At 38.2% G+C, this 72,089-nt stretch overlaps 4 protein-coding genes across 4 annotated transcripts; 2 read left to right on the top strand and 2 right to left on the bottom strand.

Annotated features, from left to right (window-relative positions):
* The first annotated feature begins 31,383 nt into the window (after positions 1-31,383).
* Positions 31,384-33,402, top strand: bet1 (Bet1 golgi vesicular membrane trafficking protein). The gene is made up of 4 exons (XM_053334764.1): positions 31,384-31,520; positions 31,739-31,845; positions 32,082-32,138; positions 32,582-33,402. Exons 1-4 carry the CDS (start codon positions 31,502-31,504, stop codon positions 32,735-32,737), a joined length of 339 nt encoding a protein of 112 aa, XP_053190739.1. The 5' UTR covers positions 31,384-31,501; the 3' UTR covers positions 32,738-33,402.
* A 96-nt stretch (positions 33,403-33,498) lies between these two features.
* Positions 33,499-53,715, bottom strand: zgc:85777 (uncharacterized protein LOC405871 homolog). Its single transcript, XM_053334762.1, has 9 exons — positions 53,515-53,715; positions 47,025-47,145; positions 40,928-41,057; positions 39,040-39,146; positions 37,684-37,851; positions 37,248-37,421; positions 36,519-36,680; positions 34,733-34,883; positions 33,499-33,991 (listed from the first exon to the last, which is right to left on the bottom strand). Exons 1-9 carry the CDS (start codon positions 53,713-53,715, stop codon positions 33,901-33,903), a joined length of 1,305 nt encoding a protein of 434 aa, XP_053190737.1. The 3' UTR covers positions 33,499-33,900.
* Positions 53,716-54,963: 1,248 nt separating this feature from the next.
* On the bottom strand, positions 54,964-55,396 carry gngt1 (guanine nucleotide binding protein (G protein), gamma transducing activity polypeptide 1). Its single transcript, XM_053334765.1, has 2 exons — positions 55,298-55,396; positions 54,964-55,089 (listed from the first exon to the last, which is right to left on the bottom strand). The coding sequence occupies exons 1-2, from the start codon at positions 55,391-55,393 to the stop codon at positions 54,964-54,966; spliced, it is 222 nt and encodes a 73-aa protein (XP_053190740.1). The 5' UTR covers positions 55,394-55,396.
* A 1,375-nt stretch (positions 55,397-56,771) lies between these two features.
* Positions 56,772-59,109, top strand: tfpi2 (tissue factor pathway inhibitor 2). The gene is made up of 5 exons (XM_053334763.1): positions 56,772-56,901; positions 57,153-57,323; positions 57,564-57,743; positions 57,996-58,169; positions 58,618-59,109. The coding sequence occupies exons 1-5, from the start codon at positions 56,781-56,783 to the stop codon at positions 58,698-58,700; spliced, it is 729 nt and encodes a 242-aa protein (XP_053190738.1). The 5' UTR covers positions 56,772-56,780; the 3' UTR covers positions 58,701-59,109.
* The last annotated feature ends 12,980 nt before the right edge of the window (positions 59,110-72,089 follow it).

Here is a 72,089-nt window from a genome sequence, read left to right as displayed (position 1 = left end):
CACTGCTGGATGTGGATGGAGGAGGGGAAGAAGAGAACATGTGTGGTTTTCATGCCTTTTTGTGCTTTAGATGTTGCAATGCTACTTTTCAGTGCTTAATGCAAAATCTCTATCTAAATCTATCTATCTAAATGAGTACAGAGTTCACACCTCTTGCACACACACATTCACGCACAGACACTTGCGGGTTCATCATTTGTACTTTTCTTATCCAGCTTTTCTGATATGACATACATTAGATAAAAGGGACTGAAGATGAATTCTGTTTAGCTGACTCCATAAAAATGCAGCCCTGTGGGTAGAGAAGAGAGAAAGCAGCAATACATAGCAAGAAAAATGTTTGAAAGAATATATACAAAGTGTGAGAAAAGAAGAAGCAAAATGCTCAGAAGAAATATCAGATCTTTGCTCATCTTTACTGTCTTTCTCTTTTCTTTTGTCACTCCCTTGTTTTCCTGCCATCCTTTTGTCAACCTGCACAATCATAATATATGTATTAATATAACACATATGCTAGATGCTAGCACAGTGATGTTGAGCTTTGTGACCTGAGTAACCCAGGCTCTGAGAGGAGGAGAGAGTGGAAGCGGCCTGCCTGCTGAATGGGGTGGGGTGGGGTGGGGTGGGGGGGTAGACAGGCCCTGACTGGTGAGAAAGTGAGAGGGAGATGTCTTATTATGCTCCCTCTCTCACTTTCCCTTGAAGCCCAATATAGAGGGGACGTATATACACTTTTGATTCAACGTGGAATTCGTTATACATATTATATTTACTAGACTGGATGTAAGTTAAATTGATGCTGTTCATATTTGGGATCTGTAGGATGCAGGAGTCTGAAATGTGTCAGTTTTGTCCATCAAATGTCCATTTTTACTGGATTAAATTTGAATCAATCTGTAATTCATATTTCAGAATTTTTCAAAAAACTGTTAATATCTTGGTCTTTCTATTAATCAAAGTAAGCACACTGAGGAAATGAATCTTTTTATCAACAATATCCAGAATGTATGGCTTATTTTATCTTGACAGTCGAACTTTGCGGTGAACGAGTTGCCCGACACTGCAGAGAGGACGTCTGTGGGATTAATCCAAACATTTCCCTGCATAATTTCCCCTACCTAGAGATCATTTACATCCAAGAAATGTTACTTTGAAGTTAGACATTAAAGCTTTGATGAATACTTAAAGATTGAGAAATACTGTGTTCTGCTTTTAAAATGAAACTGTTGTTATTTATCAAAGGATTCATAACTGTCTGTAATCAGAAATAGCCCTGGGGCTCTGTTTCCATCTCATCTTCCTATTAGATTAAAGGACAGAGGAAAGGACTTTGAAGATGGAAGGTGGTTTTTAAAAAGCTGCATCTCTAGAAGATCTTATCTAAAATAGGGAAATAATAACACTGCAACTGATGATCTTAAATTCATATATTTTTCATGCCATAAAAACATCACAGAGGATTGCTATTAAAGGTTCAGTTCAGTTTAGTTAGTGTTATCTGTTCAGATTCTGACCAAAAAAATCATTTCTGGTATTGAAATGTAGATAAACATTATAAACAGAAGGGGTCAAACTTTTATCCTGATGACTGCTGACTGTCATGTGTCCACTCATTGTTTCTTCTTCTGTTTCCATGTGGATGGTTGATGGTTGGTTGCTCAGCCAGGCAGTCCTGGCCAGGTAGAGATTAGAGATGTGCTGGGACTTGCTATTAGCTATGTGAAATGTGACCTGTTCCCTTCCCCCAGGGGCTTCACTCCAAAACATACATGAATCTTGGCATATTTTTAAGTCTTATGGTCTTAAATGTAAAAAGAAAACAACTTTTTTCCAGAGGTATTTGGTTTATGAAACCTTCAGACTGTCTCTCCTCTCTCCTTTGACTTGACCATTGTCATCTTTTTGATGAGTACTATCAAAGGCCTCATGTGAACTGTGGATAGTTTTTGATGACTCACATGTTGCGTCTGTGAGTGTCGAAAAGTATGTTTTCAGTACAGCAAAGTCAGACCCTTTTCAAAATAGTGACACCTCTTTTTGTCTGACATGGATCAAATTCTGTTTGAGAGCAAAGCGTTTAACATGCTCTAGTGAGAAAAATGTAACTTCACCCTGAATTTATCATTCAGTATTTGTACAATTTTGAGGATTGTTTTTCCACAGCAAAGACAAAGAGATATTTAATATCTAGCATGTTGGCCAATCTTCCATTAACTGTGTGTTAATACTGAAGGTATTATCACACAGTCCTAAAGTAACTTCCAAATTCACACACACATGTATGCAAACCCACACACACACTCAGGGGGGCATGTCTGATAGTGAGGGGGGTCATGTTGCAGTGTTTTCTTAGCCTGTGTTAGACAGGATGACCAAACTGAGCAGGATTTAGGGGTGTATCCGCTAACTGCTCCCAAGAGTCTTTAGTATCACACACACACACACACACACACACACCTACACACACACACAGACCATACTGTCACACCATGAAGTTCCTCTGTGTAAGTCTGTGTGGATTTTGTGTCTGTGTTTCTTTATCAGCGTGTGTGTGTTTCAATCAGTTTTGAAGTGTCATTGTGTAATATGTAGGTATATTCAGTAGATGGAAGTTGATTTTGTTTGTCATCTTTACTTTTTGATGTAAAACTGTAAGAGAAGAAGAAAGAGGAAATACCAACGTGATGATAATATCCAGTTTTACAGTACACTTTTGCAAGAGTGCTGCAAGATTTAAGTTTTAGTCAAAATGCTTAATGAGAATTAAAAAGAGCGAAAGAAGTCATGTAGTCTGAGCTCTAAATCTGCAGCCCCCAGCCTCATGGATCTGGTCTTTTTCCAACATGTCTGGAATTCTCCCCCCTTTTCTTTTCCTTTTCTTCTTTTCTTCCTGACTTTTCTTTTCCACGTCTGTTGACCACTCCCTCTGTGGCAACAATTACATATGAAAAAAACAAAACCCTTTTTCAAGTAGTATTTCCCAAGTTTTTTTGTCCATATTTTAAATTTGACAAAAGTGTTTCTTTACTTTTCTCCCTTTTCTTATTTTTAACTTTTAACAAGCTTTGGCCACTCAGTGTACAAACTCGTGCTGTGCAGCCAAACATTATGTTATAATTCTTGTGAAGATCCTAAAGTTTGTTAAAATATCCATATCTTTTTGGGAAATGTGTAAGAAAAATGATGGACGAGATTATTTCCATATGCAATGGTACAACCATAAAAAACAGGATTCTTAAGTTTTTTATTGCAGTTCATACACCTCTAACGATGATGCAGAATATAGGTGGCATAAGTCAGACAGGGTGGCATAAGTTGATTTTAACAGCTAGTGGAACCATGCAGTGCTTAAAACAGCCTCACAGTACAATACTCCTCTATTACCTCCTCTGCACCTTTGATATAAGGTTTTTTTCACAATGATGTGATGCACAGTGATCCTTTTCCTTCAAACAGATTTGTAGATGACGTGGCTAGGTTGGGCTCTCGAGACAGTCTCTGCTACTCGTGGCTGAAACCCATTTCTAAAAGAGAACAGAAAAAAACTTTTAATGACAAGCCCTAGCAGCCAAAGTGATTTGAGAGCTGGCAGCGTTGGCCTGCATTTGTCTGCGTCTGCCCGCCTACTGTGGAGAATTTTCAGTGTTTAGGGAGGGACGTCTCCAGCTTAGTATAACATGGCATTAAAGACACCACCCACCCCCTCCACTTTTCATCAGTCTCTTCCCAACCACTGTGTAAGGTTCTGATTTCATACATTGTCTTCTGCCTCTTTCAGTTTCTTCTGTTTTCTCAGTTTTCCATGACATGACATCTCACTTTGGGCACTGTATCTCACAATCAAACAAACAAACCCCATTCTCCATTTTGTTGTTTTTTCACCCTTTTTCAACCTATTCTTTTCTTTTTTTCCCCCTTTCTTCCTTGCCAGATGTGTTTCTCCTCTGCATCTCCCCCTGTGCAGGCCCCCATGATTCATTTTCCACAGACGTCTTAAAAGGTCCAAAACTCTCCCCTCCCCCATGCCTTTTTCACTCTTCCCTCTCTCTCTTTCTCTCCCTCCCTGTGCTCAGACTCCTACTGCTATTTGTCTCAGCCTGCAGTGCTTGTCAGGGACAGATGAACAAGGACTCGACAGTGGGAAGGAATGAAGCTTATGTGGAATCTCCATAGCCAAAGGCTTTCAGGCGATCCTCTCTGTCTGACTCTCCCTGGTGGTCAGAGGGGGAGGTGAGACAAGCCTGCCCAGGTGCTGTTATGGGTGTGGCTGGGGGGCTGACACCCTCTGTGAGGTAAACACGCCTCCAGAATGAGGGGAAGTGATAAAGGAGGTGGACCACTTTTCTTACATTACTTTCACTGATGGGAGAAAAAAAAGAAGAGAGGGACAAACTTGTGCTTGCAGCCACTCCTCATCCTCCACCCTCTGCTGCCCTGCCATATTCCCACCCTTCTCCACTCCTCTTTATTCCACCCAGACACAGTCCTTCCTCCCTAACCCTCTCTTTTCTGTGCAATGCCGACACTTTTGCACGAAGGATGACACTTCTTTGTGATTGGTGGAGGGATCTTGCGTGTAATCTGATAGGTTTAACAGTTTATGTCATGGTTTGGTTGATAATGGACTCTTGAACTGTGAGTTAGGGAGACTTAAAGGAAAAGTTTGACATTTTGGGAAGTACACGTATTCACTTTCTTGCTGAGACTTAGATGAGAGCATCAATACCACTCTCATGTCTTACTGTTAAATATGAAGCTACTGTCATTAGCTTAGCTTAGTTTAGTGGAAAAAGGAAGAAACAACTAGTCTGGGTCTGACTCTGTATTAAATTAAAAAATCTGCTTACTAGCATCTCTAAAACGCACTAATTCATGTTATGTCTCATTTCTTTAAATTGTACAAAAACTGAGATGGCAGGAATTGCAAACAGGCATATTTCTTATCGTATATATTACTTGGAATATTATATTACATTTCAACCAAGTCTGTTTTGCTAGATGCCACTAAATTCTACACTTTGCACCTTTGAATGTATGTCATTACATTTTTATCACAGGTAGGGTTAAAGTACCAGTACATTACAGCACTGGAATAGTAAACAAAATCCAAACAACAAAAAAAGCAAAAATAACTCATAACTACATTAAACATAGGCAGAATGTTCATTGCACAGATGGGAAGGCAGTCATTCATACCTGTAAATCCCATGTCTGGTTCTCTGATGTGATTTGTGTGAGTGTATCAACCATACCTTGTCTTTACAGGCACGTGGCCTATGATTGCATGTTGAGAGAGAACACCTCCCCCACTCATTTCACCTGCAATAAAGTGTATAATTGAAAGGTGGGCCAGGGGAGGCGAAAGCAACAATTATCTGCCGTCTGCTCTGCAGTGTTTCTGTATTCTCACTGTGTTTTCATTGAAAAGTGTTGAGTTTCAAGCATTAATAGAGCATTAATATACTTTACACATTTTATAAGCTAGGCTATCAAGTCTTTCTTTCATCAGCATGATCAGAAAAGCATGTATGGCTCAATGACTTTATGACAATCCTTTTAAAAAAGGAAATGTGTTCACATTTGTCTTCTTGGTGTAAGCAGGTTGTCTGTTTGTTCATGTCAGATAAAAAGTCGGAAACACTCACTTTGAAACTCTTAGCCACAGGGATAACACAATCTCAACCCAGTTGTACTGCAGACGTCAGACTGCTTAAATTAAACCATTTTGTCACAACTCTGCAAGGATTTCATTCATTCAGCAATCTTCTTCAGCAACCAGTGACCTTATAAAGACTCCTGAAAAGCCAAGTTTTCCTCTGTTGGAGGTAAACAGGAAGTTCCATCTTAATGGGTAAGCTTGATCATTGTGATAAAGTCTGCTGCATGAAGAAAATACAGAGGACTGTGTTTGGGAACAAAAATCAATTCAGTCAATCTAGGCAATATAAGACATTGTAGAACAGCTATTATACAGCGATTCTGGTAATTTATGGCTTAATTTAAAAGAAATGACGTATGACACGTCATTTAAAGACACATCATTTAAAGACAATCTCCAATGAAAATCACGTTTTTAACCATGTTTAGGCCTACATGTCAATGTGGTATTTTTTATATGCTCCCCATATCAGGAGCGAAATAAGGAGTCGACGCCATGACTGAGCAATTCTTCTTCGAAACTACAGTTTACTAATGACAAAACAAACAAAAACAGATTCAGTCAGGCAAGATTTCCTACATCACAAGTCTAAGGAACCAATACTTCATAATTAAAGATAACCATATGCATCTTTGAATTTAGCTCCTCAGGTTTTCCTTAACGGCTGATTCCAATCTGTAAGTAAGAGTATCAACCTGTTGCGATGAAAAGCCGAGTCCAGCATATTGCTGTTAAGTTTCCGTTAAAAGAAAAACACAACAGTTCATCATCTCCCAATGACGTCTCAGTCTCAGTCTCTGTCGGATCAGATCTGTATTATCCAGTGAGCGAGTGACCAGAAAGAGCGATGGAATGGCTGGCCTGGTCAGGTTAACTTTTAATTTGGCTAACAGACTAGCCTGCTAACCCCTCTTCTGCTTTAATGCATTCATCTTCCTCTTGCCTCTTAGCTGTTGTAGTCTGATCCATCAACCCGTTGCTGCAGGGCATTGTGTCCTCAGGTGCTGCTGTCTGCGGAGCACTGTTCTAGGCTTTGGTAGAAGTGGGGTGGGCAAGTTGTTGATAATGTTAAGAAGTTCAGTTGGGCTGTACCTTCTTGGCCTAGATGCACAAGTCGTGTTGTTTGCACACTTACTCACATTAAGAGAAGCATCCTAATACTCTAAAACAATAACCGGGAGCCAGAGAAGCTGTTGCATGGCTGCCATGAATATATTTTCATGTTCATTCTGGATTTTTTAATAAGGTAGAAGGGGTAGACGCCACTTTAAGGATTTAGAGTGGTAATTATGCTTTTATGTGGCAAAAACTACATAAGACACATATCATTGTTGCACACAGGGTATCTATATATGTCTTAATACATGTCCGGAGAGGAACTTTAAATATGTGAGGTGTGGCATCAAAATAGATAGTGAAAACACAATTGTATGATACCAGTGGCCCCATCAACTAAGGCACAAATAGCAGTTAAAGGAGTTTAAAAAGCTAATGATTGTTTAGTTGCAGCTCACTTATGAATGGTTACACAGAGCTTTCTTTCCAGTGTTCATCCTCAGATGAACCCAGAGTCCTATCATCCCATCCAAGGTCGACAGCGGACAAAACCTCCTGCCACGTTGTCTCTCCTGTTCTCCCCTCCCTGTCTCTCTCTTCTCTCTCTCTCTCTCTCTCTCTTCTCTCTCAGTCTCTCGGTCTCTTCCTCATTCCCTTGCTCTATTTCTCACTGCGATTTATTTGGCCTTTGTCCCCTCCTTTTTTTATAGTAACTTTATTTTTTCTAACTTGTCTTTCTGCTTCTTCACCTTTGCTACTTTCTTTCTTTCCTTCTTTCTTTAGCCCTTGGCAAAGCTCTCTCTCTCTTGCTATATGATGTGGTTCCTGCAGGGATGAAGGGAGGGTCATTCCAGTCGACTTGCTTCCTGTACTCTGTGCAGTCTAAATGCCAGCTTGGTGACCACACAGCAGTGCATGAAGGGCGCAATGATGGTTCAGCTGCTGCAACTTGGTCATAGGCCATTTTTTCTAAAATGTACTCTCTCATTTTGTCAAGACTCTCAGACAGACATATAGTTGGGTCCCATAAGTCTGCATACACAAATTGCATGCTGTGTGTCTGATAAACGTTTGACTGAGCTCATGCCTTTGAATTAGACACAAAACCAGTCTAGCAGGTTTGTGCCCAGTCTATAGTAAAGGTATTATAGAACTAGAGAAAATATTACTCTCTATGGTCAGTAATGAGTGTCGTCAGTTGTGTGATGTTAAATGCATATTGGATTAGAAATGTGTGAACAGGTATGGGCAGGCTGGATTCTTCATGAATTAAATGTTTTATATTTGATATTGCCGCAGTGAACTTTGCTTTGAAGCACAGTCCATTTAATCACAATCCCCATTGAAGCCTGCTTTCTTTGTTTTCCCACTCTCCCTCTGATGTAAATCTGCCACATAGACCTGTAATTTTAAAAAAAGCAAACAGGAATGCAAGTCACCAACACACGTAGCTGCTTTCTTGTTTTTCATTAAACTTTATGCTTTACTGACTATTAAGGCCACACAACCAAAGGGACAGTGAAATGTTATGTTTTAAATGTATACTTTATTTACTTCATATCTTGACTAGGAATGCACAGTCCTCAGTTGTATGAAGTTGGGTCAGCTAAGTGGCTTTGTCCTCTAAGTGATGTGGCACATGAAGGTGGCTCCTTCAGATGACCTGAAGACCAGACTGAACCTGCTCCTCCTTCTTAAATGTAGCCTCAGAGAGACCAAAGCAAATGTTTAAATCGAGACTCAGTGTTGAGTGGGCTTGATTATAAGTTGTGAACTTCAGCACTTGATGGTCAGGTGGATGAAGAACTTATCCAGGCTGCCTATCAAAGGAAATAATAGAGTTTATGCATTGTTTGCATTGTTTGTACTGTTTCCGTGCAAGTAATATAATTACCAGTGATCAATTACAGCCTGGTAGATAATACCTGTTAAATATGGCATGGCCACAACATATTGCCCAACTTCATAAGTTGATAAGCATTGTCTATGTCTGTGTATATTGAGATACTGGCCTTGTTGGCTTGTTATGTCATATCCAATCAATTCATTTGGAGTTTGGACGATGCAGCACCTGAATTGGGACACAGCTACAGTTAATGTGCTGCTCACTAAGAAGAATATATATATGATGAATTACATGCATCTAAAGCATAGCAGAGTAACTGTAAATACATGTCAAACAAAAGAGGTGAAAATCAAGCAGCTTTCATGTGTCCTACTAGGTGATGACGTATAAGCACTTGGGACTTGTTTGTTTTCTATGAAAGTCATGCTTGTCCAGTCTTTGCTGTAAATACATATGCTCCAGATGCACAAACACACTGTTGATCAGCCATGAGTTTCAGTTCATCTCTCCAGTGTAAAGACTGTAGTCTCTTGATGAAGCTGCAGTAGGCTGCACTGATCTTAACTGCAGTTCCTTCTACCTCATCATTACAACAATTAAAGATATTTTAGAGAATCCCTCTATCATTTCACCTCAAACGCTTCTGGCAACAATGTGAGAAACGTGAAGCAGCTAAACGCCTCCCACAATCCAGTCTAAGGACTGCCCCTACCATCTGTGGACACAAAAGAAAACAAAAGAGAAGAGAAAAAGTTAAGCGCTTCTCCCAAAATAAATGCAGAAAATGCTACAATAATGGAAACATCAAAGCAGAGAGCAAACTTTTGAATAATCTGTCAAAGTTTTGGACGCACATTTGTCAAAATGACAAACAAAAAAGTAGAAATCTTCAAAAACATTGTTCCAACCCATACTGTATTTGTTGTTGTATTAACTGTGTACATTCAAACTGTTCATCATAATTTTTAACTCTTCTTGCTGTTTGTTTCCGTTACTGTCATACAAAGACTTTCCAACTGCAGATAATGTAAGCTCCCCGATAACCCCAGCCTTAGACTATTACTAGTTTTTCCTGCTCCTTCATGAGTGAGAGAGCAGCATCCTCTTCTGGTTAAAAAGCTAAACAAGAAACTCCCCATGTTGGACTCCTCACCCTTTTCTTTGAAATAAATGTTTACACAGCACAAAGGAATTTGACAAAAAAACTAAACAAAAAAACTAGGTTAATCTCTGCAAATATGATTTGAAGGTTTTTAACCCCATTAATGCAATGTGGAAGTATTGTTTTTTGCATACAAACACATTTTTTCTTGCAGGAAATATAAGTTCAAACTTGCATACGTAGCATTATTGTAGTTTTGTCCTCACTGACTGTACACAGCAGCTATGAAAATCACTATCATATTGTCCACTGGAGGGTGCCACTGCATCACATAATAGAGTACCATCAGCTTGAGTGTTTCCTGTGCTTGCTGATTTGTCAGGTGTTAATAAAAAAACTGGTTACTAACACTAAGACAAATAAACCACTTGTTAAATTCTGTGACATGCTGTAATTCTCTGGTGGGCAGTATAAATGTACGCCCTAGTCCACACTCACACTGTTACATATGCTGCCCATAACCACTGCAATAACTGGGCATTACACGTCTTGTTCAAGGCATGTGAACTTACATATTTTCACAGCAATAATCAGACAACCTTTATTTACCCACTCTTGTGGATTTATAGATCCTCTACTCTGGTTCTGGTTATTTTGTTCTGGTCACTTTCAGCTCAGTCACCCCCTGGCATGTTCAAATACTACAGAGTGCTTTCACCAAACTATTGAAAATTTATTATACAAATAATATTAAACCTTTTGCAATGCAGACTGATTAGGCTATGTGTACCTTACATAAACTCTGGAGCATTTAGCTATTTATTCTGGTCATTTTCTGAACCACAATGTGAACCAAATAACCATGTTGTGACTGAGAAATGTGGTACAAGATGCATAATTTCCCTCCTGCTTCTAGCTGCCATTTTAAAATTCTGCACTAACAGTCATTTTCACAATCACGTATTACTCCTCAAGCTTTGTGAACTCTAAGTAACCAACAAATAAAATGAATAAAACTTCTTGGCAGCAGTATGACCTGGCTGTCAGTCAGCAGAATTAATTTAGTTTTTATTTCCTCCTGTGGGGTTGTGTGTCGATCTGATGAAGCAGGATGACAGACAGGTCATCAAAATTGCTCAGTGAACAGTTTGGCTGTAAAATCATGTTTACAGGTAATATGTGGAAACAATAAATCTTGTTCTGTTTTCTGTTTTAGACCAAAACAACGTATGAAACAGTTTGAGATGAATCATGTGAGCAGACAGTTGCCGTGGTGATTTACATGCAAGGTATCGCAGTAGTTTGAATCATTATGGTGACCAACAGATAAATCAAAGCAGTGTGTGAGAGATGAGCAGGAGCAGAAGGGGAGACGACAAGTGACATGAACATTAGTCTCTCCTCCTCCCATGGATTCACTGGTACAAATATTCAATGGTGGACATAGTACGATCATTTACTTCACTAGAAGTAGCAATACTTTAATGTAAAAAAAACCTTCATTTCAAGTAAAAGTCCTGCATAAATGTACTCATTATGCAGCAAAATGGCCCTCCTCAGTGTCATTAATCTCATATATAATTGGATTATTTTTTCCTCATGGATTAATGTGTAAGAAACATCTAAATCTTCTGGTTCATTGTGCTTCGTGTCAAAATCTAGCTTTTAATAGATTTAACATTTCAGTTGATATTATGCTTATTTGTGACATTTCCACCTCTATGCATTACTTCTTTTTGACCATGTTCTTTCTTCCAACTCCCCAGGCCTGCCATTCTGAAGCTATCCAGCAGATGCCCACGGACTTTCTCTCCCTTCTCAATCTACACACCTGTTTTGGTCCCCTAATCAGCTCCTCAGTTCATATACCGGTCTCAGACATTAATTCCCTGCCAGTTTGCTGAGGTTGCCTCATCACTTGCATTCTAGTCTTGCTTATCTTGTCTGTTCCTGATTTAGAACTTTTCCTGTTTCTGTGCTTTTGACCTTTTTGCTTGTTTGTTACCTGCCTGCCTGTCTTGCCCCACTGAACTTGTTAACCTGTTTTGAGCTGCTCCCCAATGCTTCCAGTTTTTTTTTGAGGGGGGGGGGGATTGTTTTTGTTTTTAAATTTTGTCATTAACTTACCTTCTTATTTCACCTGCCTGTCCCAAGAGACTGCACTCACATAAAAGTTATAATATCTAATCCAATTTTATTTTTTATTTGATTAATGCCATGAATTGAATGCTATGAACATCACATTGAGTTCTGCTCAGGGACATGTTTTTTATGGAGCTCTCCTTTCACTGTACACGCATGAAAGCATGACACTGATTTGACACCAATGACATCTTCACCTAAGCAATGCCTCAGTGGGTTCTCTTGAAATACTATTTCTATAAGTTTTTTTTTTTATTGCAACATTCTCACACAGTATCATCCCACATCCTCCTGAATTTTTTTCTGTCCCACTGCTTTTGAGTCCAGTAACACTACCAATATATGGACAGTATCAGTGTATTGATACTGAGAAGGCTACGTATGGTTTGTGATGTTAGTCCAGAATGAACCGTGTCCCATGTAATCCCATTTTTATGTATGTGTCTGGAAGAACTGCTCTCTAAATCTAATCAGAGGTACAGTATGACAAGAAGCACCCCTCTGTGTTTGCTTCTCCTGTCCCTGCTAAGCTGTGTTTACCATACGTTCCGTTCAGTCACTCAAGAGTCACCAGGAGACTTGGTAATGAAATGAAAGCTCCGTCTGCATACATTAGAATTGCAAATGCAGTCAGATGCTCACGACAAGAGCCATACATAAAGATTAGTTTTAAGAAGTGTCAGAACTTCATAGACATGCTTTCAAGGGAGGAGAGAAGCATAGATCAGCGGACTGGAGACAGATGGGCCACCAGGACACAAAGATAATCATGCGTATAATAATTGGCTCAGTTAACTGAAATGTGACCTTGATGAGAAATTAAGTATTTTTAGGGCTCTAAAGATTTAATATCAGTTGGTAATGGACAGCTTGGTGGATATTTTATCCAATTAACAATCAGGAAAATAACTGTGCAGCCTGGCTTTAAAATAAATAATAATAAACCACGTCCTACTGATAATTAAGTTCTCATTTTCACTGTCAAAGTTTTAACTTCTAAATATAGAACAACTAGCTTGTTCTAATTTATTGTTGCCTTTAATAGTGATTTTTATCTTCATCAAAAATCAAATATACAGATTATTGTTTGCATATATTTTAATTACAATCTACTTGTCACTTGCAACTCTGTATAGGTTAAAGAAAATCCAAAAATATCAGCGTCATTATGGCACTACTAATTATCATCTGTTTGATTTACATTAGTATAGGAGTTGTTCAGTCTGCAGTGTGGTTTGTGCTGCCCAAAGCTTAATTTGAGTGCTTATAGAAGTATCATGCCATCTGTGATTGTTATAAGTGACTTTCATCAGCAACCAAAGAACAGCCTGCAAATGGAGCTAAAGAACAAAGACACATTTTATAAAACAGAATGTGGGTTGAACAAGTTAACATTTTAAACGACATCATTGGCTTGACAACATGATTACAGTAATCCTCTTGAAGTATATTAATTCTGCTTTTGCCATTGCCCATTACTTTAAAGGAAAATGTCAATGTTGATAAGTAACCTTACAATTTATCCTGGTTATACAGAGCAAATATATTAAAACTGAAACTTTCATCTATTAGCTGCCTGTAAGTTACATCCCACAATGCATATATCAGTATGCATTGCCCATGAGCTCATCAACAGTAAAACAACTTAAAGGATAGGTAAGCAATTTTTCATGTTTGTCCTAAAACAAAAAATATAATAGTCTTCAGATAAACAGTGCTATGCTATGGATTTTACATTGTAACCACCTTAGAAAGGAATCTTTTAATGCCCAATATGAACATGAGCTATAGTTACAGCAGGCTCAACTCAAATATCCCCAGCTACTCTGATTTTTGTGACTAATTTACAGATTTGTTCATCATTTTCATGTAAATTCCCATCCTAGAAGAAGACATAAAGAACTGTCTGTCATCTAGTGTTACGCTGAAAGTCTTCTTTCCTGTGCACATGACACACTTTATCATCATGGCTGCACACCATTAGGATGTCGTCTATTCCCACCTTCCCTCCTGTCATTCTAAGTGGAAGTGTGCAAACACTTGATTAGCTTACTGTGAGTCCATGGCACTAATACAGTCCAGGTGATTAGTGTTAAATTGACATGAAGACTCTGTGTTCTTGACACAGTATGGGGTTAGAAAACAACGGACAAAAGTGTGTTTTGGAAACTGACTCTCACCTCATCAACTTGTTAGATTGCCATAAAGGTGACATGGAACATAGAACTTTTGTGTAGTTTTTCATGAGCAATATACAGACAATGTAATAAGATTTAAAGGTTGGACAAACTTCTGTCAGTGCTGTCCAATTCTAAATCTCATCAAGACATCATTATCAAGTTCAATCTATTTCTTAAAATACATAATCTTAAGGTGTGCTTTTTGAGATGGGACCTAAAGAAAGCATCAGTATAATGTACAAAATGATGTATTGCCACCAAGTACAAAATAAATGACTAGAGATTGTATAGAACAAAGTGGTCTTGAGGTCTTGGATTTTAATATCTTGAACAGTACTTTTAAGATGAGCTATGCTTTCTTGACATTTTTATTTAATTCTACTGGCTTTGATTTTTTATTTATTTATGTTTTTGTTGAAATGTAATGTTTCTGTTGACAAAATCCCAATCAAACTGGCTTACTTCCATTGAAAAGCTCTCTTTGCCTGGGTATTAGAGTATAAACACAATATCAGTCATCCTTATATAAATATATTTCTAGGGGACAGGATGACTACTGTTGCTGACTTCAAGCCTGATGTTAGACCAAGAAAAAATGCCTTTCAACCCACCTTCTCAGTCTGAGCTGACCACATACCCAGTAAGGACCTCTATCAGCCAGGTTCTAAAGCATTTTCACGTTACAAAATGTCCAATACACAGTTTATTTTTAGATCAAACGTACTGTTAAACAGTACTACTTATAGGCTATGCATTTGAACATGTTTATATCACATTTTGCTCCCTATCTGCTGTTGTGTGGTTTTCATAGTGTTCACCAGAAAACTGCCCCAATTATGTGATCTCATTAATATGCCATTAAAGTGGTATCACAGTAGCTAGCTTTGTTCAGTCTTGTCTGACATCTGGCACTGACCTGAAAACAACCTGGTTAATGAAAATAAAGAGCTAGTAAATTACCTTCCAAGTATAGAACTGCACAAAAGGCTTTGTGAGGATAAACATTCCCACCGTAGTATAGGGCTTTAATAAGAGAAGAAATTAAGCACAAAATCCATTTAACACAGCACAAAGCTGAAATTAAACTTGATTTTGCAGGATAGTCTTTTTCTTCCTATTGTATTGGGTTTGCCCTGGAATGCTGTTGTGTCTCAGTAAATCTTATTTGTCTTAATTTGGCTGGAGAAAGAACTGTTTCACGTTGATTGACAAGCCTGCTTGACAGATTTGCACAAACCCACAGAAGCTTCACTAATCACTCTGAAATCCTGTCGGTCTGTGTCAGTGATATAGTACAGGATAATTCTGCCACTCAGAAACAAGCCATATTTATTTTGTTTTCCTTTTCCTTTGAAAGAAGAAGCTTTATTCCCCATTGATGTCATATTGTGTTTGTATAATCGTGCATTGTCTTTTTCAACTACCTCCTGTCCAAGATTTTACTTCAAAGCAGGGATTTTGTGCACATGTGAATGACAATCTGGTGACTGGATCCTAGAGACAGGGCCAGAAGATTAGATACACTGACTACGGAGGCAATATAGAGGCTTTGGGTTGAACTGTTCAACTCTCTCTCACACTGTGGCCTATCAGCAGCATCTGCCAGCACCTTGTTTTCTAATGTTACCATCAACCCCACAGTGACTCTGCCCATAGCCTCACCTCAACATTACCATCCTTTCCTTCTATATTTAAACATATGCTGTAGCTCTCCTGGGCTGTGATCATGTCCCCGAGCATGCAGATCTGAAGTTTGAGCATATTGCGATGGCAAAATCAGGATGGCATTGAAGTCGAGGCACATCTGAGCTGCGGTAGGGGACAGTATTGCTGAATTAAGAGGAAAAGACAAAGGATTTTGAGGCATATGAGCTGGAGAGAATGTACTTCTGATTTCAAAGCTGTTCAGTGTCTAATGAGAGAGGGAACAAAAAGAACTATTCCCTTATGTCTGCTCATCAGTGTCCAAAACCTGCTGCTTGCTGAATGATATTTTTCAACAAACAGCCTTGCAGATCACTTCCAAAAACATTTTTCAGCCTTCCATATCAAAGCTTATGACACACAACTTTTGCTAAAATTACCACTTTGCATCTATTTAGCACAGATCAGCAAAAAGTGACAGTAACTGTCAATGTGTTTTTTTTGTTTTTTTTGTTTGTTTGTTTAAAAAAATATATTTCTGGTAGCTCTGAAAGTGTTGCTGGCTTTGGGCAAGAAATTCAACTTTTAAATGGAAAAAAATAGATTGTCTTGATTTAAATGTATCAGTGTCATGTGACTTGGTTGAATGGTCACATGACTAGATCAGTTTACTTCCTGCTTGCACCTCTGGAAGAAGATAACCTCCTTCGTCTTGTACAGAAAAAGTAAAACACTTTCATTTTTTTTTTACATATATTCTTTAAAGGGTCAACTTTTGATTTTTATTTATTTGAATTATACTCCCGAATATATATTGATCATAAAAGGTGGACATTTGTTAACTGTCACAATTGTGATTGACAGTCTTTCAATTGAAAATACAGGTTTTGGCTGTTAACCCTAGATATAATTGGTTTGTTTTTTTGACACAGTTTAAAACTACTAGATGTGTTAGACCTCTGAGACATATGTTATCCTTAAGTGCAGCAACACTGTTATTACACTTGAAAAAGAGGCTATTGAAAGTGATTGTGACAGTAATGGCTCAGATAGGGAGACCAGGGTTCAAATGAGCCATTTGCCAGGTATACTACTGAATGGTGATGCAGAGGTGAACTGTCTGGAGGACGAGGCAGGTATCCTTTAGAACCAATTGATGTCTTACAAAATGATGCCCCAAAATGGGTATCTGTGACTTTGTACCACCTTTTCACCTCACAAACTGAAATTATGGATGTCTTCTCTCTGAGACAGTGTTGCCTACATGATGTCTTTCATAAATATGAAGTTCTGAAACTGAGGCCCTAACACAGAATAGAAAGGTACTGGTAGTGGAAAGATAATATTGTGACTCAGGATTATGCCAGAGGTGGTGGAAAATCTTTCTGGCCTGTGAACACAGGGAACTGTTTCTTCAGATGCAGATGGTGGGAAAAGTATACATAGTATGTGAGTAGTGTGATGTATCTCTCCACAATGAATGCTTCAAGCATGCTCATGGAGAGGGAAGTCTAACCAATGAGCTGTGGTCTACATGTGTTTTTGTTTTGTTTAAATCTTGCTGCATAATATATCTGACCCCATGTCTGGCAATGATGTTAGTCACTTTTAGGTCACTCCAACTCAGTTACTTCTCCCAATTGATGCTTTTGTAAGTTTTTATTTTAAAAAGGAAAACACTGTTAAATGTCAATCTATTGACAATGCAATTAAATGTATGGGAGTGGAGAAAGCATTGAGAAAACACTGCTCATTTTTATATTGTTAAAATGTTACATTATTGATAAGATTATGTTTGGTATTTAACTTAATGTTAAATTAAAATTCATAGATTTCTACATGGTGTATGTTTCCATGTCTGTCTTCTGTTTGTCATAAATGAATAGCAGTGCATTATTGTAAACTCAAACATTGTGTGATATCAATAGTGATATGTAGTATATAGTGATGTTATTCATATGTTGCACATTATTTTAAGATTTAAAATGAAGTGAAGAATATGTATGAAATCTGACTGCTGTTTTTCACCTGTCACTGTTGTATACAATCATTTCACTAACCTACCCAAGATGAAATCAAAAATGGCATAGAGTTTGTATGTTAGGAAGGTTTTAAAGGAGTAAAATGTATGTAAGAATTAGGGTTAATGTAATGGGTGGAGGTGGTAGGACCCAGTTGCAGCACAGAACACCAGTGAGCAGTTTGAAAATGTCTTTATTTCAGTCCACAAGGTAACTGAACAGGTACATACAGAATGTGTAAGGCAACAGGCAGGGCTCAGGGTTACTGAAGAGTAGACAGAGTTGGCAGCAGGTAAGATAATGCCAGTAGCACTCACAGACATAAGGTTGACCAAGCTGGAATTTCTGGGCTCTCCTGACAGGATCAAAGCCGGAGGACACCACACAGCCACAGGCAGACAGGAACAGGTGATACTTGAGGTCAGGGACAGAAGGCTGGTGCGTTTACCAGGAAGACATGAGGAGAGGAGGTCAAAAGCAAGCAGGGTCAAAACCAGGGAATCAGTCCATGAATAATTGCTGGAAGGTCTGGCATGAAACAAATGCAAAATGACAATCTGGCAAAGAGTGAGTGGACACAGGAGTATATATACACATGCTTGATTACAGATGGGGTGCAGCTGAGAGTCCAGGTGATTACTGATGAAGCCCAGGTGAACAGAGTTAACTGATGAGGTGGTTGTGGCTGATTAGCAGGAGTAGAGCAGCACAACAAATAGGCATTTAAATCAGTCTAACTTATTCATAAATAGATCACTGTGGATTCATTTGGAGGTCTTCAGGATACACATTAAGCTTGTTTATTTGGCCTGAGAGCTCAAAATCGATCTGTTTAATTTTTAGTAATGTCGATTGGTCAGTTCATGACACTGGCATCTATTTCTGTTATTGGAGGTGCATGACGAGGGGAATGTTGTATTTGCATGTTGCTGACAGCTGTTGTTAACCTCGCTGTCCATGTTAACCTTGTACAATTTTATTTTCAGTAAAATGTCTCTTTTTTTATGAGCACATATGGAGAGTTGTCAGTTGAAACAGCGTAACGAATAATCAAATATTTCCCTCTATCAAGTTCTCCTTGTAAATTAACTAGAGAGAAAAATAATGATTGTAGTTCACACACACAATTCTCGGGGTGCTTTCAAATGTTGGTTAATTCATTATAGACAGAAAGAAACTCAGTCATAGAGGGCAAAACATCCTCCACAGGTGATGGTTCTTGGCTGAAATATCATGATAGATATATTAAAAATAAAATATGAGTGAATGTGAAAGTATTTCCTATTTCCCTAGACTGTATAAAAGCCCTCCAACAAATTGAATGGGTGCTATCCATGTAGGTTTGAAATCTTCTTGTCTTTTGTGTCTGGGCCAGACTTTTCACTTCAATAAAATAAACTATGTCTATGGGAAGTTCCCTACATGTCCAATTTTCCTTGGTTAAAAGAAGAAAAAGAAGAAAATCCCACTATAGTCCATGAATTTGTTGACTGATATGACTTATATCAAAAAGAACTTGCAGCTTGACTTTGACTGTAACACCACTGACTTGAGACTTTTTGCTCAGAATGACTTGTATCGAAGCCCCACAACCACACAAGAAGTCTGCACAAAACAAATGATTTATTTTCCTGACAATTCATTCTTTGTTTTGGTTGATAGATACATTCCAGTGTAATAGAAATACTGCCTCCGCCATGCTGCAGGGAACTGTGATTGGTGGGCAGTTTGATTGGGGCAGTACACCTGACAAATGATTATGCAGGTTTTCAAAGTGAACTCAGGATTGGACAGAAACATCTCTTGGAGTAGAAGAAAAAAATTAGAAAAATTAGAAAAGAAATGAAAAAAATATTGATCATGATTTTCAGTATTATATTGCATGTGAACTTGAACAATTATCAATTCTTCTTTGGATTTGAAATATGAGGTAATAACTTATCTTAGGGACATTGTTGGGTACCTTGAGTTTTTAAATATACATTTACAGTATACACCAGGAAATTCATACATACAAAAGTAAATGCAACAATTTCAAATAATAATATATCTTCAAAAATTGTTCATCATTAATTAATCTTGACAAGAAAAACACAGAGTATAAATCTACAATGTTAAAAGTCCTTGGAGGCTTCATTGTGGCTGTCACCTCTGAAGCAATTGCCTTTCACATCCTGTTTTTTGATGAAGTGCTGCCCAGCAAATACTCTCCATCTGGCCGGGGAGCTCTGAGCCACACAGCCAGTGCTGAAGCTGAAGCTGTTGGCAGCTCCATTCATCAATGGACACTTCAACTGGGTTTAAAATAACTACTTGAATGCTACGTTGACTGAGAATGGTACCATTCACCAGTAACAACATCTTCCCATCTCTGATGAAAGTTGTGAAAATAGGTGTAAAAATAGTAACTATGAGTACAAGGTCTAGGCTAGTAACCTCTCTGTGTCATTGAGCCACTATTTCCGGCCCACCCAAAAATTCCTGAACACAGAAATGGTGAAAAATAGTTTAACGCTCCATAATTCAGCAATTATTTTCTAACATGTTTAATTTGTTTAAGCTTTACATCTCTAATACCCTTTAAACATCACGCCTTAGTGTAGTGAAAAACAAAAGCACTTAGAAGTTAGCAGAGAAGTTTCCAGGAAGAAAAAGGAGGAATAGAAATGCCAGAAACTATGTCATTTGACGCAGAAAAACATCATAGTAACATTATTTAAACAGGTTTGTCTGGAATCGCAATTAGAAACAACGGAAACAGAAAGGTTGTTTTTGCCACAGCTCCAGTTTGTTTGCTCCTCTAATTATGCTATATTGACTCATTGTTCAAGCTGTGCAAAGGATGATGGGAAGACATACTTTACACGATGCCTGCTGAAGAATTAACAACACTGTGAGGAGTTGATCTAAGACTAATTAGGCCATGTCTATCTAAATAAATTATTTTCATGTGCGTGTAACTCTTTCCTCAAATTTTCATCAGCATATCCAGGAAGGTCATGCCTAATATAGACCACCTCTGCACTTACACAACAGGAGCAGACAGACTGTGCTAATCGCTCATTCTGTCAATCAATCTTAATATACATATTATCTAATTATATGCCTTACCATTAAGGGTGGATGTTCCTTTGCACTTGGACAGGTAGGCAGAATATCTGTCTCATGCAGATACATGCTTTAAACTAGGTGGCACTGTTGCTCTTCTTCTACCCCACCACTGTGTGACAGAGAAGTACCTTCATACTAATAACAGGCAATAATGTTATTTGTGTTATCAGTGACATGTTTAGAACTTGAAGATTGGCATAAGAACAAAATGAATGATGTTAGGAGGAGCAAGATATCAATAATTCCAGTAATCTTATAGTGTCCAACTTCCATGATGCTTACAATGGAAAGACAATGTAATTAAACCCCATTATCAACTACAGAGCTGAATAATAACAGCTGTGTTGTGATTATGATATTCTTGCTGCATTGGATAAATCCCATTCTGCTAAATGGCCTCTGGCTTTAGACTCCCATTAACCGGGTATGACGAATTTCAGAATTTCAGAGATTTTGAGTTGCTCTTTTTGGAAAGCGCTGCAGCATGAATATGTGTGCCGGCTTTTATAATCAGATTATAGTTCATATTGTCAGATTGTACTTTACTGTGTGAGAAGTGGGTCAGGATGTTATAGAAGTGATAAAAGCAGCATGGGATCTGGCTGCTCCTCCCACACTTATTATCCTTTTCCTTTTGAAGATACCAAGTGTGTTCTTTCACTGGGTCATATTGTGAACTCAAAGTCACCGTGTAACTTTTGTGAAAGTTCAGGAAAATAAATATCTTTACCCTCAGTTTCATGATGACTGTTACTTGGACAATAATGCTGTGACATGATAGAAGCCAAAAAAAATAATCAAGGCTTCAGTCCCAGTGTTTAAATGAGACTTGTGCATGAACTGATGTATCTAAGCTGTCAACAAATTGCTTTGCTTTGGTCTTTAACAGCAAAACAAGCTATCATACTTATTTGTAACAATCCCTTGTTGCTATGGTGATCCAAGCAACATCTGTATGTCAAAGTTTGTCCTATTCTTTTTAATGGCAGAAAAGGCTGTTAAGTATTCACTGAATATGTTGCCTATGTTGTTTATCAGTCATGGCAGAAACTTGAATGGTATGGCTTGATCCGAGTAGAATCTGTATAAAAGTTACCATAAAGCTGATAACATCAATAACTTTAACAACAGATCAAAGGATTGTGTGTATCTTAAAGAGGTTGCTCCTAGTGACTAAATTCCATTATTACCATTCTGTAGGTCCCCTCAGTTCTATGGAGCATTTTAGCATTTCTCATCAGCATCGTTTCCAGGCACAGCAGGCAAACAAAGTTACCGCTAACTGGTGAACATAGTGGAGTATTTAGCAGATAGTGAGAGAGATTGGAGAGCCAGGCAGAGCTACATGGAGAGTAAATATTGGACTTATCATTAGGGTGAGTTCGCCATGTCAACTTCAAAAGTGATATTATGTTTGTCATGTTAGTTTCCACTGGACTCCAATGCTATACATATGCCTATACAGTATAATCCTTCAAAAATCTTGAATGTAATTTTTTTTTAATCAAACAACATGTTTAACCTTTATGTTCATATGTTTTTCTTCAAAATTACAAAAATGTTGAGTGAATTTTTCAGTTACCACAGATCTCCTATTTTCCAAACCAAAACATCTATATGTTGAGGTGCAATATCCATTGGTTTTTACAACTGCAATATTAAACTTTTATGGTTACGTTTAGGCAGTGCACGCAGAACATTGAGACGAGGTTGTAATGCAGCCATGCGTTGGCAAACATTGCCAAATTTAGCAGATTAGTATGTTTCCCCCCTGTGATATCTGTAAACCAGCTTCATTATGGTCACCATATGGTTCCTTCATGTTCGTGCACATCTGCCACTGCAATAGTTCAGTTGGAATTCACTCACTCACTCGCCTGAATCACTTCTGCCTGGACAAATACATAAATTGTACCCTGGCCAGGCCATTATCAGTTACAATAAGTATTCTACCAATGCAACAAAACAGGAGATTTAACATTATGCCACATCCCTGCAGGCAGATTACAGTAAAGCAATTCATAGCACTACTCAGCAAACTATGAATTACTTGTCAAAACTTGTCATGCAGAGCGACAGGGGTATAAGAAGGTGTTGGAATTGAGCCCTGGTGATACTCAATTATAGCAGGACAAAGGCATGCAGTGCAGTGACATATTGTAGGGAGGAGAAGTGCAGTAGACCAAAGCTTTGGTGACATGAGGGACACAGCAGTGCATAAAATTGTGATTCTGTTTTTTGGTGTGTTGGTAAGCCTTTCAAATGGAATCCACATCCACGTAGGCTTTGTCTGCTTTGCTCTTTTGCTGAGAGAGAGAAAAAAAGTCCTATTCTTAGTAGTTAACAGAAAGCTGTCAGGACTGTGGTAGCAGCAAATATTTCAGTGGTGTATCAGCACGTCCGTGTGGTCACTTCCTTAACTTTCACCACCATTAAAACTGCGAGTGCATGGCTCCACTATGGAAATGAGAACAAAGCAAAACCAACTCACTGATGAATGCTCTCGTCTAACTGCATGGAAATGAAAGAGGCTGCTGGAATTAAAAGAGACGACAGAAATGTTTTCTCAATATGATCAAAGACAACAAGCTCAATCTGCTCCTGGCTGGCTTGTGACTAATTCTCCTAAATTGTGTCTCCTCGGCTTGCAAACTTTTCCTCCTTCAAGTGGACATACAGGAAAAGCTAATTAGTGCATGCTGTTATTATTACTATGCATGCCTTTTCATTATTATGAGTTATTATTTATGTATGCTGGGATAGGCTACATCCCCTTGTGACCCTAGGAAGAGCATGTTTTTCTTGAATGACTCCCAAACAAATAGAGTCACCTACTTGATTGGATTTACTCAATTTATTTTCACCCCGCCCAGTCAAACCAGGTTATAAAACTTGACCAAGACCTCTCGACCAATCGCTTTTATTGATGTAGCCCACACTGTTGCTGCACAGCTGAGTTTGTAGTTACATGCTGTGTGCTTCGTGGCATAGTTTCAAGTTAAATACGTGGGAACAGTAAAAGAAACAGAGCATAACACAGGATATAACGAGCACACACAAAACACACAGGCAGACAATAAAATAGGCCACGTCCATTGTGGAAGAAAAATGTTGCATTGCCCCCAATCATCCTTTTCAAGTCTTTCGTTTTCTTCCCCCTACATAATAAATAATAGCAGCCAAAAAACTAGTTGTACAGCTAACATGGAAGTTTCTGGATGACTAAAAGCTAATTTTGAAGAGAAATGTGATTCAAGGATTTGAAATAAAGAAAAAACAAGAGAAACAAATATTTGGAACCCCAGACAGAGGACACTCATGTACAGTATTCGCTCTAGAAAGCCTTTGTTGCCAGTAAGTTTCCATTTATGTTTTATTTCTTTGATTTAATGTTTGTATTGATTTTTTGGGGGAAGTTGTGCTCTGTATTTGCTGCTAATCCAGCAACCAATTCCTCTGTCTGTATTTTATTTAGTTACATGTGGATTGTTTTGGGATATTTTTACGACAGGTCAAAGATTTCAGTGTGGCTTGCTCGTCTTCTTGGAAGTGCTGTACCAAAAATAATTCCTGGACATTACATTTGTTATGTCTATAAATGTTTGCTGAAAAGTGAATGGGTTTCCCAAAACAGGTTGTGATATCCAAACATCCAGAAACTCATGTTTACTCGAATCAAGTAAATAACACTGTAATAACTGTGTTCCTAAACAAAACTCTGTGAGGCAGGCACAGCTAGACTTTGAGCAAAATGCTAATGTCAGCGTGCTAATATGCTGATTTTTAGTAGACATGTATTTTCCTGTGTTAACAAAAAAATCTAACTATTGAACAAATAAGACAAGATACAATGCCTTTATTGTCACTGTATTCAAAATACAATGAAATTGTGAGTGCTCATTACAGTGGTATATACTGCATACACACGTTCAGCATCACACACAATCATGACCCATTATAAAACTATACGACATTTAAAAAAATGTAAACTTTAAACTGATGGTGATGCTAGGATCATCATTAAGGGATCATCAAAGTCAGTGTAATCAATCCTCTGTGGACCATGAATGTCATGGGAATCTATAGGATCCAAGGTTGTTAAAGGATATGGCTGGTGATTTTCTATATTTTTCTGATTGTCAACAAATTTACTGTGCAGAGCCACACCAACAATCCTACTTACAACTCTTGTGTGTGTATCCAAACACTGATACATCTTATTTCTCTGTGCTGTAGACCTCCGAAAAAACTATTAAAAAGACATCAGTGAGCCACAGTGCTGCACTGGGTGACATGTTCCTTCACCACAAACAGTTTGGGTATGTTAATTTGTGTAGAGACTACTCTGTAGACTGATAACAGTGATCATGTTTTCAGTCTCAGGGGTTTCAGTAGAGTAGTTCTGTGTAAGGCAGATGCCAATGTGTATGTGCAGGAACACGGTTCCATTTATAGCGCTATGCTAGTTTCTTGTACTACCCGTCACAACGTCTTGACTTTGTATCAAAGTTCTTCAAGACATTCCTAATGTGGTACAAGTGTTCACAGTGAAAGTGCCTGTTGTATATGATATAAGTATATTGAAATAGATAGACTACGATATACTACTAATGTCTCTCAGTGGCTTTAGACAACTTGTTGCCCATGTTTCCTCCAAATTGGCAACATTGTGTGCACTAAATATTCACTTTTGCGAAATAGAAAACTACTCAAACATAAAGAGAAAAGAGTGATATCAGTATTATTGTCTTGAAATATAGAAATATAGCTCTTGTGGACATATTTGTGTGTGTATAAAGAAAGAAAGAAAGAAAGAAAGAAAGAAAGAAAGAAAGAAACAAAACATACTTTTAAGAAGAGGTGTCTGTGGCATTTTTCTCAGCACCTACTCCACTAGTTGCACTTAGTGACTGACTGTACACCTCTGCACTGGAACAATCAGCAATCAATCAGACAATATGATGCAAAATGAGAAAGTATTTAAGCCTGATTACCAAAATTCCCACCAGATGTAGATTTGCTTACATTCTATTACATCATTCTTTGGGGTGAATGGCTTAAGGTGGGCTTGATTGAATCTCAATGCATCTGTGTGTAACTAAGGGGAAAGAGAATGTGCTCAGAAAAGCATCTGGAGTAAAGACATTCAGGAGTAAAGATGTGCTGCACAAAAGACAGATGCTGTGTACTGATGCCAAATGGCTTGTTAAATACTGCAGGCTTGTCCTTGTCAAGGATTTCGTTCCACAATTCACCTTAACACACTTAGTTATGTAGATTGTCTTCTACTGTTTAATTCATGCATAGTTTATCTGTAGTTAGATTAGCAACTTTGTTACGAAATATTTTCATTATCAATTAAACAGATTATTATTTTCTCAATTAACCAATTTATTAAGTGTGATCTATAAAATGCTAAAAACTATGAAAATGCCCATAAGTTCCCTGAGCCCAGGATTTTGCCTTCACTTACCTTCTTGTTTAAACAGACCAACAATCCAAAACCCAAAAATATTTATTAGTTCATTATCATGTTGGATAACATCATTGTCACTTGTCACAGTTTAGTAGTTTTGCAAGAGAAATTATTTTAAATTATTCTGATTCATTTTCTGTCAGGATTACAATAACAATAGTAATGCCCAACATCAGTGTGGATACACGACACGAGAAGAAAGGTTTGAATATAGGAGGCAGTGGGGTTTTTCACTGGCAGTGAGCATGTGTGTGTGTGTGTGTGTGTGTTTGTGTGTGTAGAGGATAAAAGGCAAAGCCCAGGAGTATGGTTACCTTTCATTCAGGGGTCAGATAAGGAGACGGTAATGTAATTTGCAATCAGAAGCACTTTGAATGATACACATTGATAAAAAGTCATCTGTGAGGAAGGACTAAACAATCTAATGCACATCATAATCAGACTGAAAACAAAGCCACTCAAGCCCAGCTCCCAGTGGGGTTAACAATGCTGCAGTGAATCAATATTTCAATTCAATTGTAAATGGTGTCACATCTCCCTTGTCAAGGGAATCAGTGTTAGTGTCATCTCACAAATCAAAGCTGAATTTGAACAAGCGAGAGAGGGGGAAGTTTATTGCATTTCAAAAGGGTCCATGGGGGGTGGAGGGGGTCGTCAGGTTGCAAACACAGGCACACACAACCATAGAAACACACAGAAGAGGTGGGTGAATAATAACATGGATATAATAGGGCGGCAACTTATTTTAGTTTGAGTTATAGTCTTGTTCATTAGGAGTGACGGGAGATCCCCTGGAGGAATTCAGCAACCTGGAATAGCCATGAAACTAAAATGTGAGCCTTTAAACAGATGAAGTTGAGGAAAGACAGAAATCCCCACTCTGCCTCCTTCTCCCTCTCACTCAATTTGAAGTCGAGAGTCGATTTTGCTTTATGTGCATATGAATAATTTGTAGACATTCCTGCAAATGCTACAAGATGAAACAAAAGAGTGCAAGATGAGAACATACAGAAGTTATACACGGTTTTAAATTAAAACAATTTAAATAGTAGGGGAGAACGGGGTTGGTTGTCACATTCATCAGATCTTGGCCCCTAGAGGGCGGTGTTAAAAAGTGTTGCTACTGAATGTTTCTTCTTCTAGGCTTTTACACAATGAGTTTATAATAAAACAATCATTAACATTAAAAAGTATGAAGAGAGAGCGATAATTAGGTAGGTTTTTTCTTAGCTACGCTAAAACATGTTGTTGGTAGCTTTGCTGGTAGCAAAAAATCCCAGTTGCGGATGCTTGTCACATTCTCTTCGGGGTTGGTTGTCGCATGTTGGCATATACATATATGGTGTGATATATCTAGTCTATTCTTTCTTTTAAGATAGCAAAATGACCTGGAACTTTGTAAGGAAGACAAACAAGGGCCAGACTTAAATATTTTTATGACTGTCTAGCTTTTGTTTTCATTTGGAAAGTTAGTCAGTCTAGTATTTCTGATGCTGCAAATTTTGTCTTATATGTAATTTTTTCTATAATTAGTGAGGTCACTGTGGTCATCAACCTTTAATCCAGATCTCAGGAAGTCAGGAAATCCTTCTTTCACCATATTGATCAGTTAGCTTCTCCCAGCAGTGATCCCTCCTGTGTCTTTTCTGTTCTTCTGCACTGATACACTGTTGATTTTATTCTCTTCCTAGAGCCTTTGATTTTATATTGACTCTGACTGTCTAACAGCCTTGTCCAGGAAGTTGTTTGTCTTTTATTTCAACCTTCATTTTTCCTGTCTATACTATACAACATGGCCATCTATTCAGGATCCAAAATCCTCATATAATAACAATTTACAAGCCAGAGAATTTTGAGCGTGGCTTAAATGGCCAGCAGATCTTTTAACTGTGGTTCAAAGCAATGTTAAGTGTGCAAATCAAAAAACCCTTTCTCCTGAGACTAAGAGTAGGAAGCACAATAGCGTCCTTTAGATCTTTTCGCCAGCATGTTTTCCTCTACAATTCTCCTCCATCATCTGACTCATTCACCGCTCCATTCTCTGGAGAAATTATGCTAATCAGGGTGAGCTAGATATTGTTAAGCATCAGCAGTATCTAGTGAGTGGTGCAGTGCAGAGATAGGTGAGCAATTCTCATTTTGTGCTAATTATGATCCTGTCTTGCCAAATGGCATGCATACTTCACTGACTGGGGACTATCTCTTTCATCCTGATCCATCGTAGTTATCCGTACATTATTTTCCGAACTTTGTGTACAGTGGACCACTATTGCACATCTGTTTCTGCCATTTCTTTCCCAATAATAGTTGATGATACAAATGCATGATTTTGATAATACTATTTTTTTTCTAGCTTAGCATAGCATACAGACAGAAAACAACAGCCTCCACATATTGACACATCACTTGTGATTATGGACTGGACTATTTCTGGTTGGATCCAGTTGCCAGGCAACCAGTGTTGACTCCAGGATGATCCTGGTCCGGGCAAAGAAACAGCAGGCACATAACCCCCATAAATTGGTTTTTTTTTACACTTAAGTTGGGGTTTTTTTAGAATCATTTTTTTAATCATCATTATTTTCCATAATAAAAAAAAAATGCATCCCCTGCACCACCAACACCACCACCACCGTAGAAAACAACAATCAAAAAATAAAACAAACTGCAGGAAAAATAAAGTAACAATTAAACTTTTGTTTTTATTTGGAGCACACAAATGAGATATAATGTGTTTATCAGTGAGTTTTAGAGGTAGATTTTGTTACCTTCAGACAGAGCCAGGCTAGCTGTTTCTTCATGCCTCCATTCGTTAGGCTAAGCTAAACTGCCCGGCTGCTAGCGGTAGTTTCACAATTACTGTACAGACCTCAGAGTGGTATTGATCTTGTCATTTAACTCCCAGCAAGAAAACAAATAAGCGCATTTCCCAAAATGTCAGAGTCTTTTTTTATTGATTCCTGTATCCTAGAAGCCTTCGTCAATTTGTGTGTCAGTTATTTGTTTTTAGTGCAGAAAATAACAAATACTTTACACCACATAATATTCAAGTTTGAGCACACTTTCTCATTCAAGTGAATGGAGATGTGTGTCCAAACCCTTCATGTAATATATGAAGGGATGGAATAAAAACTGGCAGTACTGTAACACACAAAGTATGTTATATTAAATATTAACGTTAAACTGATCTGATCAACTAAACTGATCATTGTATAAGGAGTGTACTGGATCCACAGAGGTTCAGTGAGGATTAAGACCAGCTACCAAACATCTGAACATCTTTCTCCTCTCTAAAGACCCATCTGATAAATCCAATCCCATCAGATCCACAAAGACAGTTTAAATGCACACTCACAGTTCAATCAATATTTTCTGTTTCTCTGACACTTGTGTCAAGGTCATGCATACAGCAAAGCCTTTGGGTAAGACATAAAAAGATGGGTGCTCAGGCATTGAAATGCATTATGGTAGATAGGAGCTTAAAGTTGTATTTATTTATAAGATATTGGATTGGAATAAATCGATGTCGCCAAAGTCATTTTAATCTCTTATATCATATTAGCTGTCTACTACAATGTTGGCAGAGGGCTCGGTGATGGATGATGTATGAGGGGATAGGGAAAGCTAATCACTGCTAAAAAGTACCTCTAGGATTTTGTAAATATTAAGAAACTCTTTTCTTTCCTATACAGCACAGATGGATGTGTCAGTATGCCTGGTTATTAAACCCACAAAGGATATTTATCTTCATGTTATGATGGTCACGTTTCAAACTGTTCAAAGGAAACAATCTGTCTGTGTCGACGAGGAACATCACAGCAATTTTCTATTTATAATGATATGATTCTTCTAGCAAAGGGAGATTAACCCACTGATGTTTGCCACTGTGGGACCTGCTGTGTTTCAAAGATGGGTGTAAAATTCAAGGCAGAATCTGTGCTTTTCTACTTAATTGCATTGTTTTGTCTTGATAATTGCATATCTCATTATGTAAAGGATGTGCTGGACTATAGACTGTTTGAAATACACTTCTTTGCCATATTTTTTGTTCAAAAGGATGAGCCTATGATGTGAACTATATTCATTTTTTGGGTATACTCCCACATATATACCCCCTCTAAAATGAGTGGCACACAAATATCATACTTCAGACTTGGATAATGTTCCAACAGTAGGAAGAAATATTTTTTTTATTTTTATTGAGAAAAATAAAATAACATAATGAGGGTCTTGACCTTAACATCAGAATAAAACTAAACAACATCAATCCTAACAATTTTCCACAGAGTCACAGTACTGGCCCCTGTGTTTCATGGCTCATCATGATACTGAGCAGTAAAATTATCATTAAACAACAACCCCATTGACATTAACAGCATAGCAGCTGAGAGCGCATACAGCAGCAGAGAGAAGACAAAAGCTTTCCAGTAATAGGAATCGTCACATTAATTGGAAAGGATCATGCAGTGTGTACTGGTGCTGGATAATGATTAACATAAACTCCCTCCTTAAACCATAGATCAATGTTGTCAGTCCAGAATGCAGATGAGGCACAGTCAATAGAGGCATATCCTACTGATAAATGTACTTCATCTTTGTTAGTGGATTTGTTGCCTCATGGTACTGATTTCTGCAGTGATTTCAACGTGACTTCTGTGGCATATAATGGGGACATGCACACACACACACACACACACACACACACACACACACACACACAATGTCATTTCAGAGACATTACACTGACTTACATTCATTTTCTAAAGACTTATCCTAACTTTAACCATAACCACCATACACCTAAATTTACCCTAATCCTAATATAACCCTTATCTTTCCTTAACTTTAAACTAAGTCATCGCCATAAAGTAAATGTATTACATTAAGGGGACCTGCTTTTTATTGAGATCCCAAACATGAGGAATACCTGTTTAGTACACCAATGCAGACAAACCTACACATTTCTAAATATTAATGTTTTAATTCATATACTTTTCTGGGTAACTGTTTAAAAATAGTAATTTGACTTTATATAACATGCATCTCAACACTATGTTTTTGCATGCATATTTGATCACCTCTCTCTCTTTTGCTTTACGCGTATGAATTGTAAGAGAAGGATTGGACTCGCCGGCCACCGTATGATGTCGTGGCGTTGGCCGATGTGAGTTGTCACAGTTACGACAGCTAATCTATACCACCTTTGAACGGAGTTTCTTGTATACACACACTCTTCTGGACAGTTATACCTTCAGTGTGTCAAGATGAGGCGCGCCGGTTTGGGTAAGACACACACGTAACTCTCTTTTTAAAGCTCAAATTTAGCTGGTATGCTAGTTAGCTAACGTAGCTAATGTTGTTAGCCTATGTCAATGAATGTAAATACTGCAGGCCCACGTTCACATAACTCGTCCGGGTTTTTCATGTTATATCATAGGATTCAAATGCAGACTAAATAGCTACCTAACGCTGTGTCAATTGTTAAATGTCGTTTCATGAAGGTGAAGGAGGCCCTGGGAATTATGTAGCAAGTGGGTACAGTGTGTACGAGGAGGAAAATGAACACCTGCAGGAGGGACTGAGATCCAAAGTCAGCGCTTTGAAGAGTGTAAGCAACCATTGATGAACTGTAGATATGTACGATATACAGTCTATGATATGAACTAATAAACTGGTGACTGTCACAACTGACTTCTGTGTTGCTAACGTTATGTTAATTTAAATATACTTGTTTTAAAAGTCTAATGTTTCTAGAATATTCTTTTAATAAACAACAGGTGTGAACTGACTTGTTTCAAGGTGTACTTAATTATTTATGTATATTTTGTTGCCTGTTATCTACAGCTGTCTATCGACATAGGAACAGAAGTTAAATACCAGAACAAAATGCTGGATGATATGGTGAGTTTCACTTTCCCTTTATTTGCTACACTATAACCAAAATAGTATAAGTATGTACAAGCATCCTGTATTCAAAATGAATCCATTAATTAAGTTAAAGAACAGAATGTACTCATTATGGAAATGCCCCTGTCAGTGTTAAATTACCTGTTCATTGTTTTTTTGTGTAGCAGCTGGTTGAAAGGGGGTAATTTCTTGATTAATCTTAATTTTCTGGATTATTCAATCAACTATGTAGTTGAAAAATGTAAAAAAAAAAAAAATAGTGAAACTTGACTATTACTAAATAGACAGCTTTAGTATTTAACCAGAGTTGTACTAGTTGCATTTCATACATATTCACTGTAGGATATAGTAGCATTTTCTTGGGTCTGAGTGTTATGTTTGTTTGCTGGCCTGTCCGCCTGTTAGACTTAGGACTTTTCATCTGTTTCCCACACCAGGACTCAGACTTTGACTCAACAGGCGGCCTGCTTGGCGCCACCATCGGCAGAGTCAAACAGCTGTCCAGAGGCAGTCAGACCAAACTGCTGTGCTACATGCTACTCTTCTGCCTTTTCGTGTTCTTTGTCCTGTACTGGTTCATCAAACTGAGGTGATAGCTGGACCCTGTCTCGCTTGGCTCATGAACTCCATGTTACTCCCCAGAATGTCTTATGCTGATGAATCTCCAATCTAAACCAGTTTTATGATGACCGCGTGAGGAAGAAAAGGCCTTATATTAATTAATACAAGTACCCAGTTCTCTGTCAGGAATTTCATAGCATGACATAGTCACATTAGGGACTTTGAAACATAAAACTGGTTTAGAAAAGTGCACAAGATGTTTGATGATTAATGAACCTGAGTAGGAATCATGTATACTGTACTGTATACTTAAAGTATTAACTGCCAATGTTCTCAATTTCATCCAAATGTACCTGAATTTAGGTGTTGAGACTCAACATTGTACAGTACAAGTAACAGCAGAAGAGTGTCCAGATCCTTAATGCATTAGTAGGCACATTGAGTTATGATGAGGTATGGCAAATCTGTGGATTAGTCTACCATACAGCCCAAATTGTGTTCAAAGTGAGTAACTTATAGAACGCTATCTGAAGCATAATCTAGTGTATTTGCTTTCAAGAATGAATGGATATGACAGAATTTGGCATCCACACAAAAAATAATAGCATTGTACTTCACTATTGTTTCAACTTTGTTGTAAAATGTTTTTTAATGTAAATAAACAAATTTTATGATCTGAATCAACTCTTAACCAATAATTGTTTGTCTAATCTAAGTGCATGTAACATACAGGTATCAATTGAACTGGTGTTTTATGTTTTTATCAATTAGGCAATGACAGACAACAAGTCAGTATCTTTGCTACACATTTATTTACATTCATTCATTTTTATGCCCACTATTCTGCTCGGTCTATTCTAAAAAAATAGATTTAGTCTCAAAAGGGCTATTAACATTTAAATGAACTTCATTACAAATCACAAAACATTACAATCAGTCAGAAGGGTATTTACACTCAATGTCAAGAGAAAAAACAAGCTTCATTTTGTGTTTGAGTATTTTAGAAAGAGACTTTCAGACCACATAAAGTATAATTAAAACATGCAAAAAACACAACAGACTTAATTGAATAGCTTAAAGAGTTTAAACATGAGATAAACTGCACTTAGGTGATGAGGTTTTTCTTTTAGACAATTCACTGTGCTCATTATCAGCAATATTGTGACATCGGGCACTGGGTCAGGCATAGATAATATCACTTCTTGGGTAGTGTGTCCATGTACTTGCAGATGATTCCCAGCATGACCTCATCAGCCCCTCCTCCAATTGACATTAACCTGGAATCCCTGTGGAAAAAAACAAAGTTGACACAAACTGAAGTCTTTTCTGTCACTTATTTGAATTTACTGAAATAATTCCAGCAGTAACAGATTGGTACATCCTAAAACTCCTTGTTTAGCTGCATTATTTACCCCATCACTAGATGTCAGCACAGTGTAAAATAAGGATTTAAGAGAACATGAATCAAGCAGTGTCACTTGTAATACACTGAATCGAAAGGGAAGGCTCCCAGTCCAACACTGCACAACAGGAGACTAATCCCAACTGCATGTCTTCAAGAGATATTATTTAATCAAATGCTATTTTTCTATGAAAGCCATCCATCTGCCTCAAACTTTGACTGGAATTCTATTAAACTTCCTTCTGAAATACACTGACTCAAAGATTTATCAAGGTCCTGCCAACTGGAGTGGTTTCTAATGATGGATGGATGACAGAAACGTTACACCCTCACAAAAGCAGAAAAAATGGCAGCCAAATATAACAACTGTTGGCTAGCAACATAATTTTGCAACAATAATTGAAAATCATGGTGCAATATGTTATAAATCAGTGCTATATAGGTCATAAAATATAGTATATAGCAGTACACTGTATATAAATATATTTATTTACACATTCAGTTCACCAGTGGATGGTGGTTCAGTTCTTTAAACTACATTTCTAATCCTCGCTAAAAAGCCCAGGTAACTGGACACATACATACTCTCTTACAGTTCTGTTGACATTCCTCTGGTCAGTCTCACCTGTAGAATCTGCTGACCTGCACCTCACTGGTGAAGCCCATCCCTCCCCAATACTGCAGACAGCCATCAGCCACTTCCCTGGCCAGGCGGCCCCCCTTTAGTTTAGCCATGGACGCCAGCTTAGTGACATCGTTGCCTTTGATGTACATTGCTGCAAGAAAAAGGATAGAAGAAGTGGCACAAGCAGAGTAACGGTGAGTGAAGAAGAATGCAGAGAGGAAAAGACAGGAAATGGTGGTTAAGTTTCAGTCACTTGTAGCTGGATCTGACTTAGGGTTTTTCCCAGTCAGGTATTTTCAAACTTTTATTGGATCAATGCTTGAATTGTTACCCTCAAGAGAGAAATGTGCGTGCTGCATGATTTTCGTTGTTCCAATGTGTAAGGCAGTTAGTTTGTGTGTCTGTGTGTGTCTATCTACCTCAGCCAAACAGACAAATACTTGGATCTGTTTCTGTGCAAGCACATCTGATTTAAACTGTCACCAGATAGATTAATTTAAAGCAGCTTGCCACTGAACTGGTAATAAAGAGAGCATGAAGACAAGACCTTGGACATCTGCCGAACGGGTCAAGCCACAAATTCACATGATAAGCACTGCAGTGTGAAGCACTTGGGTTGTTTTTCAATCACTTTAGAAGAGCTGGATATGTTTTTCAGGTGGTCTAGGCAATGGGTTGCTGCACCTGTGTCATTACACACAAAACCACAGTAGTTTGGGTGGTAGTTCAAGTCTGCTCTCAGTCTGGGGTTAAGCTTCTATTTCCTGCTTTTCCTGTCCAGATGTTTAAGTGTCCTTCAGCGAGGCACTGAAACAGTTGCTGATATGAAAGAATGTCATCTTCTACATGCCATTCCCGTATGCAAAATTGTAAGCAGTTTGATGTACTGTCGTAATAATCAACAATTAATGATTGAATGACTGTGTCAATTTATTGTATATTATTTGAGAAGTAAATATAGTGGCCAAACCCTCTTAAGGAAAAACAATACAGCAAAATACATTTTAAAAATAGAAACAGCAATATTAGAATAGCACTTTGAATGGCTGCAAAATATAAGTTTGAAAAGTATATATTTATAGAATATATTATTTTTCAATTTCAAACCTGTTGTAGGTGACTATCTTAATACAGAGCTAGCACATTACTACCTAGCCTGCTACATTCCCTCTGTCTTCTAAACAAACTGGTTGCATTAAATATGAACAAATCACTCAATCAAGGCCAGTTTGGCATTCACATCATTCTTGTAGGGCTGAGTCAACTCTTACTGCAGCCTCAGTAATATCTGTGGTATTAAGAGACTCTTGGACTGGTGCATGTTATGAATGTATTTTTCCTGAAACGCTGCACACATTCTAAATCCAGATTTGAACAACATGTGTAAGAAATACCTCCAGTTAATTTACTGATATAACAAAACAAAACAAAAAAAAAATCACCTTCGTTGAGAAAACCCTGTAGTGTAACATTAGCATATAAATTGCATTCCTGATTCACTTTTATTTCACAATTAACATTACAGTGTTATAGCTTTGAAAACTGAAGGCATTTTGTCGGATTGGGATTATATTTGAAAAAAAGAACTGACACAAAAATTATACAGCAAATATAAAAACGAAAGTCATAAACACATAAATATGCACACATAAACTTAGCTGTAATCCATCCATTCACATTCACATCCACATCCACATGTATGTGTTATATCTGAATGTCCTGAGGGGGAAACTAAAATTCAATTTGGATTTATATGGTGTCATCTCCCTCTATCAAGTGTTCTCACCTGTAGCACGGTGGAGGAGGGAGCGGAGCAGCTCGACCTCCGTCTGCAGTTCAGCCAACCTGAAATGAACTGCCTGGTGGTAGAGGACAGGCTGCTTGAAGATCTTCCTCTGCCGTGTGTACTGGATGGTCTCCTGAATGATGTTGTCCATGGTGGTCACGGCTGCAGGTGATCAGATTGAGACAGAGAGGTGATGCAGATTGGTTTTCAGCATCCTCACTGAATACAAAATGTAATTTCTGCAAGCATTGCTACTGTTGAATCCATGCGTGCTCCAGGTATTCTGGTTTGGATTGTATCACTTTGATAGCAGTAACAGTTTAATGCTTGTCTATGAGTCACTTTGTCTGACTCTTAATATAAAGAACCAAAGCCAGAGAGAACAACATGTCAGCATCAAATTTAGTCATATTTCACTTTCACTCTTAGTAAATTGATTTTTACAATGCTTATTAATCAAAATAAAAAGGAAACTATTTAAAAGAAAATTAATGGCTTGAACTATGTGACCTCAACTCCCTGTTCTTTAGAAACTGAATCAGAAAAGGAAATAATAAACTAAACCGCACAATTTCCAGTAAATTCTGTCAGAGATGAGTGAGATGTGGTAAGGATCAGTAATGGATAAAATGAAGAAATCTAGGAAATGTGATGTCTGATGTCTGGATATGGCCTCGGGAAAAGAAAAAACAAATAGAAAATGAAGGCGATTAAGTAAAGCTCACTCACTATTGGCCACTGCCCAGAGCCTCTCTTCCTGGAACTGAAGCATCTGGTAGGTAAAGCCCATGCCTTCCTGCCCAATGATGTTCTTGCAGGGCACATGGACATCATCAAAGAACACCTCAGCTGTGTCTGATGACCACATACCCATTTTATCAATCTTTCGGGCGATGTGTATTCCTACAGTTGAAAGGGCAGGAAACAAAACAAGTGACGTAATGCATATTGGCAAAGGCACATTAATAATAACAAATGCTGTTGATAGAATACATACAGAGATTATGAGGAGAGGGTGTTTTAGGATTACACAACAGTACAGTATATCATTCGTGAATTCTGTAGAACTGAAAAACCTAAAGAATGTTTAGAAATTTAGACAATTGTTTATAAGAAGATTAATTAAAAGCATCTCTTTACTGTAGAAATAACAGATTGATCCTACCTGGCAGGTTCATAGGCAAACAGATGAGAGATTTGTTCCTGTGTGAGGGCCCGTCGCTGGTGTTGGCGAGGAGACACATCCAGTCAGCCTGGGTACCATTGGTGGTCCACATCTTTCCCCCCGTGATCACATATTCATCCCCTTTCCTCACCGCCTTAGTTTTAATACCTGAATCAATGAGTATTGGAGTGTGTAAATGGATGGTGATATAGTTACACTTGGGAGGATGAGTGCGGGGATAGAAGGTTAAATAAAGAAGTTTCAATGGTTGAATAAGCAATGAAATACAGTTTTGTTGCTTAGATCTAAAGGCTTTAAAACACTATGGGCCTGATTTACTAAGATCACAAATAGTGGGTACTAAATTGTGTGCTCAGTGCAATAGATTGTGTGTTTTGTTCGCATGCATTTTGTGAGTGATCTACTAAGAATAACTGCGTGAATGAAAACAGGTGCAACAGGGTGCAGACAGCAGTATTTAAATGAGGGTTTGCGTGTCTGAATGGAGAGTTTGAATGAGCAGAAAGCTGCAAGCACAAAATGAAATGTGATCAGGTTCTAGTGGAAGAAGTTAACAAATATATTGAGTTATAACAAAAACTAATATTACCAGAAAAACCAACATATTTGTGACAAAGTCAATGCTGTTAGTAAAACCAAAAATATTCCCCTCCAACAATATTAACACGGGTGGAAAATCTCCATCCTGTGTGTATTCTGTCATTGTGCCTCCATCTCCTCGTTTCCACAGTAACAGAAGTCATCTGTGCCCTTCAAAACTTATGATTTATAGACGGAGTTAGCGTCAGAAAAATGACCTTCAGGTTTGGTAAATCACAATGCGTGTGCTAAATAACATATTTGCATTTTCTCCTCCCTGTATTCTGCTGGGGTTAAAACACCTCATATTACATATTCATTATGGCAAACGTACTAAATGGACAGTTGAAAGACGCAAACCTCAGTGCCCTGCGTTAGTAGATCAGCTTATATATTTTTTGCGGGTGATGTTAAGTTTGCACACATTTTTACCCACACAGACCTTTAGTAAATCAGACCCTAAGTTTCATCAGAGACTCTATTCTAAAGACAATAAAGCTGGTGAACAACAACAAAAACCAACATTACATACTGAATGTAACACAAACTAATCCATAAAACAGAGGCTAAAATATGGTAAAATCTGAAGACACAGATGAGAATATCATTGCGAATTAGATTTTAAAGCTGCTGTATTTCTGGTTCCTTAATACTTTTTCACAGCATTAGTGAAAATCATGTTCACAATAGTCCTTCAGAGGTAAAAGGAAATTACATGATGATAAAGGAGTAGAAAATGATGAAGGGGTGACGCACTTGAGACATCAGAGCCTGCTCCGACTTCACTAACTCCAAGGCAGGCCACTTTGTCCCCCATGATGGATGGAAGCAGGAACTCTTTCTTTAGCTCAGCTGAACCAAACCTGCACAAACACACACAGAAAGAATATTCTTATTGCCATTGTTTTACTGTAACATGAGATTAGGAAGACATGTATTATACTTTTAATATTAAATGTGAACATGACTGGCAGGTAAATCTTTAGTCAAAGTTGTGTGAAACTCTTTAACTGCACTGTGTAGCTGTGGCAACACAGAGCAATGAGTTGCGTGCTTTAAAACAGCCCTGGCACGTTTGAGGCAATTACAGTTGCAGTGGGACAGAGGGAGGAGTCTTATCCGGAAGCCCCTAGTGTATCCCCCTTTTACCCCTGCTGCTCTCTTTAGTACTTAGACCTTGTTGCAGGCTTGTGTAGTTCCCCTAATTAAGCTCTTGAGACACTGAAATCCGTCTTGTGTCACCAGCAGCTGTTTCATAGCAAGAGGATATCACAACAATCCGAGGCCTACATGAGTGAAAAATTCCCAAATATATTTATACATTTACTGTCTTGGGAGTGTAACTTTGATAAACGGCCTTGCAACAAGCTGTATTTTCTAATTTAACAGCAATAAAATCACTGAGATAGACATTAAACACCACAATAAAAGAAGGCCTGTGAAGTTTATTTAAAAAGATTTCACTCTCTCTCTCTTAGGGCCTGATTTATTAAAGGTTTGTGTGTAAAAATGTGTGCAAAACCTTTGAAGGGCTCACATGACTTCTGTTACTGTGGAGACGAGGAGACAGAGGCACAATGACAGAATACGCACATGACGGATTTTTTCCACAAATCTTAATAATTTTGGAGTGGAATATTTTTGATTTTACTAACAGCATTGGCAATAGTAGGTTTTTGTTATAACTCAATAATTTGTTTTTCTTCCACTAGAACCTGATCACATTTCATTTTGCGCTTGCAGCTTTCTGCTCATTCAAACTCTCCATTCAGACACGCAAAACCCTTATTTAAATACTGCTGTCTCCACCCTGTTGCGCCCGTTTTCATTTACGCAGTTATTCTTAGTAGATCACCCGCAAAACGCACACGAACAAAATGTGCAATTTAGTACCCACTATTTGGGATCTTAGTAAATCAGGCCCTTAGTGTTTAGATGTACTGACAGATTAAAGGGTTGATCTTCTTGACTTGTCACAACCAAAAACTTTATGTGCGTAATAAATCTTGCACATATTGCAGTAAAAAGAAAATGATGGACTTGATCTCAGGTTTGTGCAGCAGTGCAGTTAAGTTTTAATTGTTTATAACACTCTGCAGCCACGGTGTTGGCACAGGAGCATCACAGCTGAGCAGATGGTGCTGCTGCAGAGTCTGTTAATAATCAATTCATGGTTCCACTGTAAAATCCTCTGCCTCCAGTATATCTCTTTGTCACAGTACTTAAACAGGCACATTTTGAAGGACCCTTGCAAAAATAGGTGCAAATAAACATAGATATGGATTTGGTGTGTACGTACGTATTACACTTAGTCTGAATATAGTCATTCAAAACATGGGTGAAAAAGAAGGCAGACAATGCCAGATACCCAACAATGAAGAAAATATTTGAAATGTTGGTTTGGTTTTAAAATGTACAATATCTGACAAAATGCAATTATCTGTGCACTATATAGGCCGACAGTTGTTGCCAGGGGTAGCCAATACAAGTAACCTTTTATCACCTCAAAACCACACATGTACTGCATGAAAGCTCCAACATGAGTGGCTCTTTCAGGGGTATAAAAAGAAGAAAAAAAAAAACAACCCACAAAGCCGACATTGTTGCCTGAGTCATTGTCTAGTCATTGTCCTGATGATTGTACCTGGCTAGAGCGGGGGTAGCCATGTCAGTCTGCACACCGATGGCCATTGGTATGCCTCCGCAGCGGATGTTGCCCAACTCCTCTGACACTGCCACGCTGTAGCTGAAGTCAAGCCCCAAACCTCCATACTCTGCAAAAGACAAAAGACACACACTCCTTCAACTACCGCTCACAGTGCTGAAAGGTCACCTTAAACCTTGTGGACTTCTCTTGTGTATAAATATTTGATAATACATCTCTATCACTCAGTTGAGATAGAAAGAAGAAGACAGAGAGCGAGTTATTTTGGATACATGCACTCCATCACCTAAACCAGCCTTGCAGGTTTGTCACCCTTCACATCTTTTCATGTTATCTCCATCATAAAATCACTCACACAACACATAGCACACTATTATACATACAAAATATTCTGAACTGATCTGCTGGCAGCAGTGCATGCACTCAAATTAATTACAGGATGTTATCATTAATTGTGCTATCTGTAATTGCGTGTATTAAGCACTGCTGGGAGATCAGCAGCGTGCTGTAGATAAGGGTCCCAGTCATCTCGGTGTCATCTCATCTCCTCTACTCTGTATATAAAACTTGATTTTGATCTTTTAAACCACCCGTTTACTGGAAAAGTCAAAGATGGATGTCTGTTTGCTCGTTTCCGACATTTGCAAAGATCATAGCTTTTTAATAGAGTTGAGCAGTGCATTATGAACCAAGTTTAAAACATCACTTTCTGTCACTTATCCTGATTTAGAGCCACTTCTTCACCTTTTCCTTTCTGTTAAGTTTCATCATCAGCTGCAGCATCCATTGTGAAATGAACAGCCTGGTTTTCATACTAATAGTCTGCTAAGCTAAAGCCAGTTTTCTGCCTACTATTCATACAGTTAGCTAGTTAAATGCACAGTATGTCATTTTCTGCTGTTAGGGAAGTTGAATGATGTCGTTAAGTAGTGTGGGTAATCATGAAAGTTGTTGTCTCCATTCTTAAACAACCATCACTGCCGTACAGTGCCGCACAGTGCTGTGTTTTTTTTATCATTTTATGGTAGTTTTAAGTTTATTTACAAGCTTAGGTAAAGCTAACATCTCCTACTTTTAAACCTCAGAATGGATTACACATTCCTCCCTACTGTCACAGACAATTTCCCCATCAATACTGTCCACTCATCAGTCTCAGTGGTGGCCAAGCCCCTGTCAGTAGCATAAACATAAGATGGGGATTATATATATATATACACATATATAAAATCAGTTATGACGGCTTTTGGTGGATAACCACAATGCCAACATATGCACCTAAAATGATCATCATGCACGTATACTATTTGTTAGAAGGGGTAAAGCGACCAAATGAGACGCACTGTTAACATGATTAAAATGACAGTTGTCTCTCTCTCTAAAAATTGTCGGAAACAGTTGGGATAATGTGGTGAGGAAAGAACAAAACAAAATATATGACAGAGATTTAATTGTTGTGTCATTTATACGCAGAAAAGTTATATATTATACCTTTAATGTAGCCACTTCATAATGCATTTCTCTCAAATTGTTTGGGATACACATAAACAAATCCAAATGTTGTCAAAATGAGACAATGTGAAAATCAATGGCCTCATCATTATCCCATGCTGGTTTAGCAAATGTAATCTGACAGTAATTCATTCAGGACAAATCTCTTAATGAAAATGTCCAGTCAGCCAAAAGTAACACTCCGTTGCTTTCCTTTGACTAAACACAGTATGCCAACCACTGATGATGGATACCTGCACAGACTGACTATAAATAATTATAAGCAAATTTACCACATGGAGGGCTCCAACTCTATAGCAAAGTGGTTTAATATCACCTGTCAGACTAGTTAATAATGGAAAGCATCGTCAGGCAGACTGTCAGAGAGAGACAAGGACTGAAAGAAAGAGAGCCAAATAAATTGGGACAGGCGAAAGGATGAGTTAGAGAGGGACGAAAAAACAAGGGAGTGGGGGAGCCAAAAATAAGAGGAAACAGGTGCAGCTGTGTGGCGATATCGCTCTCTCTGGAAACCCAGCGGTGGATCATGTGGACGAAGGGAAGCGCTGAGGTTTATCCCACTTTAAACAAAACAGCAGGCTGTCGAGTTGAACAAGCAAGCAGAAGAAAAACAAGCACGATTCTGTCACAAATGTCAATCCTATGCACATATGTTTAATCTGAACAGCAGATGTTCCTCAGCATAGGTTCTCATCGGCCAGAGCCCCATATGGAACAACTAGTTACAGATGAAAGATGAGAGAATTTAAAGGTGCAGCACAAGCAGACATTAGCAACATTTTTCTAGTCTATTGTCTTCCTGTGTTCAATGTGCACTGCAACATAAGTGACTGCATGATAAAACAGATAACTTCTCCTTGTAGAATGACTTGTAGAAAAGAGCCAATGAATCACTGCCATGAACTCATCTCCAGAACAATGCAACTTCACTAAAAATCAACTGATGATTGAATCACCATTACAATGTAATGCATAGAAAAGAGAACTAATGTCTGGTAATGTTTCTGAATAACTCGCCTCTACAATGCATTCATTGTGATATTACTGAAGAAGAAATTAGGAGGATGGAAACCGCTTTTACGCACAAGTCTCTGCAAGAGAAAATTCACCTCAACATTAGTGTAAAAAATATTCAGTTTAAGGGGAAACTGTGCAGGCTGCCAGCTTCTATCTTTCAGGCAGGACACAAGGCCACTGCCATGGTATGAACAGCGGATACCTCTCTGTCACAGCAAAGGAAAACAGGCAGAGAGCCAAAGGTCACCCCTGTCTTCTCCCTCAACATGGCTGCCTTGGGAAAACTTCCTGTTCTCATGTTTTTAAAAGTAATAACGCCTTTACGTGCACAGAAAAGTAGAGGAAAAATGAATGAGCTTGAGCTTTATCAACTGTGGACTAAAAAGGGGACAATGTGTTGCTCAAAAAGTGGTAAACAGGGACATTAAATTTGCTCCCGTTTCAAACATACAGCCATTTACGGTTGAAACTCTGCCCTCTGTCTATTTAGTCCATTGGCAGATCTCCATGTCCCCAGATTTAAAGTCATTGTTACCCACAGAGGAGCTCCAGATCACACAATGCCTAGGGACAAGATTTGAAAACAGACCTACATTAACTTTTTGGGCCAAATCTCAAATTAGTTTACATAATGATGCCAATTATGCCAATATGCGAAATGGTCTGATAAGCTCACTAAAGTTCACTTTTAAATGTTTACTGAGTGCTACAATACAGCAAATCTAACTACAACATATCACTAAGTCACTGTTATCTACTCTTTGAGACATATTTCCAAAATGTCAGCCATAATTCAAACTATAAATTGCGATTATTTTCAAAAGTACCTTCCACAATTGTGTCTGTATCTTGAAACAAAGCAGAACATTTTGGATAATTTGTTATATAAAATCACTACACTGCTACTCATGATATAAGACTTAATTATAAGAGTTCTTTAGTAGTGTGTTTGTCTTGAGTTCTTCGCTGATTCCCTTCAAACACTTCTTTCATTGCAGTTGAATAATTTCTCTATTGCACAGACTCCTCGGTCCCTATTCCCTCGTCTGTAATCCAAGCCACTAAATCAATTAACTGAGTGAAGAGTCCTTAAAGAGGGCTTCATTAGTCTGTACAGCAACTAAAAGGGCTGCGTCTGATTGTGGTTACAACTGCACTATTTTCTCAATGACTAATAAAATGGTAACTTTAGTCATTTGCACAATTATCTCTAACAGTGGTTTCTGAATTACACGGAGCACGTAACTTTCTATCATTCATTTTTTTATCATTTAGTTCACCAAACACTGAGCAGGACATCATAGCAGGTAATCTACCACCTGATTATACTGTGTGTCTTCACACAGTCTTCCGCTGGGCCGCTGCTCCACTCTAATCCTGTCAACTAATGCTTAATACTTATGCACTCAGCACATTTTAATTCCCTTGCCCTCCCTCTTCTCTGACCTACAGACTTGTGGTAGGATCGTCTTCACACGACTCACCGTCTAACAGCGTCGTTCACACATCTGGTCTCATCAAAATGCAGCTGTTTTTACCACAGTGATGTTATCAAGATCTGTCTTTTAGTGTGGAAATTTCTGGATTTCTGCATTTCTTCACATCTTCCTAATTAAATACACATCTCAACCAATATCCCAGTGTTCTGCACTCTACTTATCCCTTTCCCTCCTCCGTCCCAGCAGTGACACAGCTGGGTACACATCTGGAAATGGGATATACTGTAGCAGACAGCTGTTGTGGGATGTTGCTGTGACACCGGCACCTATCATCACAGTGGAACAATTCTTAACCAGACCAACCATAATGTATGGCTGTCAAACAGACAGAAAACGAATGGAACGTGAATTCAGCTGTGAAAAAAAAGACGTGCCAAAATGTTTCTGAGAACACACTCAGTTTCCACTGCTGCAGGATTCATTTTGGTCTGCCTACAGCAACGCTACATTTGGGCAAATTATGTCCACAACTTTACATTCTGAGCATTTTTTTGTTGTCCTCTGGGATTTAAAAAATGTGAGTTTTTGCAATAGCAACAGAAACAACATGTCCCAAAATCATATATTATGTAGACTGATGTCCATATGATTAATCAGTCTTAATATTTGTATGGATTTCCCACTGAAACTCCCAAGAATACAAATGGACTGAAATCTGTGCCAGAAAATGCCCTCTCACAATTTCAGAGCCATATTTTCCACAAATGAGATGTTTGTGCTTGAAGCTTTTAACTGTTATACTGTTATGTTATGTGCAGACCCCACGGAATCTGCATCTGCACAATTCTGATGACGCTTCCGCAGATTACCACACATTTTCCACCAATAAAGTTCTACCTGTAAAACTCAAAATGTTAAGACCCAGTGAAATGAAAATTACTTTTTCCCACTTTTAATCCTGTGTCCCTGTGTTAATTGCTTATTTTTTTATCTTAATATATGCCAAATATGTCCTAAAATACATTAATGTCTTTTCCTGTAAAATAGGGTTAGGGTTAGGGTTAGGGTTAGTCTCAAATGTTTGCTCATAATATACTCAGAGCCATTAACAAAAGGTCACCCAATCAAATGTGACTTTGTGCAAGCAGCTGGCCACACTGGACATATAAAACTGCACTTAATTATTTTTAAGTTGCTAAGTAGCTAAAAGCAATATGAACAAAGACAGGAATGAGATGCTTTGATATAAGTGGGCAAAAACTTTGTTTTCATTCCCAGAACAATGTGGCAGAGCTGTAAATCACTGAAAACTATCTTTCTTATCTTAAATGAATATTTTCTATCACATTATGAGCAAAAAACATTCAGCAGATTTTCATTCTGGATCACGGCTGGAAACTCTTAAAAAGTCTGCAGATTCTGTTTGGGTTTGGTTATGTGCTCATGACTCATCCATTTGAAGCCTCCAGGTGAATGTAAAAAAACAGATAAAAAGGCTCAAATCTGGTTTTACTGTATTAACTTGTTGAAATTAAAGTTGTCTCTGAGACTCCATCAGGAAAAAGGCTTTTTTTTCCAACAGCAAGAAAAGTGCCTTTTAGCTTGGCATCCTGGCATTACGGTTATCATCATTTCCCCAGCTTATTATCTCCTAAGATAATTTCACAGAAAACAAGCTGGCTCCAAAAAAAAAAAAAAGGTCTTTAAATCTGACGTTCTTCCTATCACTCTGCTCCAGATAATGCATTCAAAACCAACTTGATTAATTAAGCTCTTGTCATTTTTCAGAAGAAGTTGTTTCTGATTAAAAAGTAATCATCACTCACATTTAAGCAATCCTAAATCCCTTTTCAAAGTTGCAGGGGTTGGAACCTTTCCCAGCATGCACTGCTAGTCTATTATAGATCTAAAAAAGAGATAATTGGGCAGAACAACACAACAGCTCTTATTCCCATGAGCAATTTCATGCCACAACAACAGGAGAGAGAAACTGATTCCTGGATATCACTGTTGTGAGATTCTGCTGCACCTTGTACATGAGTAGCACAACTAAATGTTGCACTTTTACTGGCTAACCTCTCAGAGGAACAGATAATCTCCAGACATCTTACCAACTGGTTTGTTGACTCCCAGAAAGCCGGCGTTTCCTAAGATCTTAAAGACTTTATGGGCTGGAAACTTTCCTTCTGCTTCCCATTGATCCACGTGTGGATTGATCTCCTGGTCGATGATCTATAACACAAATACAACAGGAAAGAGAGATGACGTGTTTGTGTTTATGAGTCTATTTTAAAGTGTGCATGATATCATCTTCATCGCTTCCTCTTGAGAACTGTAATCGTAAATGTGCACATTTTCTGTGTGAACATACATCGATTTTCTTTTACTTTTTTTTTTTTTATACCCCCAGTATGATTCTAACAACAAATAACAGCCCTGCTATTCGATCTGCCATCTCTAACAAAGACCAAAAGGATATACATTATGAGAGGAAAAAGCAATACAATGATTGTTAGACATATATGGGTTTCCTGCTGTGTGGTGCACATCCCTACTTAAGTCTATGTAATCTATCTCTAGCAGACAGCCAGATAAGGTATTACATATCAATGAATAGAGAGCAGGTTGGGAAAAATGTATTACATGCTGAATGTATAATGATGACAATGATGAATAGAGTGACAGTATGCATGGCTTGCTATTTCCTATATGTATGTTATCACTCCCCTACTGATAACCAAGGCTTGGCTGGTCACACACAATATGACAAGCAGCAAGCTCATAAAACAATGAAATGAGTTTGGCCTCAATCCCAATATCAGTCATTTTGCAGCAGAAAATGTGCTAAAAACAACAGAAACAGAATTCAGTGATGACGCTGTACTGAAGACGTGATAACCAATATTTATAAGCCAATATTTTAGTGACTACGTGTTTCCCCACATATTTGAATTCTTGGCAGGGCAGAGAAACCTCTAAAGTCATATTTAGAGGAGTGTGGATATGTAAGGCTTAGTACTGAGACCCAAACTATTGACATTCCTTCAAGTTTAGCAGCCACTCCATCTAAGCCTAAAAATTAAAGTGGAGTATTATATATTATATACTTAGAGAAGGGAGCAAAAACAGCAATTAGCATGTCACTGTGTTTAAAGAATGGTTTCCAGTATATATGAGGTGGATGACTATACTTGGCTATCTGATTTTAATAACAGGCTAATATAACATATTTGCAAATGAACCAGCTTCATGCCAATTTTTTATCAGTATTAAATAAAACCATTATTTCCCAAGCAAGAAAAAATGGATTCTTGTCATCTTTTCACTGCATTTTGAACAATGTTTTTCAATATTTTTGAGAGCTGCTTATGTTTTGCCTCTCAAATCCAATTTCAAGCAGCATTGTGCTTTATCAGTAGCTATCACTTGTGGTTGGTTTTATGAGTCATGAACAAAATATCCCCAGGGAGTGAAGAGGGGGGTTACAACCTTTCTTTGGTATGAGTGAACCTTGGTGCAGTGATTCACTTCGAGCACCTGGAAGTGGTCCACAGCTGGAGAAGCACTTATGAATGAACAATCTATGAGACGCTCATAATGTGCTATTTTTGTGGGATCTCAAGCTGCTTCACAGAGGATGGGCAGTAGACCTCCAGTCTGGGTTACTATTTGTAAGAAATTGTGTCATTCTTCTTCCAACAATTCTACCCTGGCACTGCAGAGTTGTGAAAACAGGAAGTTTGAGCACACAGGGGGGGGGGCAACAATAGCTTCTGCGATATGATGCTGGTATTAACTACTGTTTATGCCATTTAAAAACCATCAAACAATAAATAAATATACTAAACAAAAACTTACGTACTATGACTTTCCTCATCTGTGTTGAACAATGTCTTCATTCAAGCAGTTAAGCACTTGTCTGACAAAATCTTTCAATCATTCTGAAATGTGTTTGTTGTCGTTCATTTTAACGCACAAACATTTTAAATGGTCTCTGAAGTCCACACAACCCTGACAGTCTACTCAATAAATGTGTTTTTCTGCTCAGGACAATAAGCTCTCAATGGAAGGTTAAGACAATGAAAAGCAATGATTCAAACATAAGATAAGAGGCATTTAATGGAAATACGGTCACATTAAAGCCTCAGCCGATGACATTAGTTTAATGAGCTACGCGTATTAATGTGGATTATGAAATATAAACCCTACGTTATTGTTCTTACATTTAGCTTTGGTTACATCTATGTATGAGAGTTAAAACGCAAACCAGCACTGAACGAGACTAGATCTGTGTTGACCGACCGACCGAAACTAAAAAAAAACAAAGCACCGGTTTCACAGGTTTTTTTTCCAAAATTACAAGAAGTGATGCACTCATTTTCTTCCTCCAAAACACACAAACGCAAACCAGCCAACGATTCAACCAGCCAAGAAAAACCTACTGGCTGAAAGACATCTGAATACAAAACAGAAAGCATAGACATCAACTTTTTTACCACCCAGAACAGAAAACAGACACTACTTTCAACAAATATATGGGATACGTGCCTGGGCCTGAATCTGTGATAGTGAGACTAACTTATATAAGCTCTAACAAAAAAACCTGTGCAGTAAAAAAAACAAAAAAACAGGTAGTGGTCCCCTTTAACCTGCAATAAACTTGTCCATGTTCAAAGTTCAGATCCTGAGGAGGGAAAGGGAGGGAGCTCTGACTGCTGGAAAGGGAAACATAGAGGTCATCAGACAGGGAGTGATCCCATGTCTCTTCACAAAGGTTAATGTGGACTATTTGCAATGCATACCACAACAGCTTCACATCATCAAGCTGTCAAGTGTTAGGACTGAGTCAAGAACATGGTGTTTTAACAAGATGTCCATTCTCGATTATCTGTGGAAAGCAAAAAAGTGGATTTAACTTTCTATCAACACAATACACAAAAGTTTAAAGCCTCACAGAAATATGATCCTATCAAGACATTTTAACAATCATGATCAGACAATATATTGATCAACAGAAAACCATCAGGAGTGTGTATTGGATGTAAAGGATTTTTTTTTATTGATTCAACACCATGAACTAGACATTCCCATCTGGTTATTCTTTCTCACATTAATACTAGAAAATGTATTTTATCACAACATAAATCATTATCTTGGCACATTACATATGCCATGATACAGATTATAGCTGTCTCGCCTTCCCTCATTACCAATGATAATATTCAGCAAATTCACAGAAAAAAGGATACATCAAAAGAGAGTCATTTCCCAAGCATAAAATGCCATTTTATGCCATAATGTCAATGACATTTGCAGGATTCAGCTTCTCTAATGTAAGAATTTGATACTCTTCTTTGTCATATGTAAAAGTAAATGAAATATCTTTGTATTTTGGACTGTTTGGACAATCAAGGAGAAAAAATAATGAGAATTTTTGCCTCTTTCTTTGATATTTTATAGATTTAACAATTAAGCAATGAATCGAGAGAATAATTGGCAGACTACATGATGATGAAAATAATTGATAGTTGCAGCTCCACATCACAATATAAGTCAGTGAAAAAGAAAATATAATATAAAAGTTTGTTTTCTTGTGGAAGACTTTGAAATAATGAAAACACACAGAATTGAGACTTTGGACAATGCCTGCTCGTTAAGAGAACATGTTTTGCATAGGCAGCCTTTAAATTGTTGTTCTGTGTAAATTACATTTCTGCCAAACTACAAACGGTATACTGTTCTCAGAAATGAACCGTTTTGTTATTGTTTGGAAAATGAATGTCTCGTGCCAGAAGTTGTTATTCACATGTTTATGTCATGTGGGATGGACCACTTTAACGGTAGACACTAAAATAAAAATTAATTAATTCAATAAATTCTAAAAAGGGAAAAATATGTTGATCAGAACCCCAATCCTTACTGTATATAATCAAAGTATGTTTTATGTATATGATATACTATAAATATTATGAAGTTTATAGCAGTGTGTACCAAACAGGGCATACTAAAAGTCCACAGTCTCTCTCTAATGGCAACATTAGGATGTGTGCCATAATTCAAATGTCAAATAGCTATAAACTATCAAAAGGCTGAACTATCAGAAAGCAAAGAGTTCAAGTATCTGCAGTAAAATGGTAAAGAGCTCTTCTTCACTATCATGCTATATTTTCATTTTGATGCTTTGCCCCACCCTTACAAGGGATGCACAAACTGAATTTTAAATAGTTTGAGAGACGGGGAGCCAAGTAATACTGCTAAAATCCAGCTGCAATACGTGCTATAGCAGGGAAAAAGCTGCTTAAACTCAGTTGAACTTTAATGAGAAATCTTGGCAAAAGAAAGGTAGACAATGTAGCCCAGTGTTTCTCTGTAACATCTTTGATATGTCTGCTTTCCTTTGTAGTGTTGGGGGGAAATCCCAGTCTGAAACCAGGCAAGGTTGTACATGTGAAACTTCTTTTCCTAGAGGTGCTAGTCACATCTCTTTTGGCGCCTCATCTTCATTAACAACAAGATTGCCAAGCAGACCAGTCTTGACCGGTTTGGTTGCATGTACACAAGGGGAAGCTCTGAAGGTCTGAGTTGTGACGACTTTCTTAGCATGGGAGTCATTTTTCCAGTTTATAAACACGTGAATACACCACTCCATGTTACACACATAGCAACACAGACAACAGTCCTACAAGGTCTTGTGCCCTCTCCACCCATTAACAGAAAATTGGTAGTGGAAACAAACATCTGACCTTGAATAGTCACTGAAGGATTTCCTATAACCCCATTTGTATACCATCTCTAAACACACATTATCTTATAGTGAATTCTTTTAATAAACCATGCTGCCTCGAGTTCCCTTTCCTGCACTAACAACATATTGTTCTGAATTTCCTTTTCACATTTTCATCCTTCCCATTATTCCCAGTGCTAGTTTATTTTAACCCCCCTGGCATCCTTTGAAGGTTTAGTCACACACCAAGCCCTCTATTTACCGCAACATCTTTGCTCACTACCTTAAATTAGGCTCTCGTTGTTATTTTTGCAGCCTCTGTCTCCATTGTCTGTCTAGTAATATCCAAATTGAGTCTGTCTGATTGCTAATACTCGCTTTGATTTTTGACTACCATAATTTCAAAAACAAAAGAGCTACATGTCAGAAATCACAACCTGTAGCAAAAAAACAAAAACAAAACAAACAAAGCAGACTGTCTCACAAGGAAATAAGTAGAAGAATAGAGAATGAAGTCTGATATTCCTGTAAAAGAAATAACACTTGCATTGTTTAATAATGCATTCCAATGAGTCTGAATGGCTGAGGGGAATTAACTTTTGTCTGCTGCCTTGAGGTGGTAAATAGTTTTAGTCTAGAGCCTCTTTCATTCCTGCTATTAACATCCATTGTGAGCACTTTTACTGTTAAGATAACTAACAACAACACTGCTGTTTCATATCTGATCACATGACTGTGATATAGATATATTTGGCTCACTTGATGGCCATATGTCAGTACACATAATGAAATGTGTCCAAAGTTGGGTGAGCCTTCCTATAGAGGCCCTGTGCTGATGTTAAATGTTTTGACCTGTCATTAGACCCTGTCTGTCCCATATCTGGCCATGCTGTTATAAATCTACTGAGCATTTGACACAATTGTCTAACCTTTACCTTTACACTGAATGCAACACCTGCCAAAGCACAGAGTAGATACTCAGCTGTTTAACCAGGCCTTGGATGTGCTTAGACAATAGCTTGATAGGCAGTTTTACCTGAGGGCTATAGCCTGCCCAGTCATCCAGCTGCCAATCATCTACTTACACTAGTTTTACAAACAGTAACTAATAAGCAACCCCTCGGGTATTAGACATCACACACATGACCCTTAACTTGTCATACTAAAATGAACCCCCCCCCCCAAAATCAATACAAAGTTGTGTGTGAGTCTACATGGTCATGTCAAGTCACACAATGGTTGCTGGCATGCTTTAAAACACCAGATGTTGAAAAATCTGAAATGACAAAGTAATAGTCCCAGATAACTCCAGTGCAAGAGCAGAGATACAGCAAATATTGGCCAGAGGAAGGGCTGACATTAATCAAGTGAGATGTAATGAAATCGCACAGGCCAGCGGCTGTGTTTGATATTGGAAACCAGTGTAGCCTCAGAGTACCTGGCGCTTTGCCTTTCTTTTATTCACCTTCTCTTGACCTCCGAGCAGAGAAATAAAGGCTCGCACAGTCTGTTGAGGATGCACACTATACGTGAACACCCGATTGCAAATATTATAGCACATTCACAACAATGGTCAGCTCGAAATGTGGTGTTGATAGCTGAAGCTGAGGGGACAATACAGCAGCGACTACCACCAACACAGTTCACTTGAGGGGAGATATATAACAAGCTAGCATAGTGACCCTTCACCCACTTTCATTTTTTCTGCCCCAGGCTGCTTCTTAAAGTTATATAAGGTGGAAAGATACTGCGTCTTTCTGGTATAAAGTCATAGGCATAAACATATCCGACCGTCATCTGATAAACAAAGCAAAAAACAAGCTTTGTTTACATGGTAACGTCAAAGCTTGGTAGCTAGAGTTAGCAGTCCTGCATACCTTTTTGAGGGACTCCTTTAATGCAAAGTGCTCTTGTGTGTAGAGTAAATGGTCGCCCGTAGTCTCTGGGGCACTGGCAGCTACTGGTTTAGATGACACATTTTCAGACAACGACCGGACACCAACAAATGAGGTGAATTTGTAGAAATGACGGCTATTGAAAAGCAGATTTACACGTTTAGCTCCCTCGCGTAGCGCCATATCTGTTTGACAGCTGGAATGCGCATGCGCACACCATGCCTCTGGTCTAGTGTTTTTTTACCAGTATAAACATTAACTTTAGTGGAAAGTTTAAATGTTGGTAATGTTTGACTCACCATCTCTCGTCATTAAGGGAAATGCCATCATCAAATAAATACACAATAGATAACCTTGACGTTTTCAGGAAGACGTTTGTCACTACTGTTGCATATGGTATCTCTTAATGCAGTGGCATATCAACCCGTGAAACAGCTTTACCTCTTCAGAAAAAGACTATTTTAACTGAAATACCCCAAAAGGGGAAAATTACTCTGGTGAAAGTCTAAGCCTGACAACTGGTCACATCTCTGGGCTTGGAGAATAAGAAAAGCAAAAACATTTTAACTGAAACACCCCCAGAGAGGAAAAATCACTAAATTGGATTATGTTTTTATGATCTTGAAACTTGTTTGAATTGTATAAAATCACATCACATTTTCATCAAGTTTCCACTATTATTGTGAGGTAATGAATTCTGCTCTTACACTGCATGATCATTCAATTATTAGGCCTATGTGTAAGCAAATTGATAGAGTCAAACTCCAGTTTCTAGTTAACATACTTGGCCAATAAAGTTGTTTCTCATTTAAATGTCAAAATTGACAGGGATAAATTAGTATTTAATGCTTGCTGCAATAAATAGAAATAAAAACAGAAATAAATGGAAACAAATGGCTGCCAGAAACTGCAGGACACCAAAAAAATATATAAAACTGTGCAAAAATGTCCAAACACACTGCTGTGGTCCTTCATGTTTGATATCTACCATGATGTATGCTACAAAATGACGATCTGTTTTATGAGGAAAAAATCAGCAAACCAAGTTCAGATGTATCCGTCGGCCTTCCAACAGTAAATGATGGAGACAGGCTGAGTTATAAACAAGCGTATTTAATGACAGTTGCTTCTGTGTGTGAAACAACACATTGGCCCATTTTTTCCCAGACTATACACACCATATAAGAGAGAAGCATTACATCAACTTTGCCAAATACAACTCTTTGATTGCATCTTTTCAAAGAATAAAATTGTAAGGCTACAAATCTGTCAAGAAGATGGGAAATAATTTATATGGGAGCTTGTGAAGTTGTATAAGTGTATTCTTTATTATGTCCTTCTAGTTGTCTCAGTCTGCAAATCCGTTTTACATGGGGAGGGAGAATGTCCTTGGGTGCTAATCTGAGATGTGAAAAGCTCCTCAGGTCCAGTCTAGCAAATGACACAGCCACCTTTCTCCTTGAAGGGGTTCTTGTCCTCTGCAATGCCTTTGAAAAGGATGTCTTCCTCTTCTCCAGACTGAATGTATGCCTTGATCTCCTCACAGCATTTAGATGTCTACAGTAAACAGACAACGGCATTGAGAGAGTGTTATCCAGCAGTTTAAAAGCTTTCCCTGATTGAAGTCATTGTTTCAGGTATAATTCAAATCAAATGGATTGACAAATATTTGTTGCTTGTCAAGGATAAGAGTCTTGAAATCTAATTTCTCTATCTTTAAAAAAGGGACACTGGAATATTCATCACCTTAGTTTAAAGAACTTACCATCCACCTCTCAAGTTTAATTTCAGTTTTAAGTTGCTTTACTTCCATTTCAGCCTTGTCCTTGTCTGTCAGATCATCTACATTTATAATCGGCATTCTCTGTAAGAAAAAATACATATATTAAGAATGTTTTACAAAATATGTATTTTCAGGAGACAGATTAAAACATTCTAAATTACAATTTTACCTAACGATTTTCTTTAAATGTAATCGAAAGAAAATAAATGTACTCACGAATGATTACAGGGAGCAGTCCTTCACCCCTGAAATCCTTCTGAAGAATCCTTCTCCTCTGCTTCAATCCGGGTTATAAAGTAATCTGCATAAACAATCCTAATCCTCTAATCTGATTAAAACAATGCCCCAATGTATCATCATCCCACTATTGTAAGCAGTATACTATCAAAAGGGAGGGGGACTCACACAGGTGTCTTTTTAGTTTCTTTGAAATGTATGTAAAAGCAATTATCTGTATTGATGTTGCAAATTACATTTAGATTCTTGGCTATTCTGATATAGTTTGTAATGTCATATATGGGTCAAGGGGTGGTGCCTCATGTTTTAGGTCACTTTGATAAGACGGCTAATCTGTATTTAGCCTCCCCTTGTCAAGGTGGAGATGCATCATTGTCCTAAACATGGCTGCAAGGCAGTTTTCCAACAACAAAGGCAACTTTTACTTGACTGCAATAACTGGATTAAATCATGCACTTGGATCTTTATAGGAATTGGGAATTCAGATTTAAACTCTATTTTATTATGCATTTTGACTTTAGTTTTTAGATGCTGCTACTTTTAAGTTTAAGGAATGGGGAGCGTTTAGTGGTCCAAGCCATTACTGTTAACGTAAAAGAAAGTTGGAAGCAATCATTAATCATAATAAAAGATATCATAGACCAAAATGCTGGAAATGGAGGCGACAGTGCTTTTAGGTTTTGATGCCTTGAAGGAAACTCTCTCTCTCTCTCTCTCTCTCTCTCTCTCTCTCTCTCTCTCTCTCTCTCTCTCTCTCTCTCGCCCTCTCTCTCTTTCTGCATGTGTGTGTGTGTGTTCGTGTGTGTGTGTGTGTGTGTGTGTTTGTGTGTATGTGAGAGATCAGATCTAGTCAGACAGGTATGTAAGATCTGTTACTGTTTCATAGGTGTGTTTGTTTCTTAGACACAACTGTGGCATGCTATCCCTGAGAAAATTACAGTTATCATCATCATCATCATCATCATCATCATCCGTGACGACTTTCACTCTTCCAACTCAGAGAGAAGTAATCTTAATTTCCTGTCATTACAGTTGTTTTAAATATGCCCTTAGTCACTGGACTGTCAGTCCACTAAGCATATATTACAACATAAAAATGTCCCTTACTGATGTCATTAAAGAATTCATCACTTCTCCAATGTAGATACACTGTTGTTAAATGAGTCATTTCATCTCCGCCCCTAAATTTCTCACGGGAACCACTCAAGTATAAAACAGGCTGTCTGGGATGGACGGGAGCGCGGAAAAGACAAAGAGTTGGAGCAAAAGTTGCACAATGGAGTTTTGCATATTAGCATTAGTTGCACTTCTTTCCTCGTTTTACAACGTCTTGGCGTTGCCACCTAAAGGTAATGGAGTAAAAGAGCCTAACAGCTTTTTTCCCCTTGTGTTTCCAGTTTTTTTTTTAACTTCACTTTAAACTCTTTCACTGTTGGCCATGATTTGATCTCGGGCGTCAGACATGTTTGTAATATAGAGCCCCAGTTTGGCGACTGCTTAGGGCGCAGCACTGTTTACACTTTACTTAGCCTGTTTATGATCAATATTTATTCGTCGGATGGTTTCGTGTTTCATTTACAGTATCTTTGCTGCTTTTCAGGCGTGTGTCTTCTCCAAGTGGACGAGGGACCTTGCAGAGGTGACATAGAGCGGTATTACTACAACACTATCACGCAAAAGTGCGAGATTTTCTACTATGGAGGATGCCAAGGGAATGCTAATAACTTCAAAAGTTATCATGAGTGCCACAAAACATGTTTCAAAATTCCAAGTAAGTTCACAATGTGATTAGCATACATGCATACATACGATGTTGGTGACCTTTCCCACCTCTGAAAGTTTTTGAAAGTGAATTAAGTGTGGTATTAGATATTTGAAAATGTACCCTGAAAACTAAGACGTTCATAATTGCATTTTTGTTTTAATTCTAGGCCAGTTTAAGTGTATTATATATTGTGAAAAGGGTGCACTTCAGTTTCCCAACCTCAAACCACGTTATTCTTTTCACCAGAGATTCCCCAAGTCTGTAGGTTTCCTAAAGAGGAGGGACCCTGCCGTGCCCTCTTCAGTCGCTACTTTTTCAACATGACCACCATGCAGTGTGAGCACTTCTATTATGGTGGCTGCCAGGGGAATGATAACCGCTTCCAAGATCTTGGCTCTTGCATGGAGTACTGCAGTCCACGAAAAAGTCAGTAAAAACTTATTCCAGAGCATCCCTTTACTATGTGCATGTGTGACAATGGCAAAAGCAATCTAAACACTGATTTTGTTTGAAAAATAATGCAGCATCATAACTTTGTGAGAATACACAAATATTGTTGCACTATAGAAAATGCCATAAAATCTTGCATTTATTGGAAACAAATTCTTTTGATTGGTGTCCTATCCAAAAACTATGATTGACAGGCTCATTGTGTGATTCCTCTGGTTTGTTTTACAGATGTTCCTGTGCTCTGCCTGGATTCTCTCGATAAAGGCAAATGTTCAGCCTCCATACCACGATATTACTACAACACCGCCAGCAAAATGTGTGAGGAGTTCATCTACTCTGGCTGCGGAGGGAGCAGCAACAACTTTGTCTCACGGCAGAGCTGCATGGACGTGTGTGTTAAAGGTGTGTTGGTGTGAGTGGGGGAATGTATGTAGTGAAAGTTTCCATGCAAAAGCCAGTAACTGAAGATGATGATAGTGGGAGAATTACAATAGCAGACTTCTTAATTCAATAATAACAGTGTTTGGATTGGATTCCCACTCAGTCCCACTTGTTGGTTTGGATTTGGAGAGAATTCAGAAAGTCAGAGGGGTCTTGGGAGGAACCTAAATAATGCTTAGCTGATTTCAATGTCTGAAAAAATGCTTGGCATCTGAAGAAAACCATTAGTATGTATGCTACGATGTTGTTCTCCAAACCATTTATGCACTGTAGTCAATCATTATGTTATAACTGAAAGGAAACCTGACAAAATCCAACTCTGTGTAACTAATACATTTTATAGTTTGATTATCAACAGAGAGCCTTTCCAATCATATACTAATCATTTGTTTTACACTTTTTTTTCTAGGAGGGAAAAAGCACACTGCCCAAAGAAAAGGTCGTCGCATGAGAAGAAACAGAAATAATCGCATGACTTTCTTACGACCGTAGACGTCTGAGACTTTCTCAGGGATTCCTACTTGGACGAGCACACAACGGAAACTAACATTTATTAAACTGACTTTGTTTATGCCAAAATATAAAACAGGTCGTCTTTGTTGGTCATTTTACCGGAAGAGATGTTGGTGGAATATACACACATACGTCAACTGTATTTGTCCGTTATACTGTGTGAGCTATTTTTAAAAATGTGATTAAACTGTATACTGTTAATGATGTTTATTACTACTGCACTAGTGTTCCAGATTATGTATTTTTTATACTGTATGTATGTAATGTATGTTTTGTATGAGTAACACATTATATGACAAACCTTTTTGATAAAATATATATATGATTTTATGAGGTATTGTGCCATTTTTTTGTATTTATATGCTGCTGTTTTCAGAAAATCAGTACTGTTTTGTATTTAAAATAACTCAAAACTACTGTAGAGGAACTTTCAAGAGTGTCTTTACTGTTTTTACATAAGTGCAACACTGCAGGAAGAAAACAAAAAAACAAACAAAACGAAAAGAAAAGACAGGCCTGGCTGGTTTCTTCACTTTGTCTCAGTCACTTTCACTTTATCTCTAGGCCTCCTCCATTTTATACTAATGCTGCTTCACTCGTCTTCCCTCCTTATCTGGTAATACTTTGCAAGGCACTCAGGCCTATCTTGGTCTCCTCAGAAAACCCTTGGATCAGGAAGGAAGCAATCATAGAGGCTTGGACGCAACTGCAGCAGGTTCATTAGAACGTTGCTTATTTAGAAGAGAGGAAGCTGCAGGTTTACAGAATGTGAATCACGAGCTTCCAGCAGTGTTGTCTGATAATTATAATATCATAATGCTGCAATACATACAATTATAAGGGCAAACCAGAGTGCATGCATGCAATGTGTATTAATGCATGTGACACTGATGCACCCGAGCTCAATTTTTGATTTTGCAATGTTATATTTTCTTCTTTTGACACCGTCCCAGACATACCACATGTGAAATCAGATTTTACTGTAACCCTGTTAAGGGAAGGAAGCTATAAATTCAAAGTATCTATCGCCTGCCAGTCCTAAATCTTTTCTTTGTTCCATCTCCTATAATAGAATAGTTGAAGCACTGTGTGATTTTGCAGACAATAAATATTTATGGATGATATCAAAGGAAACTGCTCACCTATTCGGCTTGGCTATAAATAGAAATAAAAGGTAATACATCTGGCTAGGCCCTCTGCTATTAAGAACCTAAGCTAAATCATCTATTGGATGGCAATATGAGAGAGGATGTCATCCTAAGAGTGTGTATGCAACTTCTCAAAAGCAACATAATCTTGAAATCATCACTACCGTTTGCACTGGAACAGGTGGTTTGGGGATCTGTGATGAAGATTACTTTGACTTCTTGCCCTCTGAGTAAAACTTTTCTTCACTATAGCTGGACATACACACCTTGTAAGTATACTGTTAAGATGTGCAGTAAAGCAAAAGAGGAGTGTTGAATCTCATCCAATACAGGTCAGTTGTCATTGGTGACTTCCGTAAAACTGCAAAACAACTGTGGATGCACAGAAAATGGAGATAGATGCTCAGAACAACATATTTGCTAACCATTCTTTTTCTGTTGCAGCTGCTCAACATCTAATACTTGATTATAATGATAGCAGTTATTTTGTTGAGTGTGAGTTTAATTACAATATATTCTTATACTCCATTTTAATCACCAAATGACAAATATTGAGATTGGCAGAAACAGACTCAGTGGTTGACTTTTAATTATAACAAAGCTCCGTCTTGGAACATAAATGCGTGGCAATAAGATACTGATTACAAAAGATTTGGTGCAGTTCAGAAGGGCTCCAGATGAATTGATCCTGCTCGGGTTATTTCATTAGCTGCAGTACATTAAGCAGTTTAAAGCAATTTTGTGCTCATTCTCAATGGTGATTAATAGACATTCACAATGAAACATGGTTCTCATTTAAAACATGATTAATTCCAAGTGCCTTTAACCATTTTTCAAACATTGACATTGTCAGTTGCCATCAAATTTCTGTAATGATATCATAGTATAAATATGTACAATTGTCTGTGAACTGTAGTTGTACAAAATACTTTCTCAGATTGTTATCATACTCCAAGGATGCTTCAGCCTACTGTGAGTGTAGTTAAAGGAGAGTATCTAAGACGCCCCCTGGTGGCATTTATATAGACCTAACAACAACCAAAAGCATCAAGAAGCAACTTTGATCATTTCATTTTGAGGTACAATGCACTATAAATGAACTTACAATAGATTTTTTCTTGCAAATCCAAAAAGTCAATGAGCCATTCTTATAACTGCATGAATTAAACTATTAAACTGCAGATACTACAGATTTTGCAGCCTCTTGTAGTTACTATATGCTTCAGAACACCAGAGCAACCCACGCCAAGCTGCTCAGGTGTTGACTCAGCATCATTTACTTATATTACAATCTGTTTCTGTAGGCGGATCTTCTTTTTTTTTCTCTTTTAAAAAAAATGAGCACTGCTTTGGCAGCATCGGAGTAAAAAACAGCACAAGTCTGAAATCCAACTGCATCGTTTCCTAGTTCTATTATATGTGTTTGGCACAGAACCAACTCATCTTGAATCACCTGACATGAATATTTCAAAGATAAGAAAAACAAACCATAAGCAGAGAGAATAGAATAATATAAGCCTGTGACAAATCAGTATTGTCTCATGTGCTGGTTTCCCCAAAGCCAGAAACAGGAAATTCATTACATTTGTGATATCATCAACAAACAAAGCTGTTTTGTTTATAGATTAGAGGGTAACTTTGTTATTTCTAATGAAAACCCCCTCATTAATATCACAGGATGTGAACACTATGGTTTATAAATGTTGGTGTTGAATAGAGGCAAACCACAGTGGTTGTGTAAAGTCTCGATTCTATCCGCTAAATCACAGCAGTATAAGTGTGTTGCTGGACTTGCTGACAGAACTTTAGCACTGGTGACAGGAGTATCATACAGCATGCAAATTAAAGTGAATTTTCATTTTAAAGACACATCATTTTGGAGCTGTCAGCGCTTGGTCTGTTGAAACTGTAGACCAAACACGTCAGGAGGTTTCTGGCTTCCAGGCAGCCCTCCCTGCCACGACATGGCATCAGAGTTTCCCCCGAAATCCATCACCCTCTGCTGGGTAGAGTGGAACACCTCTCCCCTCGAACAACTAAGACTGATGTCCCTGGTGATAAAAATCTGTCCTGTTCTTTACTGTTCACCTGACTGCCAAACTTATGTAGCTGTTGTGTGATGAAACATGTCAGACCACTCCAAGCTGTGTCTGAGATGCCCTCACAGGTATAGGTCACCAGCTGATTCCTGGAGAAAAATGCTAGCAGAAAGAGATTAATTTGTCAATGTGTGTGTTGCCTTTGCTCTTGAGACTTACTAACACTCATTACACTTCTTCACCCGCGTATCCTGCCCCTAAAGTCCTAATGTAATTTCACCCACCTTGGGCACTAGTAGCGATGCAGTAATTGATTTTTGAGATGAATACTAATTCATGCAGTTCTATGGCAGACTCAGGTCGAGGTAAATTCAGGGTTTTCAATTCTAGTGTATGAGAGTTAAAGTTTATATGTACAAAGCAGACAATAACGGCTTGTGGAGTGGATAGTGGTATTTACTGTTTCAATTGCTCTGTGCTTTTGTTGTTGGAGAATAGAATCTCTTTTGCAGTAGATGACTCAGAGCTGTAAATAAATCTACTGCTTTGACCCTCCTGCAAATGTGCCAGAATCCTTTTTCATCAAGGTTGGGAAGATTAAAAATGATTTGAGCAGAATGAACAAATGCAGATGCCTATTTTTCTCTGAGCCAGATTTTTTTTCTTCCCTCAAGCACAAATGAAAAGTGCTAAAATAAAATAAGTAAATAAAAATAAAGATTTCAATAGGAGCTGATGCTTCTTCTTCACCTGTATGCTTCAATTACCACCTTCCCAGAGGTTAAAGACTTAATATTGAGCTCCTGTGAAGCAGTACTTTGCAGACTCGGCAGCTAAAGACATTGGCAGAATTGAATTTTCTGCTTAATACTGTTTTTTAAATATATATTACATTTAAGAAAGCTGACCCACCACATGCTCCCCACAGGAGGGTTGAAGAGGGGATGTGCAAATACCCTGAATAAGCAGATTGTATGCCAACTGTAGGTGAGGAACAATCTGCCTTTTGTGATGTTGTGGTCTGTTGCATACCGAACATATTTTAGTTGACTGATCGATGGACTCAGTGATTATATGAAGTGACAGTTCTGCTCACAGAATTAAAATTCTGGTTATCAATAACTACAAAAACCATAACGGATCAGCAAGATGTTTGAGCTTTAGTAGTTGTGTTTTTTGATTAAATGCAAACTGACATCACAAATGGGCTCTTCAACAGCAGATATTTTGACTTGTTATTGTCACAGGTGTTAGTAATAAAATTAACGATGACATTCCAGTTAAGTGCCAGTAAGACATGACAGTGTGACGGTGAGCCAATATTTGAAACATCAAAGACCTAAAACTGAGCAGCTAAATGAAATTTCAGCCATCGTTAAACTTATCACTTACTTTACCCACTGTCACATGTCAAAATGACCTCTGTGGACAAGTCTAGGCCTGTTTAGAGTGTAAGATTGGTGTATTAGATTTAATTTGCACATGTTTAGTGATGTAGGATCAAAGAATCTTCACATAATTATCCAAAACATCACCATCACAACCGCACAGATGTGCTTTTAGTCAATTAAACAAAAGAACCATGTAGAATTCATACTGTGAATGTAGGACACGCAATGTTGAAATCAATCATCTGATTCTCCCCTTTAAGCTTCTGTTTGGTGCATGGTTATGTAGAAAACCAAAGGGAAGGTGGCATTTAAAGAAAGGGTCAGATTTTTCAACGTCATCATTATGAGGTACAATGCTCACATGCATTAAAGTTTAAAATCCCCACAAACAAACCTTCAACACCAAATCTGAACTTCTGTTTCACCAATGTTACTGACCAAATAAATAGCTTCTAGTATTAGAGCTTAAAAAGCACCCTGAAGTCAGCAACTGTGGTGATTTTATTGGGACAAGGACACACTACAATAAAATGAAGACATAGATTAATACCACTGACTTCATCTATCAAGTATTGATGGTGTTTCCAGCATTGTCTGTGTCTGTAGATGTTTTTTTCAAGTTAAACCTTTGAAAATGCTTATAATGTTTTTACTTGACATGGTTTTTGTTTGTATTTGGATATCATCTATGCTTTCAGATTGTCTTTCATCATGCATAATTAGCAGAAACACACACGTGCTGTGCTGTTTAACCTTTGATGATAACAATCATTCTGCCCTCATCTCTTGTTTGTAGGTTTTCACTATCTCCAAGACAAAAAATAATAATTACATCCCTTCATGGCAGGATAGGATGCAGAAATGGCCTATTAAATTCATACTGTGAACCGACACCACCGACACTGGCACCAAACTCATATGCCCTTTTCTCCTGCATCATTATCCTCCAGATTCACAACACAGCAAGTCCTGCAAAACAGGCGTCTCTCCAGCTCCATTTTCCTCATTCATCCACCTTCCATCATCCCCACAACTGACCATAATGAGGGGATTCAGAGAAGAGGACTTGCTTTTTCATGAAAAGTGTTTACTAACCACAATACCATCTGCAGCATGACTCCAAATGTGACCAATAAAAGTGTGGGTTCTGCCAAGAGGGATTTCTGATAAGACTATGGTGTTGCATGTTCTAAATGACTTGTGTCTAGATGTAGATGGGAGAAAAACGGTGAAAGATTTCCTTGAAGTGGAAAAAGAGAGCCAAATCTATCACTGACAACCAAAAAATTAATTGCTTCCTTTTTCCTGAGATGACAGTAAATCATATCATGCTGTCCAGAAATCTGTGTGACTGGAAAGTCTCATTCTTTGTGATATATTATGATTTAGGGTCAATCTAATGAACTTATGTGTGCATGTCAAATCCAGCTGACAAGGCTGATGTTGTTTTCAACATTGGAAGATGACTTACATTCCCAAGTAAATTGTGTTTGTCCACTCCTCTCCTTCTCCCGGTTGGATGTCCTGTATTTTTCCTGCTTTCTGCTGGTTTGAAAGGCAGCGCTGCTTGTTCACAGATCCTCCTGGCTTTGGAGATGACAGTCTCATCCTGTCTTTCACTGTTATAATGTGTCATAAATATGCAGCTACATGGCCACCACTGTGTGTATTCGTGTGTGTGGGCTTGTGTGTTTCTGTGTGCACGTGCGTGAGATGAAGAGAGATTAGTGTTAAATTTGTGATGACGAGAATGGCAGACAAACACCTGCTTGTGTTGTAATTAAGTGTAAATATAAAGTTGCTGAACAAAAAGACAACAATGAAGAGACGCTTGCTGTTTCTTCAAGCACTCCCTAAGGTGATTTCTTCTACCTTATATGCTACCAGCTATCTAACGTCAGTCGACCACGCATTAAATTGCCATGCTTCTAATAAGCAAATCATTTGCAAGCTGAGTGATCATCAAGGCATGAGTGGCATCAATAGGCTAAACAATGTCAAATATTTGGGAATATCCATAAGAATGATGATTTGATATTTGACTGCAACTGCCAGCAACTCATCAGTGGTCCCTCAGAAACAACTTGATTTGCAGCTTTAACAAATGGATACAAAGTCTGTTTACAATGTGATTAATTCCCACACTTCATCACACAGTAATAATGATATGGAAATGCTGCAGTATGGACCACAATAATGAGGCACAGCTTGATGAGTTGAAGCTCTTTTTAGTCTTATCAGTTAATTATTGTCACAAAGGAAAATATTTTTCTGTGACGATGCCCTATTTCCATCATGCTGACTTTAATGCTACTAAAAAGTCATTGCTTGTTGACAAGAGCAGATCCTAGAATTTTGGTTTACTACTTAGCTTAAGGTTAGGATTTAAAGTCTCAATCCACTGCAAAATAGGTTTTGTTGATCGTTATTTCACTTGGATGTTTGAGTGTCACTGTGTAGAATAATGTGTGTGTGTGTGTGTGTGTGTGTGTGTGTGTGTGTGTGTGTGTGTGTGTGTGTGTGTGTGTGTGGAGTGTGGAGTGTGACAAAAGGAAGGCTGTTTTCACATTTGTCTGCTGAAAATGGAAAGTTTGTCCGTGCTCACCACCACGATCCAATGTGCAACTTGCTGTACACAAGTGGAAACTTGAAGCCTGCACTGTACATCCAGCACAGTGAGAATGGACTTTTCAGTGGTAGCAGTAGGAGACATCTTGTGTCCAGTAGTTCAGCTTTTTAAATGAAAAATATTTGCACATTTTTCAGTAAAGGAACATAAGTAGATGGGTATGTCTATATGTCTGGAAACAGGTGAATGTTTGCAGAGACATTATGTGTGTAACTGACAAAATGTTAAATTTATCACTTGATATGACTTTTAGAATATGATGTGTGAGGGACTGATTAGATTAGTGATTAGATAATCATTTTGATAACCAACTGGTACTATGATCTTCGACATGAGAAAAAAAAAGATTTATAAATCAAAATCCTATTCACTTTTCTACATCTCTTTAAATCATCAGCTCCAAGGACATAAAGGAGATGCAACCATATAGATGTACACAGTAGGCTATATAACGTCAACAAGGTCATTTTAAAGTCACTGTAGAGCATCCCAGATTCATTGTGGCGTTATGATTTTCCCTTTATAGGGTTTGTCTTAACACCGGTGTCCAGAGGAGTGTCCAAACCTAAAGTCTGTGGAGAAGCTGCGTCTGCTCCGCTTTGTGTCTTTAACGCACAGCCAGAGATAAGGCGAGGAGGAGCTCCACCACACGTTCGTCCGCGTAAACGGGAGGCTGTTTAGACGCACTTGGATTACCGGGCAGTCAACTGTCACCTCTCATAACTGCTACAGACCGGCGCCCTGCCCCGCGCTCCTGTGCCACGCGCAACGCCGGTCATTAATTCATCTCATAAAAAAGGTAGACACCTGGACAAAGCTGCGGCTGTAGTAGCATTTGATTGATTTTTATTGTGCTTTTTTTTATCACCCTGGATGAAAAAAAAGTTTTTTTATTGACTGTGCGTTAAATAGGAGCGCAGAAGCTGGGAGTCAGTCTCCGAGGAAGGACAACACCGGGCTTCTCTCAGCATCTGTTTCTTTCACTTGGGCTGCGATTTCTAAAATCTGTTCAAGTAAGGTAAGTCACTGATTGAGGTTTTTCCTTCTGGGCATTAACTTCTTTAGATCACTGATGGAAAAGGTATATAGATTCAGCTGAAGCGATGCTATTTCCAGTTTGTCGTTCAGTTTAAAGCATAATTTGCCATATTTCATGTCACATATTTTACACTGATGAAGGAGAATCCGCAGCTTTTTTTTTTTTGCAAAAAATTATGCTTTGTGAATTGGATTTTCATTTCCATGCGCTGTAATTGGATTATTATTATTGTGTTTCGTGTTAATGGAACCTTTAAATCTACACATCAGTTTAGCTCAAGATTATTTAAAGCAATGGAATAATGCAGAAAATGCAGCTTGTGACTCATCCTCATGTTGTGCTGGATGATGCCACAAGTATAAGTCAAGTAAAGGCTTAAATAGAGTCTTCATTACATTTAAATATGTAATGAGTGCATGGACTACACACACAGTAGTTGTTTCTGGGGTTCCTCTTGAAGGAATCCAGAGAGAAGTAATGACCCACTGGGTATTTAACATAAATTAATGCTCATACTCCCCCATAAATCAATTTAAATTTAAAGAGAATTTTCTATAGTGGAGTACAAACTGTGCAGATAAGGCAGCAAAGTGTCCTTCTTTTTGTATCTGAGTCATGGAGAAGTGAAAAAAAACCCTTTATGCCATAAAGAAATACATGCACTCACGCGTCACACAGACACGCTTGCGTTATATCCTTATCCTGCTTCTCTTCAGAGAAATGAACAGAACTGTTCTGTTGTGTCTGAGCAATAAACATAGTTTTACAAGCTAATAAACACACACATAAACAGAGCACAATACATAAAAATAGACACAGATTAAAGGTCAATGCATGCAACCTTTCAGCTTTTGCTGTATTAATCACAATGCCACACCTAAAGTGTGCCGCGTCTGTGTAGAAGGTGAACCTGGACTGCTTTTTGCTTTGCTCTAAGGAAGAACTGTTGACTTTGCATGAGTTATATTTTTATGAGCCAAATCCAGGACTTCTTCTTCTCTTCTCCGTGAGAATTTTGGACACCGCCTTTAAACCACCCTCATGCATTCACCCTCATATTGATTATATTAGCCAATTCATGGAAGGGGAAAATAAGCATTCCTTCATGGACCCATCGGCCCACAAACCGGAAACAAAATCAGCCAAAATCATCGGTGAATGCAGTGCGCCGCAGTTCAGTCTCCAGTTGTGGCAGAAAAGGAGCAGAAACTGAAGTGCTTGCCTCAAAGATGTCTGCGGCTAAACTGAGATTTTTCTTTTGGGGATTCCTTCATATTTACGTAACCCTGTTCAGAGTAATGGCTTGTGTCATCTTGGGTTTTTATTAGAGGCAATGGTGAGTGAAGTGGCTTCAGTGAGCTGATACTTCTGTGAGGAGCGAAAGCTTCCCAGCACATACGGAGCACTGATATACACATAGTGTGCAAACCAGAAGAGGACAAGAATAGCAACAGACAAACAGTCAGGCTGTCAAAGAACGAGAGAGAGGGAGAGAGGAAGAGAGCACAAAATGAGAAAGACAGCAATGAAGAGATACATGCAGACAGGCAGACTGAGATATGTGCAGCGCCCTGCAGTGAATTGGGCTGGGTTGGCAATGTGTCTGACGGCTTTCTGAGTCTCAAAGATAAGTTCGTCATTCATCATCCCACATGCTGTCTGTTGGTCTGCCTGTCTGTCTGTTCGAAGACTGGTGAGCGGGTAAGCGAGCAAGCAGCAGATTTGCTCCCCGTTTGAAGGGACAGGAGCGAGGCATCTGAGAAAGAGAGAAAGAGAGAGACGACGGGAGAGGTCTGCAAGAAAAGATGAAAACGGAAAGACAAAAGAGGAAAGGCCTTTAGAGGGGCATTGTGTCTCGCATTCAAAAAATGTGTCAACCCTGTGTTAGATTTGGTCTGCAAGTTTCTGAGGAAAAGCTTTGACACCCAAAAGAAAGAGGTGGATAAATGGGGAAGTTATGTAGCTTCTTTGTGCTTTTGTACCTTATTTGGGGTTTTGGAGAGCAATACTCCAGTAATTCTATGGCGCTTAGGCCAACTACAGTGAGAATACACCATACGCACGACACAAATGCAAATATACTCTTTGCGTGCACCGCCGTACACACACAAATACATACACAGCTTCTCACCAGCTGTCTCCTTCCCTGTGTTACACACACACATGCACACAAACACACACATAGACACATGCAAACGCATACACATACGCATACGCACATGTACACACACACCCAAACACACACACACACAGTCATGTAATTGAGACCCATCACTCAGGGAAGGGCAGCAGACCATCCACTGCCTGTTGTTATTCCTCAATGTTAATCAAGCTAATGCCCAATGTTTTATTCATACGCACATGCAATGGCCTTAAATGTCACTCAGTCTGGGCATTGTAATGGTCATACTTATGAACAAGACACTGTTCAATTTACTCCTTAAGACTACTAGTGATAGTTATCTTGCTGCAGAATGTCAAATCAGGGTCATCAAGAATCCTGCAAATATACATGAATCCGGTCCAGTGAAGTCAACATGGAAAAGCCCATATTGTCTTAAGCCAGTTGGATGATGTGGACAATTTTTCTGTCACGCAATTAACTACTTACACTGGCTGTTTCGCAAACCTTGAAAGGGTAGCCAGGCTAAATGTTCTGAGAAACTGCATAATTTGGACTAACAGAAACATTTCACACATCAAGGTTTAGAGTTCCCATGCTAGCAAGCCATACATCAGGCTACGACAGATCCAAGGGTGGGGTTTAACCTTTTCTATAATATAATAAATAGGACTGTGTTGTCTGAGCCAGAGGTCAGGCTTCACGTCTTCATTTCATGCTACCATACAACGGTGCACAGCTGGGTCTGTGTAAAATGATAAAGATGTTTAAAGAACAGCAACAGACCTAAAGTTATCTTAGCTGTAACTATTGAGCAAGCTGGACTGGGTATAGGACGCGATTAAAGTTAAGTGTTGCAATATGTGCGGCACAGCTGCAGCCATTCTGTCCATCTTTCATGTTACTCAGCTCTCAGTTCCCTGTATGAGTCAGATATGAACTTTATTCAGGCAAATGCTCCTATTCATGATTTTCCATGAAGACAAGAGGGATCTGCTGTCATAAAATTTAATTTCACAGTCATCTGTTGCAGTTATCTCCGCACTGTAAAGCTGTTTACCAAGTGCAGGTGGCTGGATGATCGGTTTTAGAGAAGCTGAACCTTGCATTATTTGCATGTGATTTCTGCTTCAACTGAGTAAAGACTTAAGGAACTTGAAACACAACATTTATGAAAAAGAGAAGATTTCTATTTTAGCTTAGTTATTACTTTAATACAAATTCAACCATCCATTTTATACAATGATACGTCTCACTCTTGTATTTAATTCTGCATCTTCAGGACTGTATATAGTGAACAGTTACAGTAGTATCAATAGGTGGTGCTAGAATAGAGTGAATGACTCATCACTCAATATACAGACCTCTATATAACAGAGATGGCATGAGAAGTGTGTGTGTAAGTAAGACAGAGATATAGACAGATCCATTTCTGATCATTGAACATTTTCATGTAAATGTCTTTGTGCCTCCTCTGGTGTCTGATATCTTTCCCTCCTCTAATACCTGAATTCAATTTGTTGCACCGTTACTTGTGACGCTACAGCTGCTCAGCTAATGGCAAAACGTGCTCCCTGACTTCCTAGATTGATCGAATGTTCCCTATCAGAAATCATGAAGATCTATCAGCAATGATCATGAACGTGCAGTTCCACATCACCTTTCTATTACTACTATTTCGTCTGTTTCCTATTTCTACTATTATGATCTCATTTGATAAGTGTACCTTAAGGTCATAAAACAACACACACACACACACACATATTATAGGTTTTCAAACAGGGACAGCAATTTTTCTTATTTCCTTGATGGGGCTGTTATATGTTAATGGACAGCTGTTTTAAAAGGTGAGGTAGCTTATTATCTGATTGCTGTTAGCCTGTGAGAAGCACTACTTAAGCCTGCTTACAGCTGTTAAATTGGGCATTTAATGCAATTCAGTTCTCCAGAATGGCTTCGAAATTTCCACGAAACAAAGAAAGCTGTTAACCCATGTTACAATCCAAAATCCTATATGCTGTCTTTAACAAGTAACACCTCGCAAACAACAATTAAAAATGACTGTTAAATGTTTATTGCTGATAGCAAACTCATTTAGCGGCTTTTGTGCCTCTGAATGTTACTATTAATAACCAATCATGGAGCTGTCTTTGAGCAGCAGCCACATGCCAATGCAAGTCCCTTTGGATTAGATTATAATGTCTCATACAGTATGTATGATCAATATGCTGTGGTGATACATAAATTCTCTGATTCAGCCTTTTAAAGCCAACTGTCTGTAGACCCATCTCTCTCCTTTTGGATGCCTTTGACAGTAAATGGAACAAACTGGTCTGTTTAAAGGATTCAATTAGTATGTTAATGTCCATGCTTTTCTATTTTCTACTGTCAGTGAAACAAGAAGTGACATACATTTATCTCATTTTTCTCCTTTTATGTTGTTGGTAGTTGCTGTTCATTCTCTCAGATTCTGTTGAGTTTTTTTTTTTAACTTTCATTTTTCCTTACAATGTCTATTTTATTCTCTTGTATTTATGTGCTAGCAGTACCTCCAAACTAACTCATTTCGTTTCCCTAGTGTATTCATGTCATGCTTCTCCTGTCTCATATTTTTGTCCTTTTTCAACTTTTTGTATTTATCAGGGGTCAGACTAAAACACACTGGCCTGTCTCCTCTATTTATACTTCATTTTCTGTGTCCTCCTGGAATGGGTGATCCAATCACAAGTGGACATCTTTAATTACAGGTACGAATGCCCTCAAGACGCACTTAGGACATTTGGAGTTTGTATACAGTATGGTCACATTCTTTTAACAGTGTGTACTGACAGTGTCCTGGGTCACATTGAAGGACCGTCTACTCAACTAATGTCCTCAGCATAAGTGGACGTACAGTACATACTCATTCATGTGCCAATGGTGTCGTATTAAAGTACAAAACAACAAGGGAACTGGTGACCAGAGCAGAGGGTATGAAGTTAGTATGAATGTAGCAGTAAA

This window comes from Scomber japonicus, chromosome 15 (genome assembly GCF_027409825.1).
Source record: "Scomber japonicus isolate fScoJap1 chromosome 15, fScoJap1.pri, whole genome shotgun sequence".
Lineage (NCBI taxonomy): Eukaryota > Metazoa > Chordata > Actinopteri > Scombriformes > Scombridae > Scomber > Scomber japonicus.
The sequence above is the reverse complement of the archived record's forward strand: the minus strand, read 5'-3'. Positions and strand labels throughout refer to the sequence as shown.

What these genes read in the sequence shown, in the direction of transcription:
- bet1 (XM_053334764.1), top strand. An exon ending in AAGTCAGCGCTTTGAAGAGT is followed by an intron (nt 31,846 to 32,081) that starts GTAAGCAACCAT and finishes TGTTATCTACAG; the next exon opens with CTGTCTATCGACATAGGAAC. An exon ending in ACAAAATGCTGGATGATATG is followed by an intron (nt 32,139 to 32,581) that starts GTGAGTTTCACT and finishes TTCCCACACCAG; the next exon opens with GACTCAGACTTTGACTCAAC.
- zgc:85777 (XM_053334762.1), bottom strand. Translation starts at nt 53,715, where the DNA reads ATGGCGCTACGCGAGGGAGCTAAACGTGTAAATCTGCTTTTCAATAGC. An exon ending in AGCAGGCTCTGATGTCTCAA is followed by an intron (nt 37,852 to 39,039) that starts GTGCGTCACCCC and finishes TCATTGATTCAG; the next exon opens with GTATTAAAACTAAGGCGGTG. An exon ending in CCTCCTCCACCGTGCTACAG is followed by an intron (nt 34,884 to 36,518) that starts GTGAGAACACTT and finishes TTTTTCTTGCAG; the next exon opens with CAATGTACATCAAAGGCAAC.
- gngt1 (XM_053334765.1), bottom strand. Translation starts at nt 55,393, where the DNA reads ATGCCGATTATAAATGTAGATGATCTGACAGACAAGGACAAGGCTGAA. An exon ending in TTAAACTTGAGAGGTGGATG is followed by an intron (nt 55,090 to 55,297) that starts GTAAGTTCTTTA and finishes TGTTTACTGTAG; the next exon opens with ACATCTAAATGCTGTGAGGA.
- tfpi2 (XM_053334763.1), top strand. Translation starts at nt 56,781, where the DNA reads ATGGACGGGAGCGCGGAAAAGACAAAGAGTTGGAGCAAAAGTTGCACA. An exon ending in AACATGTTTCAAAATTCCAA is followed by an intron (nt 57,324 to 57,563) that starts GTAAGTTCACAA and finishes TCTTTTCACCAG; the next exon opens with AGATTCCCCAAGTCTGTAGG. An exon ending in CATGGACGTGTGTGTTAAAG is followed by an intron (nt 58,170 to 58,617) that starts GTGTGTTGGTGT and finishes TTTTTTTTCTAG; the next exon opens with GAGGGAAAAAGCACACTGCC.